This window comes from Xenia sp. Carnegie-2017, unplaced genomic scaffold, assembly GCF_021976095.1.
Source record: "Xenia sp. Carnegie-2017 unplaced genomic scaffold, XeniaSp_v1 HiC_scaffold_3, whole genome shotgun sequence".
Classification (NCBI taxonomy): Eukaryota; Metazoa; Cnidaria; class Anthozoa; order Malacalcyonacea; family Xeniidae; genus Xenia; species Xenia sp. Carnegie-2017.
In genome coordinates this window covers 10,186,236-10,251,243 of record NW_025813493.1, presented here as the reverse complement: position 1 = coordinate 10,251,243, position 65,008 = coordinate 10,186,236, and the positions used below count along the sequence as shown (strand labels likewise).

Sequence of the window (65,008 nt, the reverse complement as noted above, 5' to 3'; positions counted from 1 at the left end):
CAAAACACGGAAGTCTCAACTCCAAAATACTCAAAGTTACATGTATACATAAAAAGTATCCTGTTATGTTAATTGACATTTTAATCTTCTTGGGCAAAATTAATGATTTAAATTAGTAACAAGAAATTGATAAATAAGATTATACAAGTACAATATCAACACGTGTTGTACAATTAGACACTATTTGACTTTCATGAGTCTAAAAAATTTTTTATTAGACCAGTCCCCATTTCTTTATGTAATATAAATAACTTCTTAACCCTCTAACTTGCGAAATTTCCCCATTGGTTTTCCATTCAATCACTTGATTTTATTTCCATATGGCAACAGTGCCCCATAACTTGTTGAAACAAGCAAAAAATAAACAGTAAATTGTTCACATAGAGTCTTTGTTTACAACGTGGGAATCTTTATCGTATTTTTAAAATAACTGTCTTTTTAATTATTCATAAATACGTTTCTGGTGCTCTGTAGATATGGCTTTTGCAAAACTTTAACGGTCAGTAAAAAACGAATTTATAAATGAACTTTTAAGATAGACAGCACGTCATTACAAGACTTAAAGTTAAACAGTAGTGTCAATTTAGAGATGCTCCTTTTAAATATGCAAAAAATAATTTTATTGGAGCTTCATAAGCTACAGCCTTCAGCTTAAAAAGCTATAATAAATGTAAACAATCGTAAAAAACCTTATAATATAAGTATTGTCACAATCCTCTACGGAAAATTTGGTTAATTGACTGCCCTTTTTCTCTGGTATTATCTAATCTTTTTATAGGCAATAATAAAATAGGTTATGTTTAACTATGTCCTTGTGGAACGAGTTGTGTTTATTTAGTTATTTTACGTCCGAAGCTGTGTTTATTCTTCAGGCATTTGTCAATATCTGTTTCAGTATTATAAAATGATAATAAATGTTTAGATTCATCATTGAGGTTCCTCCGAATAGTTCAGTTTATCATCTTTGTATAAAAAAGTAAATAACGTACATACAAACCTGAACATTGTACACCAGCATCTTCATCATGTCTACAATTATGTGATCCCCATCCACTATGTGAACAACTCCAAATATTAATTTCATTTCCTACACAACGAACGTCGTCTAACCATATTCTTCCACTGCCATAAGGAACATTACCTCCTTGTAAAGCCCTGAAATAATAGTCATAGCCAAGTTGTCGACAAACAACTTCAGCATCGTTTATATCCCAGCCATCATCACAAATTGTTCCCCACTCTCCTTTGTAAAATACTTCCACACGACCTTTGCCAAGAGAACTTTCTGGTCCCCGAAGTCTAGCAGAGTTGAAAACTGATAAAAAAAATAAAATAAAGAGATATTGCCAAGCACAGAAGTCTCCACTCCGAAATATTCTATGTTACATGTATACATATAAAGTATCCTGTTATGTTAGATGCCATTGTAAAATCGTCTTGGGGGAAACTAATGATTTAAGTTAGTAACCAAAAATTAATAAAAAAACTTACATAATTACAATATTAAAACGTTTTGGACAATTAGATACACTATTTCACTTTCATGAGTCTAAAAAAACTTTATTTAGACCAGTCCTCATTTCTTTATGTAATATAAATAAATTCTTAACCCTTTAACTTGCGATGTTTCCTTTATTGGTTTTCCATTCAATCATTTGATTTTATTGCCATATGGCAGCACCTCACATAACTTGTTGAAACAGGCAAAAAATAAACAGTAAATTGTTCACATAGACTCTTTGTTTACAACGTGGGAATCCTTATCGTATTTTTGAAATAACTGTCTTTTTAATTATTCATAAATACGTTTCTGGTACTCTGTAGATATGGCTTTTGCAAAACTTTAACGGTCAGTAAAAAACGAATTTAAAAATGAATTTTTAAGATAGACATCACGCCATTGCAAGACATAACTTTACACAGTAGTGTAAATTTAGAGATGCTCCTTTTAAATATGCAAAATAATTTTAATGGAGCTTCATAAGCTACAGCTTACCGCTTGAAAAAGCTATAATGAACGTAAACATTCATAACAAAACTGATAACTTAAAGGATTATCACATTCCTCCACGGAAAATTTGCTCAACGGACGGCCCTATTTTTCTGGTTTTATCGAATCTTTTTATAGGCAATCATAAAATAGGTTATGTTTAATTATGCCCTCGTGGAACGAGTTGTGTTTATGTGGTTAATTTACGTCCGAAGCTGTGTTTATAATTAAGGCATTTGTCAATATCTGTTTTAGTATTATAAAATCATATTTAATGTTTCAATTAATCATTGAGAATCCACAAATAATTCAGTTTATTATCTTTCTATAAAGAGGTAAATAATGTACATACAAACCTGAACATTGTACACCAGCATCTTCATCATGTCTACAATTATGTGATCCCCATCCACTATGTAAACAACTCGAAATATTATTTTCATTTCCTACACAACGAACTTCGTTTAACCATATTCTTCCACTGCCACGTGGAACATTACCTCCTAGTAAAGCCCTGACAGCATAGTCATAACCAAGTTGTCGACATACAACTTTAGTATCGTTTGAATCCCAGCCATCATCACAAATTGTTCCCCATTCTTCATTGTAAAATACTTCCACACGACCTCTACCACTAGAACTTTTTGGCCCTCGTATTCTAACAGAATTGAAATCTGATAAAAAAAGAAAATAAATAGATATTGCCAAAAACATAGAAGTCTCAATTACGAAATATTCTATATTACATGTATGCATATAAAGTATCCTGTTATGTTAGATGCCATTGTGAAATCTTCTTGGGCGAAATTAATGATTTGAATTAGTAACAAAAAATTGATAAATAAAATTATATAAGTAAAATATCAAAACGTGTTGGACAATAAGAAACTATTTAATTTTCATGAATTTAAAAATTTTTTATTTAGACCAGTCCTCATTTCTTTATGTAATATAAATAACTTCTTAACCCTCTAACTTGCCAATTTTCCCCATTGGTTTTTCATTCAATCACTTGATTTTATTGCCATAAGGCAACACTGCCCCATAACTTGTTGAAACAAGCAAAAAATAAAAAATAAACTGTTCACATAGACTCCTTGTTTACAACGTGGGAATCTTTATCGTATTTTTAATATAATTGTCTTTTTAATTATTTATAAATACATTTCTGGTGCCCTGTAGATATGACTTTTGCAAAACTTTAACGGTCAGTAAAAAAAGAATTTAAAAATGAACTGTTAAGATAGACAGCACGCCATTACAAGACATAAAGTTAAACAGTAGTTTAATTTAGAGATGCTCCTTTTAAATATGCAAATAATAATTTTATTTGAGCTTCATAAGCTACAGCCTACAGCTTAAAAAAGCTATAATAAATGTAAATAATCGTAGAAAACCTGATAATATAAGGATTATCACAATCCTCTACGGAAATTTGGTCAATGGTCTGCCCTTTTTCTCACGTATTATCTAATCTTTATATAGGCAATAATAAAATAGGTTATGTTTAACTATATCCCCGTGAAACGAGTTGCGTTTATGCATTTATTTATGTCTGAAGCTGTGTTTGTTTTTCAGGCATTTGTCAATATCTGTTTCAGTATCATAAAATCAAAATAAATGTTCAGATTCATCATTGAGGATCCTCCGAATAGTTCAGTTTATCATCTTTCTATAAAAAGGTAAATAATGTACATACATACCTGAACATTGTACACCAGCATCTTCATAATGTATACAATTATGTGATCCCCATCCACTATGTGAACAACTCGAAATATTATTTTCATTTCCTACACAACGAATTTCGTTTAACCATATTCTTCCACTGCCATAAGGAACATTACCTCCTAGAAAAATCCTGACAGCAGAGTCATAACCAAGTTGTCGACAAACCACTTTAGCATCGTTTAAATCCCTGCCACCATGACAAATTGTTCCCCATTCTCCATTGTAAAATACTTCCACACGACCTTTTCCAATGGAACTTTCTGGTCCCCGAAGTCTTACAGAGTTGATAACTGATAAAAAAAGAAAAAAAGTATATATTGCAAAACACAGAAGTCTCAACTCCAAAATATTCTAAGTTACATGTATACATATAAAGTATTCTGTTATGATAGATGCCATTTAAAAATCTTCTTAGGCAAAATTAATGTATTAAATTAAAAACAAAAAATTGATAAAGAAAAATTACATTAGTACAATCTCAAAACGTTTTGGAGAAGTGGACAGTATGTGACTTTCATGAGTCTAAAAAATTTTTTATTTAGTCCAGTCCTTTTTTCTTTATGTAATATAAATAAATTCTTAACCGTTTAACTTTTGAATTTTTCCCATTGGTTTTCCATTCAATCATTTGATTTTATTGCCATATGGCAACACTGCCCCATAACTTGTTGAAACAAGCAAAAAGAAAGAATAAATTGTTCACATACACTCTTTGTTTATGACGTGGGAATCTTTCTCGTGTTTTTAAAGTAATTGTATTTTTAATTATTCAGAAATACGTTTCTGGTGTTCTCTAGGCATGGCTTTTGCTAAACCTTAACGGTTGGAAAAAACAAAGTTAAAAATGAATTCTTAAGATAGAGAGCACGTCGTTACAATTCATATGCTATAGCCTACAGCTTCAAAAAGCTATAATGAATGTAAACAATCGTAACAAAACTTATAATACAATGATTATCACATTCCTCCACGGGAAATTTGCTCAATGGACTGCCCTTTTTCTCTGGTATTATCAAATTTTTTTGGGCAATCATAAAATAGGTTATGTTTAATTATGTCCTCGTGGAACGAGTTGTGTTTATTTGGTTAATTTACGTCCGAGGCTGTATTTATACTTGTGTTCAATCACTTGATTTTATTGGTATATGGCAACACTGCCCCATAAATTATTGAAAACAGCAAAAAATAAACAGTAAATTGTTCACATAGTCTCTTTGTTTACAACGTGGGAGTCTTTATTGTATTTTTAAAATAAGTGTCTTGTTAATTATTCATAAACATGTTTGTGGTGCTCTCTAGGCATGGCTTTTGCTAAACCTTAACGGTCAGTAAAAAAGGAATTTAAAAATGATTTTTTTAAGATAGACAGCACGCCATTACAAGACATAAAGTTAAACAGTAGTGAAAACTTAGAGATGCTCCTTTTAAATATGCAAAAAAATTTTAATGGAGCGTCATAAGCTACTGCCCACAGCTTCAAAAAGCTATAATGAATGTAAACAATCATATCAAAACTAATAATATAAGGATTATCACATTCAACCACGGAAAATTTGGTCAATGGGCCCCCTTTTTCTCTGGATTTATCTAATCTTTTTATGGGCAATCATAAAAAAGGTTATGTTAAATTATGTCCTCGTGGAACAAGTTGTGATGGTTTAGTGATAAATCCATACCTTGGCACGAGTTACATTCTCCTGAGTATCCTTCCATACACGTGCAGTTCAATGATCCATTAATTTTACGATAGTATGTGTTGGGTCCAAATAAAGGAAAACGAAAAGTGTTTGTCGCTATATAGATTAATAAAATTAAAAATAAAATCAAACATGGATTTTAAACGAAACATGTTTTTCCTAAAGGAACACAGTTTGTCACTCAGTATCTACAATGACGTACCCATTTAAGAAGTTTGTTATGAAATGTTGATATTTTTGGTGTATCAATTCATCAATATTTCTCACAAAATGTGTCAAAGCTCATGTACTTTGGCATTACCCTGTCTTGTTGATTTAAAAGTAAAATGAATTAAAAATTAATCTCGAAAACCATGAGAGTACTTCGTAATTGCCTCACTTTGAACTGCATGCACAAAGAAAATGAAAAGGTTCAAATGTAGTTTAATCCAAAGATGTAAAAGTTTGAACTCTGTTTTGCAATGTACTAAATATTTAGAAAATTTGATAAATATTAAGCTCACTGCACAACATGCTCAAATTGGACGTTTTTGTCTTTCAACCTATTTTCATGAATTTTTTTCTTAATTAAGACTGATTACAAGACGAGTGGTCGTTGAAATGATGTAAGAAACAATAAAGACGTAAATTTAACACCCAAGAAGTTTGGTAAGAATAGACAAACGGCAAAAACGTCCAAATTAGACACTTTGCACTGTGTACTTAATGTTTATCAAACTTTCTATAATTTTGGAAGGAATAACAAACGCTTACTAAGGCAATGTAACTTTGAACTTTTTGACGTCTTTCTATTTTATGTAGATTAGCGTGGGAGTTTTTGAAAGTCTTAGATCATTATGTCAAATAAGTAAATTTTAGCTACCGTTTGAGTGAGGAGTGATACTGTGTATAACTACAGCCAAATCAAGATAACCATTGTTTATAGGATGAAAAAATTTACGTCTCAAACGTTGATCTGTTGTGTTATGGACACTAACGACGCTTCGTCCAACACCACTCATGATATAAATCAAATCCCCAAATACTGCCATGGGACCTCCTGAAGTTCCAAAATCAATTACATTATGGGAGTAGTAATCACAAGAAAAAACATTTCCATTTGAAACTCGCCAATAAATCTTCTCTTTAGCCATGTCAAGCGTTAGATCATGTGCTATTGACTGAAGTGAAACTGAAAAAATATGATGTTTATTCGCAGTCATGCTCCATAACCATAAGAAAACTTCTGTACTTTCTGCCAAGAATAGATACCTTAATAAAAATATTTGTTTTGTACATTAGTTTTCTCCATACGTACTGAAATACATAAAAAATAAACAGGCCAATATATGCCAGAAAAGAAAGATAGAATGTATTTTAGTTTAGACAAAGATGTGGTCAATGTATTCAGAATTACCTTTATATATAAACGGTTTAATGGAACATATTCATGAAATTTGATAATAAAGCAACCTTAAGCTATTGTAACTAGCAGAAAAAGATTATCTTTATCCTTTGAAATCTCTCTTTTAAAAACCGAACTAAAATATATGAAGTAATTAAAGCATGTGATTCAGAGCATAACAAATGTAATAATATGTTATCTTTATTCACATAACTTCTATAATGATTGGTATTATTTGAGATGATTGTCGGAATGAGTAATGCTGTAGTTTTGAGTGGCTGCTGAATGAATTGTGTTGGTAATTAATAATGCTGAAAATTAGCTGTTGCGTGGAAATTTTATTCGAATATGAAAATTTGGTGTTGGTAAATGATATGCACCATTTAATGTAGGTATAACATTAAGAAAGCTTTGTCATTTCATTTTATAGGCTTTCTTACTTTTTCAGTTTCATCTTGCATGAAAAGTAGCAGCTCCTTAGAGGGATCATCGTCTACAAATATCTTTCAAAGAGCTATAGCTTCAGAACACTGTCTTTCGTTGATACTTTTTTTTAGTTTGTTTGGACAAACGATTTTTTACAACTATCTTAATCTTCTCTTTTTAATTGTCAAGTTTTTTATTGTTTTTCTGAAAAATCAGAAAACAATTGACACTGGAGCTAGCACTATTAGTATCATTTGAAAATGATGATTCTATCGCCATGTCATGTTGGTGTTTTTAAGAACCTATGGATTAGACAAGCTGCAAAAACTTCTTGAACACTGTGGCCTTTACTTTATCGAAAATGTTTGATGCAACTGACAGTTTTGATTATAATCGCAGCATATATGCATTCTCCAATACATTTCTTAAATATATTACGCATTTAAGTAACAGTTAAGTGCTTGTCTTCTTGTCGTTCATTGCACATTGCCCCGAACTCTTTATAAACTTTCTCGTATATACTACCGCTCTTTTTGTTTTTTGTGTTCGTTAAAATTAATTTTTTCTTGTAATATGATAAAAATTAGTGCCCAACATAAAGTTTGAATTAGAGCCATAGAAATAGACCAAAAGTTGTAAAATGGAACTTATACTGACGTTTCGTCATTACTCAAGACATATTTAGGCAAGTAATAATTTATAATGAGATGTTAAGACAAGATATTGTACTTACAAAAGGTGTTAAATTACGACTTAAGAAGGCGGTGTCAAATGGAATACATGATAAAGAAGTTGGGAAGTAAAATATACTGAAGCTAAGAGAGGTTAAGTGCAATGGAACTTTCTTGAACAATGAGTGAAAACTTGTATGTATTGATTAGAAGGCTCTCATGAATGGAGAGTTCATAGGAATCGTTAGAAGAGGAAATTTTTTTAAATTCGTAAATTATTTATAACATATTCAGAAAGTTCTCGTTTCACAAGGCTTTTCAGCCAATTTCTTTTTAATCTCTAACATGATTATTATCTTCAAATTCATCATCAGTTGAGCAAATACAGACCTAACGTTTGCCTAAGATACACTAAAAAACACTGCATGAACTAAAGGTTGTGGAATGATTTTCCATTACGGTTATTTGATTGGATGTGTAGCTCTTGATTTTTTAATATACTCCGCCATTCAATGCAATTTAAAAGAAGGCTAGAAAAACTATAAACTTGGTATACTATTTTTTTTTAAATTGCCACATTTTTTGAAAACTAAAATCCATTTTTATATTTTTGATGTAACTACGTTGGAATTTGTGCATTTTTTTCTAATCTTCAATAAAAAATGAAAAGTTGAAGTTTTTTACGTTCACCACCTTCATGAATTTTTTAAAAGTTTATTGCCATTTCATATTGACATTGTTGCACATCTCTTACACAGCCTGAAAAATCGTTAAAGTATATGAAAGGGCACAGCATAGCAACAAACAATCCTCCCAATCTGTTGAAATCTTTTGTGTGTGGCATATCTTATTAAGCATATGATAACCATGGAGGCGTAAAGCAAATTGCATTTTCTGACAAAGAAAATCACTCTCAGGTGGACAGCCGAAGCAAGTACTCTAACTAAATGTACAGCACCAAGTTGCACAGAGAAGTTGGACTGCTTTTTGTTTATAGGGTGTGGCAAACCAATGTTCTGTGAGTATTTGACTAAAGTTTAATTATTTAATACTTTATTGCAGTTTCTACCTCTCTGTTTTATTTCATTTAACGACTTCATCAATTATAAACATTGTTTTCTCCGTTGTTACATTTTTGTCAAAGCTATTTGGTTGCTCAACATAAATATCGTTGTCGATTTTTGCAATTTCAGGATCTGCATGTTATTTTCTACTGCATGTGTGCTGAATAATCACATGAACTGAGCTCATCCTTGCAGTTGGTTTGAAATGCCTCATAGTCGCGCAATAAAATTTTGCTTGCCGAATTTCGTTATTTTATTGAACAGCTGTCGAAATATATGACGTTTGTTTCTTTATACACAAAAAAATACTTAATATTCGCTCCCTTGGGAAAAGCGAGTTTTTGTTTTCTCTCGAAAATCAATATTTTTTCCTATTCTTGCACTTTTAAATAATACACCATAATACGGACTTCAAACTTCAAAAGTTCAACTTTTGGAATTAAAATGCCCTCTCTAATAATAAAAACTTTTAGCTTACTTAAGAAAACCCTCCAATAGATTAACATATTTTCTTAATTTTACGTTTAACAAGTTAATAAAAGGAATTTCAATATCGCCTTACCCATGTTTTGAGTCAAATGCAATGCTGGAAAATTGTAATCCTGGTTGAAGCGTCATAACACTTGTAATTTTCTTTTTCAAAAAAATTTGGTAGATAATGTTCGTAGAGTCAATGTAAAAGAGACGACGACCGATCCAGTCAACTGTAATATCATGAACAATAACATTTTTCGCAAAAATTTCGTTGCTAGTTAAGTCAAAATTTCCCCGTTTGATGTTTTTGTCATCAACGTAGTACAGCACATTCTCAACTACATCAATTTCTATGTCATTATATCTTGATGCATGGTCAAATTTATTCTTACTGGCTCCATTAATAGTGCTGACATCAATATCTCCAGTAATAGAATCAACAGAGTATACTTTATCAAAGCTCATAATAATCAAATATGGCTTTGGATAAACATCTAAATAAACAATAAAAAAACTATAAATAACAGCGATGAGAGTGGATTGAAAAAATGCAAATTTTTATAGACTGTAGAATCATAATATTTGGTGAAAGTCCAGAATTTTTTTTTTTAGAAAGAATTTTTCACTGTAGAAATATTACTAACAACTGAAATTAGTTTGGCTGCGTAACCTCTGCCTATTATTGTTGCATATTGCTTTTGGTGTTATGAACAAGAAACTATGAAAATTTGTCAAGTCTAAAGATTGTACCTTCGTAAAAACATATTTCTGTTTGCATTTGCATCATTTCTTTGTTGTATTGTTTTACTTCCTTGCATGCAGTTGTGCTATCGTCATAGCCATTTTTATCAACGCAAGTTTCCATCCATTCTTTCACGTTGTCTTTTAGTGTCTCTAAGCTTTTCTTGCAGATTGATATGTCGTCATTACCATTTACTATTTGCCCACTAATAGACAGGATTATGAGAGTCCAAAGAAACGCTTTTGTTGAGCTTGATATCATCTTATTTTCTGTTTTTAGAAGGTGCAGGATTATTAATTTCTTTAAAGCTTTCGTAGTAAAATATTTACTTTTTTTATGAAAGGCTTATCATCAATATAATCGTATAATCAGTTTGTTCTTAAACTTTTTTGGGATGTATAATCAATTATTGATTTCTATAATTATGTAACATTTTAACTTCCTTCTCCAAAAAGTATTTTGAAGTTTCCTTTCAGAAAATTAATGATGATTGAATATTGTTGCAATAGATTAGACAAATTATTCATTATAATGACTCATGTTTACAACAACTCATATAAGTAGAGTTCCTCAGCGTAGAACTTGTTTTGAATAAATAGATGTAAGGTTTTTAGGAAATGAAGGCATAGAAAGAAATAATACATTTCAATGTCCGCTATAAAGAAATGACGCAAAATATGAAATTCACCAAGAGCAGTTTAGAAAAAATTTAAAATAGTTTGATTCCAAATTTGCTCACGTTAACTCAGTTTTCCAGATGAATGGGAAAAACGTATTGCTTAACTAAGCCAGCAAAATTGAGTGCAAAATACTCTGTTGCTCAGTGTTTAACAGACTCCCTTGCCTCTTTGTAACTACATGCCGTCTACTTAAAGAAAGGAAAGCTTTTAAGCCATACATGATATCCTGTTTAAAACACCTGTCAGTCGTATAGAGAAGTGCGACTCTCATAATTATATAAGTTCTGAATTAAATGAAATTTATGAGCATTTGACAGAACTGATAAAGTAAAGAAAGTCTATAAAGCTAAATAGAGGAATGCTACTTTGCAGTATTAAAAAATTTATACTTCTTCAAATATTTTGTTTCAGACAATTAAAAGGCATTTGCCACCTGTCAGAAATATTCTTGCAATATTGATTAATTGTAGCAGAAGAAACAAGAGACGAAAAATGTATCATTTGTTCTACATGCACTTCTTGCACTTTAAAATGACTTGTGTATTGATGTTTGATGATGATTATCCCCATTTAAATTTTTTGAATTATGTACCTCTCTTTCTTTATCATTTCCGTCAATCCTAAATCTTAGTTTTAACGTCCAACAAATATTCTTTATCACACATGCATTCAAGTTTTAGTTTACTATCATTCTCATCTAAAAACGTAAAACACTTTGCAAAAATTTTATAATTTTTAAATCTCTATGATAGTTAAAAAACATTTTTTTGTTATCTGTATTTAGAATAAAAATACTTAATGATGGTTGCTTCAAATATTTTTGATGTAGCTACGATTTTCTATAGCGTATCAATGGAAATATGATATAATACATTTCCAGACATTCATAAATATCAATTAATAGAATTTTATCATTGGTTGTGATCAATCAATTCGTTTTTGTTTTCATCATAAGGATAAATATAAAATGATAAAAAGATTTGCGAAACGGTAAAAGTTTTTTAAAGAATTTTAGATTAGTCAAATTACCAGATGGCAGCTATGTATATATGATGCATGGCTGCGCTACTCTAAACTACAGAAAATGTTTAAAAAAACATACAAAAATATTTCATAATGCTTTAAGTATTTTATACGATAAAGATTGTGTTAAATTATCTGTTGGATTACGTTTAAGCATGACTATGATAAATGAAATGTATGGTCTTGACAAGGAAGTTTTATCCATAAGAACTATTGTTCTTAAATTATGTGATAGGCTCTGAATTTTTGGTTTTCTCTATGTTTTCTTTACTTACCTTTGAAGACGCAATTTGGCTATCAGTGAAATTTATATTTTGAATTCTGACGAGTTATTTTCTATTCTTCTCAAACAGCAGCTTAGAAAAAATATAACTGAAGCAGAAATTGTCTTGTCCTAAAGTGCTAGTAATATTGGATTTTTGAATTTTGACATCAACACAAGACAAGTACTTTTCTGTGGACGGCGACACAAATTTTGATAATTTTTCATTATCTTTGGGATGATGAGCCATAATTGCAGAAATTAAGTGTCAGAAAAAATATGCAACAAAAATATTACTTCAACAATTCCAAGAAATACCATTTACATTGAAAATAACAGACCAAATTATTTTAATTCCTTATAACAATACCCCCCGAAAAAATATGCTTATAATGACGTTATTCAAATAGGTCAACTATTTCAAGTGTCTCTTTAAACTAAAAGAAAAATGTTCACTGCAGATGTTAGTTTCTGTTCGTAGATAAGATACTATAAGGCAAAAAAGAAGTATTGTCTATAAGCAACTTTGTTCAGTTTTTATAGTTCACTATAATTTGTTTTACCCCTTTTCTTCTAAACCTAACATATGTTTGTGTCTTATTAACATAATGTCACGTATGTTTGTGTCTTATTAACATAATGTCAAGTTTAAGTTGCTTGGGCCCATTACTTGTGCAATATGTATACATCATTCGATTATACTTTTGATTTTACAAATGCGTTCTCTCAAATTTATTCTATATAAAAACGCTTTTTGCAAAAAAAATCTGCAAAGAAATGTCTCTTTTGTTACGTTGCTTTTGAGTCAGATTGTGTGACTGGTAATGTTTAATACTGATTGCAAAAAATATAAACACCTCTTAAAAAAATTCCTTTTAATGTTTAAATTATTGAACAGCTTAATTCCAATGACGTAATATTATTAGGAGTGCAATCTGACTCACGCTACACATAGTAGATATCATGCAGCTTTGTCACACTTTTGTCACGGAGCTCTTACCCGTGCCAGTTAGTTTCCAGTCCGCTGAAGTTGATCGGAGCACGCGCATGTCAACTGGAAATAAGGGTTAATAAACATGACATGGCATTGGATGGTGTGAAAATCGGAAATACGACAAAGCTGGAAGTTGCATGCTATTGACAAAGTAACATTAGATCCGCCTTTTGTTTTATTGGTTAATAAACCGGATTATGTCATTGTGTATTCATTCTTCAAACTATATAATCGAACTATCGTCTTAAAAAATGTTATTTGCGTTGTTTATTATTGCATTGCTTTTGGACGTTTTGAAAAAAAAACAAAAAAATATGGCACACATGTTTAATCAGATATATGCAGACACTGTTGAGTTTGAAGAAGTTAATCACAGCGATCTTATCAATTTGATTTTCGTCGATTGTATAAGTAAAAAGATTCAAGAGGTACGAAGAGCTGAAAAGGATGAAAGTAAAGCAGACCCTTGGGTAGAGTATCAAAACGTTTTAGACATGATGACTGAGGAAGATCATTAGTTCAATTTTGCAGCTCGAGCAGTCGAAACAATTAATCGCGAACATGTCTGGAATGGAATATGTGAAGCCTTTAAGTTTCTAAAGAACTGCGGACCTACGAACTCTCACAAGACATATTTTGACAAACTGTTTAGTGTTACTTGGGTAAAACTAATGTTAATGTACACGGAGACAAAACGTCCTCCTTTTTATCAACATCTCTTTGACTATGCTGATTGTAGTTGTAAACTGAAATACAGATCAACTATGTAATTGCTTTGACAAAAAAAATAAAATATAAATTTCAATGTTATTGCATTTTGACTTCAGTTGTTTTATGACCATGTCATTGTGAAAATGGGAATCGGTAGCAGCAAACGTGAAAATAGAAGTGCAAAAAGTGATAAAAATCATAATCGTCAGAAAATGTTTTGCTTGGGTATAAATTTCGGACGAAACGATCTCAATCTTGAGGGTCATTTGCAAGCAGGATACACTAGTAAAACTGTTAAAAATTATGGACCCAATTATGGACCCAATTATTTGCGAATAATTGTAGGGTGACCTATAGGATAACGGCGATTTTTCATAACGAATGGATAAAGACTTGTAAAATCGTTATAAAAGATTTTCTCATTTTCTTCGGCCTTACGAAACAGTTTAAAACCCTCAACTCTTCCACCAAAAAAGCTATCGGAAGGGTAAAGTCTGTTATAAATTTATGTGTGTTTAAAAAATGCTGCATTTGAGGAGTTTGTCTGAGTTGCTTGAAATCATGCTCCCATATGGTGGTTTACTTTATATCCTAACTCCGTTAATCTTTTTTCACGCTCAATGGTTCGGTTATATGCTTCTCTTAGCGTTGTACCTGTACGGTACGGATTTTCACTCTTCAAATCCAGGCATAAAGGGCAGCCGTGATAAACTTTTCCGTAGAACTCATACACGGTGTTTGTGTTTTCACAAAATCCATCGACATAATAATGTTTATTTAACAACGGATCATAAATAACTTTCTCCCCATTATGAAGACCATGTTTGATATTGCTTTTTGTTTGAAAGGAAACAAACTCCAGCCACTCAATGGCACTGTTTGAATACGGTTTATTGCTATCACGATACATATTCTTAGGTATAATGCCAATGGTTTTTTCTTTTAAATAGTTTGAACGAAACACTGCCATGACCGAAGACGCAATTGTACAATAACAAAATGGGTCTACACGTGTTTCGGCCAAAAACAACTTTCTGAATTCCATGCAACACAAACGCAAAATAATTACATCTTGAGAACAGTATTTGTACATTTCTTTTTGAAAGTCAAAAACGTATCCCTCATCAATTAAATTCTGATGCCATGCAATTAGCTCATCTCTTTTACATTTTGACTTTGTGTCGGGCTATAATATTCAAGAGCCAGAATAGGTCCAACGTATTTCTGATTTTCTCGTGTGTTAAATTTAAAAGGGAAATCGCCTTTCGAATACATCGACAGATCTAATCCAAACGTTCGAGGCAAATTGGAAAGAGGCATACTTAGGAAGTTTAACGAGTCGATTAGCGTCATCTGATAATCTTTTAAAAATAGTTGCATTACTTTCTGACCTGAATGAATGACATGCATATCGGATGTCGGTCGATATTGTATGAGCCATTTTTAAATGATAACAGCGTCAAATCCTTTGGCATTATGGGCAATTGCTGTATAGCCTATATGCTCTCTTGAAAACAGAAACTCATAAAAATCATTTAATGCATTTTATCCTTTGACAACACGTTCGTCACCTGAAGCATACTGTAAAACTGCAAAATTCACAACGTGCTCACCGCTAGTAAAATCCGTTTCAAAATCGTAGAAAATGAGTTTAACATTTGGCTTTTTTGCTGGTTCGGGTTGAATAAAACATAAATGCCCACAAACAACCAGCTGTTTGCAAATATGACACTTAAATTCCCCGTACTTGTGTTCGTCTTGTCTATTTCTGTTGACAATGACTCTGCATGTACGGCATTTATACGTGCTGTCACATTTTGAGGGAAGATCGAGTCCTTTTAGTCTACGTTGTTTTTTATGTATTTTGTAACATGCATTTGATCGGCAGGTCTTATAACAGTCAGGGCATTCATGCTGCTCCGATTCAATTAATGCACATCCTTTGTGTAGGCATGTATTGCAGACATCAAAACATGGGTGATCAATATAGCTGTTTACAAAGCTTGAACACTGTTCACAGTAAAATCTTTTACCAAAAAAAGCTAGGAGCTTTGCCTGATTGATAACATTGAAAGGATCTCCGTCTTTGTATAGCATTAGCTTTTCTACTCTTCTAGGCCCTTCATAAATTGAAGTGTTTCGTGCATCAAAGTCTATTACAATAATTTGATAGTCTGAAAGAACACCTTGAAACTTTGAAATTTCCCTCAATCCGCATTTACCAGGCAAAATATTGGCACGTTTATGCAACATTAAGGCTAATTTTTTCTGTATAGGTCTACCCATCTTCATTTGTTTTAATTTAGGATGGTGGTCAGCCATCCCTATGGCTACAACTAAAGCCCGAGCACAGCATAGGTTATCATTATTCTTGATAGTTACAATCAATTTTTTTAAAGTACTGTCTTTAGAGTAATCTAAGACTTTGAACGCCTTACCACTCCCAACAGGTGCTTTTACACCAATAAGGTCGATGATAAACGAGTTGTCCAAAGGAATATTCTCATTACTCTGCAAAGTTTTTGTAATTTCCCCCAAAATTTTGTTAGAGTTAATTTCAGCGGCAGGAAGAAGCTTAGTGCTGATTGGTGTTGTCAAAGCATTCGATCTAATCATTACACGAAGATGATCTTCCAATGGTGTTCTAAAATCACACTGTTCTTTTACCTAGGAACATTAACATAAAAATTAAAAAGATGCTTTGTGTCACACAGCGCTTTTTTCACTCTCACCTGACGAATGGCGTCGTCAAAGAAGCCATCGAGCTCAGTCATTATGTCTTTGACTTTTATTTGCTTATCGCGAACGGATAGATCGTCTAACTTAGCACGGAATATACACGACTTGGCACCAAATTTACGAACATATCGTTCCGAAACTTTTTCAAGCACAAAGTTAACAGATTTTTCATCATTTTTAGTTTGATTTTTTATGTTGTCCCTTTCTTCCACAAGGTCAACACCTTGCTGCAACAACTTCGTTGATTTTTTTACCCATTTTAACACTTTTGAAATATTCGTTTTATCTTTAGAGATTTCTTTCTGAACTTTTTTCAGCAAACGTTTTGCCTTTACATTTTTTCTGATGGCTCGAACACGTAAACGCTCTAGATACTCTTTTCCCTCCATGATCATCTGGCGATGTTTTTCATGCAGTAATGGCAATTTGTGAGATCATGCTTCATTTTATAGTATATGTTCATTGAACTCCTACAGAGTAATTGAATAATTACAAACAGATTGCATCTTGGGTGTTCAGGAAGGTATTGTGTGTGTAATGAAGAAACACTCACAGCGATACATTACAAAAATTTATTGCGTAAATTTTTTATAGTTAGATACAGTGATCAACCGCTCGTGCATGCATTGTTATTATTATTATTGTTGCTTAACATTTCGTGTTTATTCATCGTCCTGGAATGGGTTGGTCCTTTTTTTCTGTTTCTTAACGGCGACCGTTTTAGGTTCCTTTTCTTTAGGCTCTTTCCTCTTACGGTCATTCAGTTCAACCTTTCTTTTTGTCTTAATTATCTTGCTATTCATAGTCACGTCCCCCCAATGGAAGAAGCTACATTTTTCACCGTCGGCGATAGATTGACATCGAAAATATGGTCTTTCAGGATTATTGCTCGATTGGGAGACCATGAGACTACCTGGATAACCGCATTCGCACAGGAGGAACTTGTTAGGTTTGAATTCTTTCGTGACTTTCGTTTCGTAGGCATCCATTATAATATGGTACCTTTCTTCGTGGCACAACAATGTGCATCCTTCGCCTTTACATTTAACATATGCACGTTCGTCCTTTTTAGATACGACTCTCTCGAGGCCTGCACCACAGAAACATGGATATTTCTCAATCGAAACCATGATGTTCAGATTATTTGCTCTCCTAACACAGATTTAACACGTTTATGAAGCACTGTTCAAGTTGTGTGTGCAACAGGAACATTTTCCACCTTTTTTAAAGTTTTGGCCTTCACATGAATAATCATTTACCAACGCATGATTTTCTTTAAAGAAGAATAGGTCTCATTCATACTGTGAGTAAAGAATTGAATAGAATCACATTCAAATGTAAGACTCGCGCTTGTTCAAATCAGTAACCCCTTTTTGGTACATTTATTGATATCTTTCCAGAGGGCCTCATCATTAATTAACTGCATCACTTTCCTCTGTATAATACCATCCCACACCGCAGGATCTTATCTTCACAACATGATTTTTCTTTTTAATTTCCCTTCAATATTGACTCATGTTCAAACCGATACTTTATTCACATTGTCAGGCATCTTTCCTGGGCTCCTTATCATTTACTGTATCATGTCGGTATGTTAAAGGCTCTTTTCATTTCCCTTTAATATTGACTTATGTTCATGCCGCTCCTTTATTCACATTGTCAGGCATCTTTCGTGGGTCCTTATCAATTACTGCATCATTCCCCTCATTAGGATACTGCACAAATCTTACCCACGCCTCATTATTCAAGGTCATACTATTCAATGGTAATTTTTAATTTACACTTGCGAGATGGCAGCGAAGGTCACATCTCAAGCGCATGCGCTGTGTACTTTAACCACTTGAAATACTAAAAGTGTTTTGTATGTGTTATGACGATAAAAACTCTGCAAAAAATCAAGACACGCAAATCGCAAAGTCAGAATGGCATCGCAGCAGACAGAATACCATTAAATTAGTAAGTGCGAGTTCTTTCTGTTTTATTTCAATTAGCGAATGTTTTTTATCTTCAACAGAATCTATCTCCTCATTTTCAGAAAAATGTAATCGCTGTCGTGACTTTTATACGACAGCAAAATGTGGCCCACACAGCACATCTCTCCCCGTTATTGGAGTCACGGGGAAAATTCAAGTGCAAAATTTGCGGGTTTGTATGCCTTTAAAGATATTTTAATCTCAGGTTGCGTTTCATGTCATTGATTTTTACTCTTCATTCATGTAGTGTATCGGACGCAGGTGTCGATGCCGCTGTACTTCAATTTTTGATGTAAGTTTGTAATTCATTGGTGCATTTATACCTTACTGTGTGCTATTATATAAAGATTAGATATATAGGATTGAGAACTGTGGTGACTCTACAATCCAATCCATACAATGTGTAACCGTACGTCCTGTGTCCCAAGTGCAGGAGTCACCATTTAAATATGGTGATAGCCGGGAGGGCACATTGTATATACACTTTGTATATTACTCTCACTGCGCATGCGTAGTTTGAGCATTCTTGGATTGTGTAGGGAGTCTCATATGGAGACGTTCACCGTGTTCGCGATATGCAAAGCTCACCTTTATAGGTTTGAGCACTGTAGTGACTCTACAATACAATCCATACTATGTGTAACCGTACGTCCTGTGTTCCAAGTGCAGGAGTCACCCTTTAAATATGGTGATAGCCGGGAGGGCACATTGTATATACACTTTGTATATATATGTTTGAGGTATAAACTTTCATACGGAAGCAGCAATTTTATATAGTGGTTCTTATTTCATTTATTCAGAAAACTGTGTACAGAGGGCATCATGTTTGAGGTAGAACATTGACAACGAAGATTTGATATAACAATATAAATAAAAATTTACAAATGTTGAATGACTCGTTTTTAAGTTTGTTCATTTTATCTGAAACAAATATTTTAAGCCAATCTTTACAAGTATATTTTAGTATCTCAAGTCCGTTAACGGGTGGGTCGACATCTTCAATGCTTTTCATAAAATCTTTTATAACAGTCTCCTCAGACACGCTTTTTCCAGGGAATCATCGAAATACAACATCTCACGTTCATCGGGTTCCATCATCAAACAATCATGCTCGCGATGGGAGGGTGTTGGATCGCACAACCATAGCAATTCTTGTTTACCGCGGCATGTATCATTGCAGTAATTTCATCGGCGTAACAGTCTAATAGTTTTTTTTCCCGCAAACTTTGACGTACAGTTATTTCATTCTTTTCTGACTCCAAAGCCGATTTGTTCATTTTTAATGCCTGATCAATGTCTACATTCAATTCCATTTGTTTCAAGAGATAAAATGTAAACCTTTCGATAAAGTATAAGCTATAAAATGCGATTACCTCGTTTTCTACCGTTTTTACCTTCGATTGAGAAAAGGAAACTGATCTAATGTTACTTTGTCAATAGCATGCAACTTCCAGCTGTCGTATTTCTGATTTTCACGCCATCCAATGCCATGTCATGTTTATTAAGTCCTATTTCCGGTTGACATGCGCGCTCAACGATCAACTTCAGGGGACTGGAAACTAACTGGCATGGGTAAGAGCTCCGTGAAAAAAGTGTGACAAAGCTGCATGATATCTACTTACACTCAGCAAACGCCGATCAAATGTTGCACGTTGCACCAGTGATGAAATAGTAAAAACAGACACCCAGTGCGTACATGTGGGTAGCCTCTAAAAGATCAGCAGCGACAAGCCCAGCGAAATTCATGTTTCAGCAACCAAGCTTATTGCGAAACCGGTAAAATAATGTCGATAAAAAGAACGGTCGTTATTTTTGATACTGTTGACAATCCTAACCTACACAAGTCTGATATTGTATGATAGTGTGTCCCACCACCTAGGCAATAAAGAGAGCAAGTCAGACGAAAACACCCAAGACCAGTCCCTCCAATCAATGCTTCTTTGCAGTCTACGACATGGATGGTGAATAGGGGTGGCTGTACTCTTTCCATTGCAAAATATAACTGCTATTACAACATATATTTTAAAAAAATTAAATACTTATATCTGTGGAACAAACAGTATTAATGCATCTGCCTTCTCTGCCACGAGGATAAAACCGATATACGTTGACTTCTGTTACAAATAAAAAACCTTCATAAATCAGTTAAGAATTTGGATGTAACTTCAAGAACAACGTTTGTATAAAAGCTTGTTCCCAATCACAATCACTGAGCATGGCTACAAAGTCATCTAGTAACTTTTCAAGGCCTGTGTTGCACTCAATGAGTGTGAGTGTTACTGAACTTTTTTTAATAAGGATGAAATTCAAACAAACTTAACATGCATACACCTTCTTCTAACTTCATTTAACAACTTTTTGAAATTTTTGATTGCAAGTGTGAACTCAACTGACAAGTGCCAAGTGCCACTTTTTAAATCATCCTAATATTGCAAAGAAAAATTATATTATTCCTGTCATATTTATTTAAAATTCTTTGATCACTTGATGGTGAATGATAAACGAAAATATTTTTTAGCAAAAAAATTACAACGTAAACTTTAGCAGCAGTGGCGAGAGTCTCAGTGATGTTGTAGATCTGCTTAGCCCCTCTCCGCCAAATTTTTTTTAGAAATTTTAATTTTCTTTGGAAATGTGATAACAATTAAATGTTCTCAAATTCTGAGAATAAATGCCGAAAAGTAAGCATTTCCAATTCCATTCATACTTAAACCTTTATTATCTCCAATCCATTTTATTTATTGTAAAATATTGCAGCTTCAAGATTTTAAGAGAATCGATCTTTGAAATTGGAGAAATTAGTTAATGTAATTTTTTGAAAATAAAGAAGTTTAAGAGCATGCGCACAGACGTAATTACCATGTAATATACGTCTGTGATGACTTTACACTACTCGTTCAGTGACGTACGTCAACTATTTTAATTTCCTATAACTGATTTTCATTAGCTACTTTTCTGAAACGCAATAAAACTTTTTTTTGTAATTTTGGGTGGTCTACAGAGATTGAAAACATGGCGACCTACGGAGATGAAATATGGGAGGAACCAAATCAGAACGTTTAAAGCGTTTTTAGCATTATTTCTCTTTACGAAGAGCAAACTGATGCTTGAAAAAATTCTTTTCTGTTTAAGAAGTCATTGAAAATTTTTCTAATTTGTTTGGCAAATCTTTTATCTTTTACTCCTTCCATTAATAGCTGATGTTTTATTCTGGAGCATAAGAGGGACCAGTAGTGTTGCGGTATTAAAGGGCAACTTTGCTGACGCACATTGCACATTAGTTTTGGCCTTTCCTTCCACAAATAAGCCGTTGTTTGCTTCTGCTCTGACTACAACAGAATATGCAGAGTATGTTGTAGTCCACCGTAATTTATATAAGTGTTACTCGATTACGCGTACTTTAAATAATTGCAGGAATTATTCCGTCCTAGCTATGTATAAATATTCATAGACTTATATTACCTGGTAGATGCGTCGTTGTGCAGACTTAGAGTTTTAAGTTTTGCCAACATGGCATCTTTGTCAAATGCCAAAAGGTTTGGCACAATCAAAAAGATTGTTGCCTTTACGGAAGCAAAATAGTTAACAAGATAATTATCAGCTTGTAACAGAAAGTATTTCCTTTCGTCTTTCGCATTGACGTAATATGCAAATATTCATACGTTTGGATAATTAATTCTGATGATCGGCATTCAATCTTGGTCTTAGAAAGGCCTGAAACATGAAAAAAACTTGTCTTGATATTTAGACCATTCAAAATTTTAATCCAGTTGCTATAAAAGATGCAACAACATCTTCAAATCGTCTCAGCAACTTATTGCAAAATATTCAAATTTATTTGATTTCATCAAACATTCCACAAAAAGAAAAAATTGTTTTTTGAGCTGTGTTTTAGCGGAAAGTACACACAATAAAGTTGTCGTCATAGCGTATTGCTTTATTTATATTTCTTTTCCGGGTCACGCATTGTTATGTATTTTTCAAAGATTGATCTAGTGATTGTAAATATTGATTATACAATTCTGCGTTTTATATTATAAAACTTGAATATTAAGGTATGGTGATTTGGAAAATGAGGTAGAGAATATTTGATTTTTAAATTTTTGTTTGTTTTTCATGAAATTTTTCAACATTAAATTTTGATCTTTTTCACTCATTTTATGTCGTCGTGAATATGATGACAAGAGAGGCAAACAAAATCGTGATTGCTTCCCTTCATGGTTAGAGACATTGAAAAATGATAAAACAAACTTCCTAACTATTTCATTTTTTTAAATTTTTGTTCAGAAGGCAAACTTTATAAACGTTATGCTTTAGATGTACTCTCCATTTCATACCATTATATGCAGGAATATATTTCCATGTATATGTGTAACGATCTAAAGAGAGAGAAAGCTTAAAACCCTTGAAACAGAAAGATAAAAATTGCCCAAAAGATAAAATATTTCATCGAATTATAACATATTTCTCTAAAAAAGAGAAAATTAAACTCTCTGAAGAAATGTCGCATGTTAAGGATGGGAAATGCATCTGTTGGAACAAGAAACCCTTAGCTTATTATTATTTCGTAAATGCTGACTCTGTTGATGCAAGGAATCTATTTACATTGGTAAATATATCATTTTAAATTATAAAATAATGTTTAGCAAATACTCACAGGCGCACTTTTTTTTACAAGTGGTATGCAATTAAAGTTAAAAAACAATTAAATGCATAAGTTCATAATTTAGAATTTGTATATCTTCATTATAGCGTTACGAGTATATTGATTGAAAAAATAACGAATTAAACCTATGAGTGATTGTTTGGTACATTAGATGATTGGGGACATTAATATTATACTAGTATTAAGATTACTATATAATAAAAGCAAACTTTTTCAAACATTTCAGACTTCTTGAATGCATCAGTTGGTGCTTAAATTACTTTTTGGTATAACAAGTTGCAAAAAGAGAAGATTTTAATGTTATATTTTCAAGATTTTTTTCAATTACAAATTATTCTATCTTAGGAAATACTAAATCATAAAAATTTTGTTGCTCATGTCATTACAATGTAATTGCAAGTGGTAACTACAAGTGACATTCTCTGTAAGCAGGCAGCAATCAAAGATTATCTTCTCAATGGCCAAATGCGCCGACGCCGACGCCGTTGTCTGTATAAGCCAAAAATTTCAAAACAGAAGTCCAACAAAAAAAAGAATTTTCTCATAAAATGTTATTTAGCTACTGCTCTACCTCAAAATTTTTCACCAATGTAAAAACGCTGCGCGATGAATCATACCAAAGAAGAAAATGCAAAATACACTTTAGTTCAAATCAACCGGTTTTTCACATTTTTGCAATTGTATTTAAAATAAATTGCACTGCTCTTAACCAATCAGAATTGAGAAATTTTTTCATGTATATTATTACAAAATTAATCATCCTGTATGATGCATTAAGAGTTACATTCTCCTGAAAATAGGTTTATAACACAAACTCACATTGTTACAAAAAATCTTGTGGCGTCTATCAATAACAACAAAGCAACGAAAGAGGTCCTCATTTAAAGAATCAGTGTACGGTAATGCTTTGCGCGCTTGTACTTACATCTGTTAATAAAATTCCACGATAAAATACAAAATGACTATTTGAGCTTCTAAATATCAAGAGAATGTATTAAATTACTTGTAGCTGTACTGCTTTCCTTTTTTTTTTGCTTTGTTATTTTACCGAGCCATGTTTGTTCTAAAAAAGCAAGCTGTAATGCCTCAAATTCAGCAATTAGAAAGCTGGCTAATTGCAGTACAAATGAATATTCTTTGCTCTGTTCTTTGACTTATGCAATTGCTTTATTTTGTTATACGAATAAACTCTTGCTAGCAAACGACTATAATAATTGAATTAATTGAATTACACACTAGCTCTGTTTTTTTATTCTTGTGCGGCAGAAGTAGTTAAACTCTAAACTTTTTTCTCTCTGGTGAAGAAAATTCCAAACGCATCCCCCCTCTTTGACTTATCTGAGGTAAACTTTATAAAACTAATACGCACAGATGAAGTCAAATCGATGTTTCCTGAACAATACTTTCCGAGACTTCTTGATGACTGAGAATAACCATCAAATATTTCTATTGAGTGACATGAGCAAAGGTTACAGATTTCTAATTTAAGTGACGACGCGGTGACGTGATTTTGTAATTTGATGAATACGAGTCAATGCGCCAACATCGAGCAATGTTGTGCGGGTAGACACTGTGATCGCAGACAGTGTGATCACAACTACCATGGGCAGTCGAAATACCGTGTCAGACTCAGATGAGCATCGAGTGCATTTCTTTGCTGCTGTTATCGATACTATGTTTGGTAAACTACATCGAATAACTTCCACTTCAACAGATGGCATCATGAGGTAAGTTCGCCCCCGAAAATAATTTATTTTAACAAGACGAGGCGTTGCAGGAAATGTCAGCTTATTATAGATGTGTTGATGAAGATCTTCAAATGTGAGCTTCACCAAGCAAAAAACTCCTTGCCAGGAAAGGAGCTCGATGCATCATTCTTACATCTCTCATAGAATTAGCACAATTCCTATTATCTTAAAGGTAAGCATTCTTTGATCTATACAACTGGTTTGTACAGCACTTACGCTATCAGTCTATTCTGCTGGGTGCGAAAGAAGTTTTCTTTTTTGAAAATGCAGAAAAACTATTTAAGAAATTCAATTGATATAGAAAAATTTTACCAAAAATAATTTGTTTGCAGCTAGCGTAAGGCAAATTATGGCGTGTGCATCTCCCCAGAAAAATTGTGCTTTAGCTTGTGCCCCCTTACAAATTTCGGGTGACGCCGCTGTTAAAAGCTGTGTATACTGAATTATGCATGTGCAGTGATATAATAATGACTTGTAAATAGTTTGCTTTTTTAATTGATGCGTATACTGTAAAAATTGTGTTCAAGGTAAAGTACAATAATAAATTTATTATGTTGTCGCTTGTGAAAGCATGACAAAAATGCTCAGTCCAAATCAAAAAATATGAAAGTATACTGTGTTAGTTTCATTTTTCTTTTGCTGTTTTTCTTTCCAGGAACTCCATTTCTTTGAAACAAAAAGTTGTATAATTATTTGCATGAAATAGCTATAGAGTAGGCAGTCTGTGGGTTTAAGAGGCTTGATTACACGAGCCCGGGTAGCCGGGATTCACAAAAGCGTTAAATGATTTTGGCAGATTGAAGTGATTCAATACTCATCATCAGATAAATCTTCTCGAGCAATTGCAGAATATTCTTACTTAATAACTCCGCAAAACCTTTAAAATTATAACATCTAATTTAGCGTAATTTGAGAATTAAAACACGAATGACTTGTAGCGCCTAACAAACAATTGTAATTTTTACGATGTAATTTGCCCCCATTTAATGCTTCAAAATCATTTAACGCCTCACCGAATCCCAGTTAGCCAGGATAATGTAAACAGCCCCTAAATTCTGCTATGAAAAATTTTCAGTGTTCTCTGGCTGTAAAAACAAAATTTTTTAAAAAATGAATAATGATATTTCTCTGAAATTGAAATAACATGAACAAATTGTGCCCGCTAGATAAACTATAAGAAAAAATGAACGTATTAGTGTTTCTGAGGCCGACATGTTTTTTATTTTTTATTTTTCCAGTTGGGCAACGAGTTTCCAAGCAGCGTAGTTCCTTTCTAAAAAGATGTACTTACATTATACAGTATAAATATTCACCAAGAAACCACAGATTTAAATGCTGTAATGAATCTTAAGTTTCTTCAAATTTAGTTGAAGTGTGTATTACCCATGGTGAATGAAAATAAAAATCTTGATAATTCTATAAAAAGAACTGTTGAAAATTACAATTAAACAGCTCGTTGCAATTTGTAGACTTCTTATCAGGTAGAATTAAAAATAAAAATCGACTAATATTTCTCGTCAGTGTTATAGGTATAAGAATTTATGAGGTCACACATTGTAAAAACAATACAGATTTTGTAAAGGAATGAATTATTATTTCATCTAGAATTACATTGAGGGCTGGTTTTGCTAATGTTTGTAATGACAGCAAGAAAAAATGATATCACCAAAGCACAACCGAGGAGGTGATATTTAAAACAGGGATGAGTAAAGACATAATACTTCATTCAGCAAAGCACAGGATTAGTTAACAATGGGTGGATATAGGGTACTTTAAATCAGTCACGCAACTGTCGTTTACAGCTCAAAAATTACATGTTCAAAGTGATTTCAAACTCATCGATAAAATGAAATTTGTGATTATTAACTTCTTGAATATATTATCACTCGGATCAGTTTTCACAATTCAGTTTTATGGTTGAAAATTCTAATATCTTATTGCTTACCAGAACAATGTATTTTAACTGATCTGGAAAGATATTAACTGACTGATTGATAAGCGGTGAATGGATTGACTGTTTTCATGGATTAGAGAGTCCAAAAACGATCAGATGAATAATTTTATTGGTAAATAGACAGGTTAGTGAACGATTTTAAGTTATCTGAAATGATCTTGACTTAAGCCTGTTTTCCACTAGCCATGTATCGTAACGTATCGTAGCAAAATGTAACATGGCGCATGCGGGTTTGTGCCTATTCACCATAAAATTCAGAAGCACGCATGAGCCATGTTACGAATTGCTAACATACGTTACGATACGTGGCTAGTGGAAACCAGGCTTTGTTTAGAATAGACACGTTTCGGTGTCTCATGATGTCATCTTCAGAACATCAAGTACATAAGTAATACAAAGATTATATAGAAGTAATATGATACATATATTATAACAATAATAAGGTAATGAGATGAATTAATGGGGAGCGTGCTAAAAAGTAAATATTGTGTTCAATTTAAAAACTTGAACATTGTGGTCAGGGTTAGTTTCATTAATGTGCAGTGCTTCTTTGATTTTCAGGGAGAATGAGGTGTCTGCAGTGTCGATGATTTTGAAGCAAAAAGGTGAATAGTTGGTTTTACATGAGTGAGATTTAAGAAGGTGTAGGTAGATAAGAGAGTTTTTGTCAGTTGTGGTATGCTGCCTGTATCTGGTGGATAAGTGGCGCGAAGTTTCGCCAATGTATCGGGAATTACATCCCGCGCAATTGAATTCATATACCACAATGGTTAAATTGAATCAGGATCGGGTCTTTGAATGAGAAGAAGTTTTTGATTTTAAATGATGTGAAAAATAGTCGAATGTCTATACCTGTACAGAAGCCTTTCATAATGTTTGCAAGTCTGCGCTGTGTGTGTCGTGAGTAATTTCCGATGTATGGCAGTTTGAAGTATAGAGTTGTTATTTTGGAATTTTCATATGTGTTTGTCGTCACGGTCGTGTCAGGAGTTTCGGTGTCCAGTTTGAGGTTATCGCCTTGTTTGTTGTCGAGAATCGTTTTACGGTTCGGTTAGTAAAGTGTAGTGGGAAAGAGTTTCGTAAAAGAGTGGATGTGATGTTTCATATGTCTCTTTAAAAGCCATTGTTAGTATTGCCCAGTTTGTATGCTCTGTTGATTACTCTGCGTATAAGTCCGGTTTTGTATGAAAGCGGTGCGAAACTAAAATAGTTCATCAGAAGTCATTTAAAATAGACGACAAATTTCTTTATACCAAACATGTTTCGGCTTACTTTATGCCAACTTCAGTGCGAAGTGAATAGATATAGGAAGTTTAGATGATAATATGTTATAGTGATCGGTAGTGGGAAACAAATAAATTTTGGAAAGACATCAAAGGATTGCCAATTATTGAGGAAATTTACATCTAAATGAGCTTTACGTTCTTTAGCTGTTAACTTTTCCCATTTTCGGAAATCAGCTAAGGAAACCTTTTCCTACTATAATTATTCACTTCGCACTAAAGATAGCATAAAGTATGCCGAAACATGTTTTCTATAAAGAAATTTGTCGTCTATTTTAAAAGTTTTAAAACCATTGTGCTCCTACGAAATTAAGGAAACTTCATCAGAAGTCCTGTGTATGTTGGTTTGTGATATATAGATGTTGTACAGCTGTCATAAGGTTTTGCTAGTAAAATGTCAAGAAATGGCATTTGATCTTGTTGTTCAATTTCGAATGAGAATCTAATGTTTTTGCGTGCTGTGTGTTGATGTAATTATAAAATTTCATGGCCTCAGTCTCAATAGTAAAAACACGAAATATATCGTCAACGTAACTGCGGTAAAATAGTGGTTTAGTGTCGTTGTAATTGTTTAGCCAGTTTCGTTCATGTAAGCCCATGAAAATAATATCAAGTATGGGCGGCTAAAGGAGAACCCATCGCAACACCATCCGTCTGGTTATAAAATTTTCCATTTGACTAAAAAATGCGTCTTTGCTGTCACTATCAAAAGCAGATGCGTGAAGTCCGTCTTGTTTATTGTGATACTGGGGTTGTGATATTGCGTCAATTGCTAGGTTGATGGTTTCAGTCAGTGGTATGTTTGTAAATAGGCCTTCAACGTAATAGGAGATGAAGAGTTTGTGACAAGAGGTGGATGGGCTGAAAGATGAGAAGTCGTCGAGGAAAGTGAAAGAATCTTTAGTGGAGTGGTCATCTGGTACGAGTGGTGTTAGTAGAGAACTAAAATACTTAGCTAAATTATAATTGTGTGCGTTCATTGATGAAACTATCGGTCGTTGATCTGGTGCTCGTTTCTTGTATAGTTTCGGTAAGCCATAGAAGCGTGAGAGTTGAGAACCTCTGGGAAGATGTCATTATAGACTTTGTTGTTAATCGAGCCTTTCTTTAGAAGCTTTCTTAACAGTCATTGCAGTTTTGCTTCCCGTGATAGTGTGACATGGACTTTGCTGTATTGTTAGTAATTTTAAGACAGGAGTTACGATACATATGACGATCCAGGATCACAACGCCGTTGCCTTTGTCCGGTTTGAGAATGATAATGTTTGGATTGTTGCGAATGTTTTTAAGTATGTGATGTTTTTTGAAGTCAGCTGTTGTCGGGTGATAAGATGAGATGTACGAGTGAGCGATGTGTGCCCTGCCAGCTGATCGCGACTAAAACACCACACGAGTACATACGAGTACATACGAGTACATACGAGTACATACGAGTAACATACGAGTACATACGAGTGACATACGACTATTTTCTGGTCAACAAATGAGAAACAACACAATTTCTTCAATACATTGATATTTGCGTTTATTTTTCCTTGTATTTGTGTGGACTTTGGGGCAACCATTTGATGGATTCAAATGCTGAAAAGGTATTTTACTTTCATACTACATTCATTTGTATGTTTTAGGTGAATTTGTAATTGATATTTCGTCGATGCGATTTGCCAGTATTTGAGCGCTTTTTGACAAACTTTCACCTAGGAAATACATATTTATGAAAGCGATTGTTATTCATTTTGACTCTGAAGATGACTACCGCAAAGGTTGTCGAAACGTCAGTCAACAACAACAAAAACAGTCCTTCTCAGGACTATACCAACCTGGACGATCTACATTTACAAACATCTAACGATACTCCCGGGTTAAAACCATTTACTTTATAGATAAGGATCCAAAATGCACGAATTGCTAAGTATAGCTAACTGTTTTGCCATTGTAAATACTCACTCCGATCTGTTTTGCAATTTTTACTTCCTACACTTTTTAAAATAAAATCAACGATGAACATCAACTTTGTTTTCTAAAAAATATTACTATATTTAAACTGAATTAAAACTATAGCTATAAACAATAAATCTTACGCTATTTCTTGAATGTCAACATTTACGTAAAACATTTACATGTGTCAAAAAGCGCTCAAATACTGGCAAATCGCATCGACGAAGTATCAATAACAAATTCAACTAAAACATACAAATGAATGTAGTATGAAAGTAAAATACCTTTTCAGCATTTAAATCCATCAAATGGTTGCCCCAAAGTCCACACAAATACGAGGAAAAACAAACGCAAATATCAATGTATTGACGAAATTGTGTTGTTTCTCATTTGTTGACCAGAAAATAGTCGTATGTCACTCGTATGTACTCGTATGTTACTCGTATGTACTTGTATGTTACTCGTATGTTACCATTGAGTTCTATAATAACTGGAGCGGCTATCTTTACTGGGGCGAGGTCGCCAAAAAAATGGCGGCCAACGGACGTATTTCCGCTGAAATGATCGCTTTGCAGAAAAATAATATTCTCGACCTCCCCCTGGTGTCTATAGTAAATTATAAAGAATTTTTCAAAAACAAACACGATATCACAGAATATGGATATCGTTAGTTCCATATTCTGTGACGATTCTTTTTTGGCATTTCTTTTATAATGCCAACACTTCAATCGTTCAATTGTTGGATGTCGTAGTTTCCACAAAAAGGTACATATCGCTTCCCACAGGTGAGGTAGTTGTTTGTTTTGTTAGTCCGTCAACGATTGAAAAGCAATTATACATGCACTTGAAAATCCATAAAATACATATTAAAGATCGTATTTTTTAAGACTGACTTGAACGCCAAATATACTGATGTTTTCCTGTTTTTGTCTATAAATTTCTGCATACTTTTCTGTCATTTGTTAATGCATGAAATCGTAAATTTACCTATCTATTTGCAAAATAGTTTCCCTAAAGCAAAAAGACCCTGCACACATTTTGCTCTGTGAAAGTATCAAGAAGAAATGATCAGCCCCAACAGTACCCATGATTTGGAGCAGAGCTTGTTATGTTGTATTTGCTGACAACATGCAGGGAAGACCAAGAAGTAAAGATGACTGGAAGATGTTATTGATCAGGCAGAGTCTTAAAAATGATAATGCTGTAAAGATAATTGATTTATTGTCTGCCTTATCCAGAGTTATTTAATTTGATCATGGTCAAATTCTATGGATGGAGACAATGGATTCACTAATGATGCCTTGAATGCTTTGAAGTTGAAGTTCATGAACCAAAAAAAGATGGCAAGAAGGTTGTGTGTTTTGATGCTTAATTAAATGTCAATTCACAACATATAAAATGGAAAGGCCATAAAGTTTGTGTCTATGTAAACATTTGTACTGAGATTGATGATGACTTGATGCAGATGTGAAGCATTAAACTGAATAAGCCATTGGGTTTTATATAACATAATGTTTAAATCATGGCATATCTTTATCAAAATATTTTAGTTGAGTGTTGTTTAAATGTTACTAATATCTAATGCACTATACTGAAGCATTAAAGATTCAGTGATGAAACCTTTAAATTTACTGTACTGTATATTTCTTATATATTTCTTATATTTCTTTAAGAAACAGTTTGAGCTTATTTACCTATTAGAGTACAGAATGGGATTTATCATATGCATCATTGCTGCTTTTTAAATAAATGTTTTCACTTTTCAAAGCTTTTCTACAAATATTTTGCTTCTTATTTCTTTTCATGAGATTGATGATATAGAGGTAATATAATCCAATAACTTTATAATTTCTAGAAAGCTGTTAAGCTTCTAGCATAAAAGTACACTATAGGTATTTAATTCATTTGGTTTTATTGCCTTGTTATGACATATCCATATGCATTTCATCATTCATGTATGAAGAAAACACCAAATGTGGATACTCAGAGAACAAAATGCACTACCAACTGCTTATGAAATTTATTATTGAAGTGAAAACTGTTTTAATCATTCAAATTGTGCACTTATATTGAAAATATAGGAAAAACAAAACAAAGTGAAAAATAAGGGTAGAAGTATTAAAACTAAAATGAATTATAAACACCATTGGAAGCATAAGTGTTTTGATGATTATTTGCATTTTGCCCAATTTATATATCAATACAACAAAATCAAAATGTGCTACAACTTTACAAGTATTTGATGCAGTTGCACTTCAGAACATCACAAAAGGTTACTTAAAGTAATTTCTATACAATATTGTTTGTTTTCATTTACCAAACCTATGCAGACTTGAGTCTTTTGAAATTTAATATGAAACTCAATTACAGAAAATACGTAAATATCCAGAGATTTAATATTTACTTTTTAAAGAAACAAGTAAAAGAAGCAAAATAGCAATGATAAAAATAAGCTAACTTCTCTCTCGTGAACCACTGTGGAGATGAACTATGATATACTTTTTTGTATAGACTAAAGAGTTTAATCGATCAAACAAGTTTGACGCTGGTAAGAAAACGACGCATATCTGCATTCATAGATGTGTAGCCGACATATAGCTCTTTCATCGATAGTTATAAATACATCCTCGTAGGAGCCGATAACTGGAAAGCTATGTTGACTCGCTGTTACGAATTGTAGGTTTTTATCGTGATTTTCATCAAAAAATTGCTTGCCGAATCCCAAATACACACATACATTTACCTCACTCTTTCCTCAGGAGGGAGTGGGAAATTGTGAAATTTTCGGAAAAGCGGTCAATTTCGGTAAATCTCAGCGGCAACGGACGAAATCCGCCATTTTTTTGGCGTCACCAGATATCTAAGGCCGCGCTTGAGATAGCCGCTCCAGTTATTATAGAACTCAATGTATGTTACTCGTATGTACTTGTATGTTACTCGTATGTACTCGTATGTCACTCGTATGTACTCGTATGTTACTCGTATGTACTCGTATGTACTCGTATGTACTCGTATGTACTCGTGTGGTGTTTTAGTCACGATCCTGCCAGCTCTGTTTTGAGATGCGAGTAGTTTTCTTGATTGCGAATGTTGTGTCTTATAGTTTGGTGGATTTTTTCAAATGTTGCCAGAATTTCCGTTGAGTTGAATCGAAGTGGTTTAATGCTGAACCCAAGTCCAACTTCATTTCCTTATTCTTGTTATAATTTATGTATCATATAAACTTTGTATAAACTTTTATATAAACTTTGTATTACATAGGTATTATTCACTTATACTGAAGATGGCATCATGAGACGCCGAAACATGTCTATTCTAAAAACACTCGTCGTCTATATTAAGTGCACATTAGCAATAGCGCTTCTACGAAATTATGAAAACAGGCTTTATAAGAACTAACTTGTCCTGCTACCGAATTTTGGAAAATTTTTTACAGATTTAAATTATTGACATGAATACTGATCTAAACTACAATTTCTTAAGCGAGGGAAAATTTATGAATGAATTGTGATTGTCTTGGCAAAGACAATCTGTCAATTATGAGAGTAAAATTTCTGCAATTGCTAATAGAAAGCAAATCATCCTTGTGTAGGAATATCGATTATTGGGGAATGGGCCATATTGATAATTACATAATATTGGTGTTCAATTCATTTGAAATGCATTATTTAAATAAACGAATCAGAACATACGACCTTCGAAAGATACGACCTTTAAAATCATACAAACGTATTGCACATAAATCAAATAATATATTTACCATTTACTGTGCTATTTACATAAATCGATTGAATAAAAAACTTAAACAGATTTCTGTGCCGCCTATGGTGAACCATGCATGCATTAACCAATCTTATTTACATATTAATTTATGATGCGAATAACATTGATGTTTATGCTCAGTAAGTAAAACTACTTATATTTATGTCGATTAGACTTAAATAAGGCTTTTATTCTAAAAAATGTGTGCCTATAAAATACAGCATGTTTTATCACCACAAAATACAGCGCAAATTATATGGACACAATCTGGCTCGATCTTGCCTCGATTTGTGAAAGGCTTTTTAAATCTCGAAAAAAATATGTAATTGTAAGATAGCAATCGAACTACCTTATACGTCCGGTTACCCCTCTTATCAGTCGAGACCATTCTAAACTGTCCACTGATCTGGCCATTGACCAATAAAATAAGCGTTTTTGGCGTTCACAAACTACTTTATCATTCGAACCAGTCAAGCCACCCCGATTATCAGTCGGTTATTCCAGGTCAATTAAATTTCAACTGATCTGGTTATCAACGAGATATTCATTGGATTAGTCATTAGTTTTCAATAATAAATAAAGCTGAATTTTTATCACGAAGTAAATGTGATAATAAAGTAAGAATAATTAATGATTTTTAATTAATATGAATAGGTAATTTTTGAATTTCAAACATCAGTTGCGCGACGGATTTGACATACTCTAGATCTGCCCCTGCAATGTATGACACTATGACAGTATAAATATTAAACAGTAAATTACTATAATGCCTAATGTGCCTATAATCACAGAATACATATCTTATCAGATCCGTTTTACACGCATCAATGGAACACACACAATTCAAAAACCTCTTCCAATCAGAAAGCCTCCCAGATGATGCCCAGTTGGCAAAATTTGTCTAGGTTGGGGAAAATAGATATCTACCAAACAAATGGCTGGATTGCCCACTAAGGTTGGACAAAATGGCGTCTCTGCCTAACAACCACAAAGCTATGAATAAATCAGTCTTATCTGGACTGCTAATCGCAACATGCTAATCGATTAACTATGTTAATTAATTAGTATTTTGCTGTTCTAGTATCCTGATCGTATAAAATCAAACTCAGATTGGTTTAGGAATTTTACAACAGGCAAATGCCTTAGTTTCCTACCCCTATATCCGCCACTCATGCTCATGTAATTTGCAAAATTGATTCTTGACTGCGGTCATGTATCGTAAAATATCGCCCAATTCTGCAGCCAATCAGAATGCCGGGAAGCATTCACCTTGCTGATGATTTGTAAAAAATTTCTTAGAAAGAAGTGTGTAAGTACTTTGCATTTGTGAAAGTACAATCAGTTTCATCATGAGGATTAAGGTAAAATTGAACATAGGAAGTTGAACGGTAACTCCTTTTTCCAGTTTTTTTATTTCCACGATTGAAGCTTTTAACTTGCGACAGCGAATCTCATTAAGGCCTACGTATGAATGAGCGACTCTCAATTGCTATCTCAATCAAGCTTTTTTGTTCGAAAATATTTTAAACAAACAAAAAATTTTTATTTCGATGGTCACAAATTTTATCTTATTCATTCTGATTACAATTTTCCCTTTCTTTCTTTCTGCAACCCAAAGAAACAATGAATTTTAGTAAGCCCCAACCTAGCGAGAGGTCTCTACGGACCGAGTTGCTCTTTTACAGATTGAGCACGGCAGCCCTAGGACGTGTATCAAAAGACAGAGATCCAATAGTTATCCGTTAAAACCGAGCAAGAAAAGTTAATAAGAAGTTTACTATATGGCATTATTTGACCTAAAACAAAGCTTTCTTTCTTTTCTCATTCTCTTTGTCTGTTTTGGCTTTACTCCTCTTCTTTTGTCAATAAAAAATAAAGCGTCTAAAAATCTGTCGTCTGGAAAATAGAATTCTTTTCCCCCTTGTTTCCCTTACGACTCGTATATCTACATGATTTTTGTTTCGTTTATTTTTTGCGTTTTATGGAACTTGCTTTATGTTTTATAAAATTTGTATATCTTTACATTTTGTCGAAAAAGCTACGTGGTATTAACCGCTTGTTTAGTACTTCAGAAATAAAAGATGTTTGCTTTGTTTGCACAGACTTATGCAATATGAGGTGACCTTTAGAACCGAGGGTCGAGGGTTGCGCCTGCACGAAAGTTCTCACAAACGTCTCCTAGGTGTGCGTAAGCCAGTGCATACACGAAAAACTTCTTTTATTTCTTTTATAAAATAACAATAATGCGACAAGACAAGTTTAAAACAAACGTTTTAATTTTTCATCTAATATGTATTCATGATCGATTTGCAAATTCTCTTTGACTGATTGATTGTTTTGATTGATTTGACTAGTTGAGCTCAAATCTGTTTTACACTGACTGGTGCAAACATGGCTGGAGACCAATCACCGCTTGCGTTTCATTGTTTTTTTATTTTATTAAGGAAAACAATATGTTTGAGCCAATTAAAGCACCTGAAATGACGCTTGCCATACAATAACAACCGTTGTATCAGTTCTATATGTACACGAATATCCCGCTTCTATAGAGCATGTTTTGATACGTGCATCTTTTTTTTAATGAAAAATTTTTGGAAAGTAATTTTTAATATGTGTTATTTTTTTATGATTAAGTTTCAGATAAAATTGTTTGAAATAGCATAAAAAGTGACGGATGAATGCCATTAGAAATTGGGAACAGTATTGTATACAAATCAGTCGCATAACCTTTAAATGCTAAGAGTGTTTTGATCTTGCATGAAATTGTATTTATACGTGATGATGAAATGCATACTTACGACTCCAATTTTATATGAAACTCAACTGTACAACGTAGCAGCTTAACATTGTACTCAGTAAACGTTTAGGTTTTTTTTATTTGCCTTTTTATTTTTATGTGTTTGAAAGTACAGGTCGAAAGGACAATTATTAAACGAGTATTGCTTAGATGCCCGAGAACATTGTACTTTTGTTGAAATTACATCATAAACCAAAATTACGTTGGTTCAACATTAGCAAGTTATTCCTCAATGATAAGGTATATATTTTTTAGGAACACGGCATAGTGTTTTTATTAAGGATTTTTGGTTAAAATTGTTATAAATGTCTCCTAGAAACCAAAGAGGGAAGGAGCATTTTATGAATTGTCATATATTACTTTGTTGACTAGTATATAATTTATTCTACTCTCATTGCACTAATTCAAATTTCTTATTCTCTGCAATCAAGAGGTAGAAAATGGCGTCACAATATCTTTTAAGTCATAAAAGATTTTGGGAACATGATGAACCTATAAAACCTCCCGGAAACAACTCAATTCCAATACAGTACAATGACTGCATAAAATCGTTTCTGAAATGTATTCAAGATGAGGGTTTGCAGAAAGCTTACAATCGTTACGGATGCAAGCCTCAGGAATCTAGTCTTTCAACCTCGGTTGTCAGTGCTGTACATGAAGATGAAACTATGGTTGACGTCATCGTTGTTGGTGCAGGAATGGCAGGTCTATCTGCAGCGTACGAGTTGAAAAAAGCTGGTCTTTCTGTGAAAATTCTTGAGCAAACAGAGTGTTATGGTGGGAGAGTCTATACGTATGGTAAAGAAAGTGGTCTTGCGTCTGGTTTGTATGCAGAAGGTGTGAGTTGATTAGCCAAGGTTGTTTGCATTCTTAAATTGAACATCGTTTTATTTAAATGATTTATTGAAATTCGTTGAATGAACTCTTGAGAAGCCCACTTTTTGACGTTTATATAAAATTGCTAAATATGCTATTTAAGTACAAAGTGTCAACACCAAACATGGTTTTGAAAATTTTGCTCAATATTATTAGGATTGCATTTATGGCAGATGGGTTTCGTAAAAGAAAGTTCGGAGTGAACTGAGGCACGTGAAAGTTACAATAAAATAGAAAAAATTTTCTGCCAAAATAAAACAAAACGACAACGGCGTCTAAATGTCGAAGAGAACTGCTTTGAGGACGCTGTCGTGTTCTCAACTAATTTTGGTTTAGCATTTTTAGGATGGGGGCTGAGCAATAGGTTGAAGTTAAAAATGGCTTTCTATAATTTCATATATAAACACAACTTCCTTTTTGTCTTAAGTAATTTAGCAATCAAAACTTTTCACATGTGATTTAACATCAAATGTACAAAATTTTTCGACAATTGCATTTTCCTGTGAATTTATAGCTACCCGTAACAAGAAGGTATTTTCCTATAGTTGTTTGTTTTCGCATGTCTGTAAATATGGGAAAAACTCAAACGTTTTTGTTCCAAAGTAAAAATTAGTATGCGCTCTTAAAGCAAAAAAAAAAAATTATAAAATATTAGCTTTAGAAATTTATTTTCATCTAAAACAAATTAAACAATTATTCTATTATTGCTAGTACGCTTCTTTAGACGTAAAAAATTAAAAAAACAACTCCCGAGACAGATAATGCCCGTTACAGGAATTGGTAACCTGCTTAGTGTTTCACGTTTATAGTTATAACAAAGTATTTGAGATGCTTTTAGTCCTCATCATTTTTTATAATTGTTTGAGCTCTATATTTGTTTTTAAAAAGTATAAATCATAAGTATAATGCAAAAGTGTGATGAGTACGATGTCATAAAACATATATACAACCGTTTATTTTTGCATTGTCTATGAAAAAAAGGAAAACAAAGAGGGCATCTCATCTGATCTTAAATTGAGTATTCAAGCTTTAATAAAATCAATTAAGTTGATATATGCTTACTTTTGAAATCAAGAGTTTAATTTAATTAAAGTGTCATGTAACCTTACTATTATACATGCCCTTTAATAATTTGTACGAGAGATGAATTGTTTTTTCTTTGTTTTTTTAGCAGGGGCTATGCGAATTCCTTGTGATGCAGATGGTCAATCTGAGGGGCAACATTATTTGATAAATGGTTACATCAAGAACTTCAATCTACCAATAAGAAGTTTTCCAAACTACTATGAAAATGCCGTTTCTTGTATCTATGGGTTTCGCGACAAAACTAAAAGTAAATTTTTTAAAAGTAGACACTACAAAAAATTTATAATAAAGTTCTATATGTTTTGCGAAGTAAGAGTATATACGTGAAGCGGCTAGGAACAGAAAAAATTATCTTAAGATACGCCTCATCAAATTAGACAATTTCTTATTCGTTTTTTAGCGTTGGCATCTTCGCAAAATACATTCAAGCCATTAACATTTTTTGTAAAATTTGTAACCTGTTTGCACTACTTGATACGCAATTAACAGTTATGATGATAACCTTAACTTCTAAATACTGTTAATAGAGCTGTTTATTTAACTTAATTATCATTTATATTGATAGACTTTTTTTTAGTTTGGTGTTAGACACATTTCATCAAAATTTGGCCAAATTGGAAAGAAGGTATAAAGGAAGAGTTAAAAGGAGATATAACTGATATTTGTAAGTTTAATGAGACTTTTTCCCCCAGTTTTTGTAAGCAAGCCATTAAAATTAAGAGACTATTTACATGGCATGTTGATAAATGTTTGATTTGATTGTGTTAGACCATGATCACGATTAAAACTAAAGTTGTTTGTTTTCCTTTTGAAGATAAATATTACCAAGAAACAACAAATGTCGTCACTGGCCAGCTTTGCACCTGGCTATCGAATTCCAAGAGCGTCGGTGATCAAGTCAATGCTTGGGATCGATGGATTAAAATTTGGAGTCGGTTCACGGTGGAAAGTTTTCTTGAAAGTAACATCAATGCTATTAAAGCCAAAGTGTCTGTTGAAGACCAGAAAGACTTAGATTTAGTCAAACTTGAAAAACTTTTGCCATGGTCTAACGATGCCGTTCGTCGTTTTTCTGTATTTTGCTATGTGCCCGAAATTGAACAGTCCCTGGACCACTTTCTTTCTTTTAAACTGGGAAAGTGGTCATCTGGTAAGATGCATTGCTTGAAAGGTGGTATGCATAATTTGCCTAAAGCGTTTTTCAAAAATGAAATATTGAGTAAAGATGACATAGAATACAAGAAGCCAATACATGAAATAGATTACGGGTATCAAAAAAATATCCACTGAAAGATGTCGTAGAGGTGTCATGCTATTCTATCAATGATGCACCATGTGTGTATAAGGCAAAGGTGAGCTTAAGAAATTAAAATTATTTTGTTATTTGCAGTTTACTTGACACCAAATTTGAAAATCATAAGGTTTTTCCGTAATATTTGTTTCTTTTTTAAGGAATGCTTTTCTCCTGAAGCCTTATATGTACTTTTCGACGATTATTTTTTGGCTTGCTAATGTGTTGCAAAAATTGCTAGCAAGAACTAAATTGTACTAAGTGCATTTTTTGATGTTTATTCCACTTTAGAAGGACTTTTCTGTGTAAACACCATTTTCACAAACAAGCATAATATTATGACGTGCATGTTTTTAAGCATGTTTGTACGTGTCTTCTAGGGACATCACTGAATCGAATTAATCAATCCTACAATGTTCTTGAACTAATGACGAGCAATTGTAAATGTTTCAGGAAAACTTTGAATTATGAATAGAAAATACTATCCTCTTACATAAACTAGAGTGTGTGCTCTTGTTCAAAAAATGAATAATCGCAACTGTACATGTATTTTGTTGTTGCATAGGCAGTAATTATCACCACGCCGATAAACATTTTGCGTCAAATAAAATTCAAATCAAAGCTTGATGATATTGAATCCCAGTTGGCAATAAAAAAAAGCGTCCAGGCAATGGGAAATGTTTTTAATCTGCACTCAACAAAAATCTTTCTTCAAACCAAAGAAAGATTCTGGGAAAAAGAAGGAATCAAAGGTGGTTTTTCAAAGACAAACCTTCCCATAGGCCAGATTCATTACGTCACCCCGTAAGACTGCAAAACGAAAGAGGGGCTTTTAATGAGTTACACGTGGATGAAGGAGGCTCTGCTTTTTACGTCGATGAAAGATGAAGTGATAAAACGGAAAGTAGTTAAACAACTCGAAGAAATTCATCCAACCTTCAAAGAAGATATGGTGACAACCTTTGTTGTTCATGCTTGGAATAATCTGCCATCTTATCAAGGAGCGTATGGAGAAGTGAAAACATCTCATTACGAAAGTACAAGGTGCGAAAATTTCCAGGTGAACTTTAATTTTTTAGAAACGTACTTGTAGACAAGCCAGACCCCAACAACTTATTTCTTTTTCAATTAAAAAAGAACTACTTTAGAAATAGTAGTCTCTACTTTTGAGAAAAGAACTGCTATACTTTTTAGTGTAAAATAAAAGAACAACGAGACTAGATAATATTTGTTCTTACTGCTAACCTCAGCTATATATTGAAGCACAATAATGCGACACGATTTTGCCATAATTTTTCTGGTGTTTTTTTTGAAATGGTTCAAATTCCCGGTTTTATCACATCTGAATAATTTAATAATACGTGAATAGTATGGGGATAATTCATTTTTGTTTTCAAGTTGCTATTTTCCTGTTTCTTACAAATTTTTCAAGGGCCATTCTTTTTCGAACGCTTTAGGAAAACGAAAAACATTTACTTTCAGTTTTTTCCATTTTACCCTTGAAAAATGAAAATAGAAATTTTTTTGTTATAAACCTCTGCAAAACTAATATTAAATTCAAGTATAAGCCAAAGATTAAACATCTGATTAACGCTTAGCTGCATATTCTCCATAAAAAAGCAAGCTTTCGCAAAATAGCAGGACCGCAGCTTTAATGGTTCACCGTGCAAGGTCCACCGTGCAATCATATTTTAAAAGTTCTTATAATTTTTGTTCTTTTATTTGAAAATGTTTCAGTTTTTTCAACGATTAATTTTCTTAGTTAAATTTGATAATTTGGAATCATGGAAGAAACCTGTAATATATGGAGGATAACTTTATATAGATACACATCATTGAAAGAGGATGAAATTGTATTAAAGTTAGTTAAATATCCAAGTAAATGAAGTAAATTAAAAATATAAATATGTTTTACTTTTTCAAAAATTTCGACAAGCTTTTTCTACTACGTTCAATTTCATCAGCTTTCTTCAACTTGGCGTCTTTCTTTTTCCTCAGTCTTGCTTGATTTTGTCTCACTGTTGGAAGTTTCATTTTCAAGTATCTGTTCTACCTCAATCCACGAATTATAATATATGTCAAAGATATTGGAGCATTGTTTATGGACAAAATATGCAGATACAAAGTTATAGAGAAAATAAAAACATATCCAACATTGTCACGAATATTACGAGTGGCGTAACAATGTGTTGATGAATTTCATATGCATTTGTCAAAACAAGCTTAAGAGACAAAGAGCATGCCAAAAATACATTAAGGAAAATTTGCTTAGCGCACATACAATCACCAATTTCAGAGCTCGCTCCTTCACAAGTTAATTGAGAACAACCAACTGTATGTACTAATATCGATTATGGATTAATTATCTCGCTCAGTCACAATTTTTTTAGATAAATCATCTGCGCATGCGAAGTCTGTTTAAGCATGAGCAGTTGAATTTATTAGCTGCCCAACTTCATGGTCATGGCAACGGCCAATTGCATCTACACTTGAACTGATTTTTAAGTAAATAGCATACTTAGTAACAATTTAATAGAGACATCATCTGGTCATGCGCTCGAGCATGCTCAGTCCACTCGAATACTTGTTGATAGTCATAGCAACGACTAACTATATATACTTGCACTACATTTGTGTCAATTAGTTCACTTAATCGCAAATTATCAAAGAAATCATCTGGGTATGCGCAGTAGTGACCTTTAATACTACCACAACTTTTGTAAGGCTTTGAATTTAGGTATATATATATATAAATCTACAACTTCCCATAGTAGATGTCAACTAGCAGTGGAAGCTGGGTGCGATATAGTATGCAGTGGCTTAGAGGCCCTGAATTCGGTTGCAACTGCACTCTCCCTGCGTACCCCGAGCAAAGTCTATCGCAGGTGATCTCGGGGTCTGATGGGCGGAAGCTCGCTGCGTATTGGCATCCCCAAGTAGGATAGCTTGGAGGGGTCGAGATCTCCAACCGAAACTTTAACATGCGGCGTTCTACTGCCTTACGCTTAAGAAGGTATCGGGAAGCATGGACCGAAAACGGGGTTTTTGCTTTTGAATTATATCTTTTTGTTTATCTCATAAGAGAAACTAGAACATCCAAGGATACTGCAAAGGTTAAAAAACTTCTGTCTCTTTGACTATATGTTTTTTAGATATCTTTTACAATGTAACTTTCTTATAACTCTCTTGTGAAAAAAAGAGAACCTTCCTATGACTTTCTCATCATGAACAAAAGCATCCATGGGCTTTTTGAAAAAAGGGACTATGTACCTTTTTATTATACTTTTTAATGTTATAAAATTTTGATTCATTTTGGATAGTATTTGGATTCATTTGGATTCATTATCGAAGTAGCTGCTGTGCTGAGCATTGGTTACCATTCTCTGGATATAGACATCAATACAAAGTATATGACATTCAAAGACAGTAACTATAACTTCTTCGTCAATTTTAATGCTTGTGTTTCTTCATGATCTTCATTTTTTCAAGTGGAAGCTTTGAGTGGAAGTTTTCAAGCATGGCTATTATTATATTGACAAATGCGTATTCCAAGAAGGACAATTTTCTTTACGACACTGCCATTCAATGAAAAGGAACGTAGAATGTTAAAAAGAGCCTTTCAATTCATCAAAAGTCCAAACTCTTTTTTCTTGCCTTTAGTCGACTTTTTAAATGAAACACCTAAAAAATATAACAATAGAAAACAAGAAGTGTCGAAACGCGTTTACTTGAATCATAACTTATTCGCAAAAATTTGAGAAAAATAACAAATGGTAACTCTTTATAGATATATATGAAAATTGTTCACACTTTTTTCATGTTTAGTTACACATATATGCAGTTAGCACATACAATAATGGTAAGTTTCTACTAGTAAATGATCGTGAACTAAACCTTCTACAAATAAAATTTCTTTTGCTGAAAATTTCCGAGATGTTCTAGTAATAGCAGAAGTTACATGAAGTATTGAACGCAAAAAAATGGCGGTGTTGTTCATTGAGTTCTATAATAACTGGAGGGGAAACGTCAACAAAATTAGTATAAATTATTAGCGCGCGGCCGCGTGGTCAAAAACATGGCGGATTTTGGTGGTCAAAGTCAGTGGAGAGACGCAGGCTCATGAAATAAAATTTTTGTCGCCCACCCTGATTTGACCACCACGATTGCGAGAATAGAAAATATCAAAACTATTTATTTTCCTAACATAAACACTTTTTGAAAACTTTATTTATTAAACTGCCAACTTTTGAGGTTTGCGGATGCTGAAATAGCGACAGAAAATGGAGCATTTCTTGACTCCGGTAAGTAGCACAGTATTAGTTATACTATTTTGTTTTTAACACGATACTTGAAGAGTGTTTCCACTACTAAGTTTTAATTTAAAGTTATTCTGGTCCAGTCTTGTTTGTTCTTCACGTAATCGCTCGCCAGACGAGGCGAATCGGTCAATTTTTATCGAGTTTTGCATCCATCTTGTATCATGATCAAGGCATCAAGCTAAACTCTCCTGATTTGAATTGAGTTTACCTCCCAAAAATGGGGCATAAATTGTTCATGTTTTTTTTTTGAAAAGATGAAGGGAAAGTTTACAACAGAGTTGTCTTAAAATTGAATGCAGTGCCATGCAAAGTTAATGAGAACTATGGTATATGTTGTATAATAAAAATAACTATTAAACTGTTTGCCTGCTCAATTTGACTGACTGTGTAGTGTAGACAATTATAATGGGATTGGAAAGTTGGATTTATGCAAACAGTTTTAAAGTACTACTTAGCGTTTCTGTAAATGAAGTATTTATTGTTATAGTAAACAGGTTACTACTTCAAAACCAAGATAAAAGTAGTGTGTTGAACAATGTGCTAAGATTTGTTTCTACCTTGAAATTTTTGTTTAACAATAGCTTATGAGTATTCATTAATATGCATGAAAATTAAACATATTATTATCTCATCTCATTAAATCCATACTTGGTATGATTCCAGGTGATCCACAAATTCACATCGGATGCATTGGTTACAATGAAGTTGAATGTAGAAGAAGCAAAAATAGATGGCAAAGAAATTCTTTGTGTCTTATGAAGACTTGTAGAAATCAATAAAAAGAATTCTTTAAACAAATTTTAAACAAATTTAAATTTCCTAATCGAGAAACTTGATTTGTAAGTCTTTCATTAATATTTTTTTACCAAGAGATAAAAGGAACTAATTCAAAGGCTTGATGTAAAATACAAAGATTTAACAAGTTGTTTATCATTTAATTCCCAAATGTTAGTTTGTACATATAAATAATTAGTATTGGTAGCTGTAAGTTGTTTAAGCAAAACAGAAGAGTAGTAGTGCTCGAAGGGGTTAGCATTTTTGAAAAATTATATCTTGTTCATGACATACATTACACAATTCCAAAAAACTGTAAGTAATGCACAATAATATCTATAGAACTTGATAAATTTCTTCACCTACACTGTCAAATAACTATTTTGCCTTCATGCAGCAGTAGACAGTGTTTTTGTCAGAGAAACCAATGCACTTTAGTTTCCAAGTTTGTAATTTCAATGGAAAATTAATGTAGTTCTGTTCAGTAATAGATCCAAGATTCTGCCAAGCTGTTTACAAAATACAAATTACCAAGCAACAGTGTCATGGTGTTTTGAATTTTTTTCTTTTTTGTAGCTCTTCTAGTTCAACATACTTTCTTTATGAGTTTTCAGTAGATTTATCAGGTAATGACAATACACTTATGATACTTATCCTTGGTAAACTTTCAGTTGACTCATGTCGTAGGAATGAAGCAAACATTTTCTCGCTTCCTTAGGAGCATTTTTACACAGATTTATCCATTTGAAGCAAGAAAAATAGGTGCACCAAACTGTTTACAAACAGTCAAACACACAAAAGCATGAAATAATGTATAAGTTTGACGAGATTGACAGGTCTAGTAAAGAATCCCGTTTGATTTTCTCTTTTAAAAGGCTAAAATGTCATAAAATAACTTAAATGTTACATCCAAAATATGCGTTTCTATACCGTCGATCTTCTTTATTTTGATGTGTGTCTGTACTGTGTTTTTCACGCAATGCTGAAGCATTATTTTGACATGACATGCTGTCGGTATCGTAATTGTTTTTTTTCTCACTTGTTTTCGTTCATACAAACAGTATTAGAAATCAGGAAGGAGTGAATATTGAAAAAAATTTTTAAAGTGGAAGTTTTGACCACCAAAAGCTGCCATTACCGCCATGTTTTTGACCACGGGGTCCAGGCCCCTTTGCCCTCCAGGTTTTATAGAGCTCGATGGTGTTGTTTCATTGACATTGACACTAAATTTTGGTCGGTTTGGTGGCGATATTTTCAACAACTGTAGGTTTGTGAAATAAATATTATTCAAACTTGCATGAATTGGGAATAAATTCAAAGTTTTCATCAATTATACTTCATTAAGGCCGTTAGTATAAATAATATGTCTCTACGAAATCAAGCATGTTTTTCACATTATACAGCTTAAATTAAATAGAGAATTAAATAGAGGAATTCAACTTTGATGTATTAAAAAATTTTTATTTCTTCAAATAATTTGTTTCAGCTAATTAAATGGCATTTTCCATTTGTCAAAAATATTCTTGCAATATTAAATAATCGTAGCAGAAGAAACAAGAGACGAGAAATGTATCATTTGTTTTGCATGTATTTCTTGCTTTTAAAATGACTTCTGTATTGATGTTTGATGATGATTTGCCTCATTTCAATTTGTTTAATTATGTACTTCTGTTTCTTTATCATTTCCCTCAATACTAAATCTTAGTTTTAATGTCCAATCAAATATTCATTATCAAACATGCATTCAAGTTTTAGTTTACTATCATTCTCATGTGAAAATGCAAAACACTTTGCTAATATTTTATAATTCTTATAGGTCTATCATAGTTAAAAAACATTTTTTTTGTTATCTGTATTTAGAATAAAAATACTTAAGAATGGTTCCTTTAACTATTTTTGATGCAACTACTATTTTCTCTGGCATATCCATGGAAATATATAATACATTTCCAGACATTCATAAATATCAATTAGTAGAAGTTTATCATTGGTTGTGATCAATCATTTTGTTTTTGTTTTCATCAAAAGGACAACTATGAAATGATAAAATAATTTGCGAAACGGTAAAAATTTTTTTTAAGATTTTCAGACTAGTCAAATTACCAGATGGCAGCTATGTTTAGATGATGCATGGCTGCGCTAATCTAAATTAAAGAAAATGTTTAAAAAAACATACAAAAATGTTTCATAATGCTTTAAGTATTTTATAAGATAAAGATTGTGTTAGATTATCTGTTGGATTACATATAAGCATGACTATGATAAATGAAATCTATGGTCTTAATAAGGAATTTAAATCCATAAGAGCTGTTTTTTTCGCATCAAGTGTATTTTAGGTTTTCTTTATATTTTCTTTGCTTACCATTGAAGAGGCAATTTGGCTATCAATGAAATTTGTCTTTTGAATTATTGCGAGTTTTTTTCAATCCTTCTCAAACAGCAGCTTAGACAAAATATAACTGAAGCGGAGATTATCTTGTCCTAAAGTGCTAGTAATATTAGCTTTTTGAGTTTTGACATCAACACAAGACGAGTACTTTTCTGTGGACGGGGACACAAATTTTCATGATTTTTCATTATATTTGGGATAAAGAGTTATAATTGCAGATATTTAGTGTCAGAAAAAATATGCAACAAAAATATTGTTTCGACAATTCCAAGAAATACCATTTACATTGAAAATAACTGACCAAATTAATTTAATTCCTTATAACAACACCCCGGACAAAAATATGTTTATTTTGACGTTATTCAAATTGGTCAACTACTTCAAGTGTCTCTATAAACTAAAAGAAAAATGTGCACTGCAGATGTTAGTTTCCGTTCATAGACAAGATACTATAAAGCCAAAGGAGTATTGTCTATAAGCAACTTTTGTTCAATTTTTATAGTTCATTATAATATGGTTTACCCCCTTTTTACTTAACCCAACATGAAACTTTCTAAAGTACATCAAATTCAAGCAAGGCTAGTTTCTTACATAATTATCTTTATACATCAAATTTCACATGATTTTCCTCTCTTAAAAATGCAGAAAATAAGGACAAAAAAGACACAATATTGTTGCAACCCCCCCCCCTCCCTAAACATTTTCGAAGCAAAATTTGCGACTTACATTTCTATAACTTACAATCCTCATACAGGAATGTGTTTTTTTTGTTTTCACCGAATGTATGAAAGCAAAGTACCTGCACTTACTTTTTGATTTTTTTTTGTCATAAATTGCGTCGTACTACCTATATTTGTGTCTTATTAACATAATGTCAAGTTTAAGTTCTTTAGGCACGCATCTTGTGCACTATGTATAAATGCACATCATTAGATTATACTTTGAACAATTTTTTAAGAATAATAATGATTTTTGTACAATTCGTTTTCAAAAATATTACATTGCCATTGAATGCAAAAAATTGTTTTAAATTTATTTAAACAGTTTCTACGAAAAAAACGCTTTCTGCAAAAAAAATCTACAAGGAAATATCTCTTTTGTGACGTTGCTTTGATTCATATAGTTGAAAGGAAAACAATGAATTGTGTGACAGGGAAAATTTATTACTAATTGCAAAAAATAAACACAAATTATTCAACAGCTTAATTGGGGAGTGAGGACAACATTCATGTACATTATAGTCCCTGAATGTATGTATTTTATTTAAGAATAAAAGATGTTTACAATGTCTTCACGTTCAAACCGTCTGTAATGTGAAACAGATGAACTTAAAACAAAATGTTTACTTTTTGCTTTAACATGATTTCATGATTGATGTGTAAATTATTTTCGAGTGACTTAATTTATTGATCTAGGATCGGTTTGCACAAGCTAATGCAATCTCAGCGATAGATCAATCACTGTGTGCATCTTCTTGTTTCTATTTTGTAAAGGAACTTGATGGGGAAGAGCATAAGTATTGAACCCCCCCTCCTCAATTACCAACCAGGCCACACCACTGTTAGTTACGTACACCACTTATGGGTAGTAAAATGTTCTTTTTTTTCAAATTCACCATTCCTCTGATATTATCATGTAGACCAATTGTTTCAAAGGTTTCCAAGGATTTTTTGGTACCACTAAGAACATAGGACAAAAAACTACTTCGACATTTGCCGGCTTTCAAGGCTTTTCAAATCAGGCTAAAAAATCAGGTACAAAATATAACTGTTTACAAAGACCATTCAAGGACTTTGAATCATTCATTTTTTTTTTACTTATAAAAAAAACGTGAACATTATTCTTACACAAGATGTTTCCATGAACGTTAACCATTCAAAATCTGATGGAAAAAACGTCAATGTAAACGATGTTTACATGACTCATATGAAACGTCTTAATGAGGATGTTTGCGAATGGATCAAGAAGCACATCTCTCAAAATCCTTATGTGGATCTATTGCCAGTTTTTAAAGACTATGAGAAACATTTATCAACTCTTGAGAAGAAATATCGTTCATATTCTGTGGATGACTGCGATAATAAAACTATGGCTACTGCTTTTACATTTCCAAAGTCAATTTCTACTGCAGTGTCTGTAAATTCTTCTGTCTTCACTTCAACATATGGATGTAAGTTATTCTCCATATCTGTCTGTGGTGCACTGTTATGTTTATTTGACTTAGCTAAGACTATTGATATGTACGTTGTACATGGATTACATGGGAAATACTAAATTGTGAGGCCAACTGTTATGATGCAGCGCCATATTGAAAATTCCACTTAAATGAGTATTTTTAATGAAGTGATTTTGGCATCGATAGCCTTAGATTTTGAAGTGTCATTACAGAAGGAAGCTTGGTCCTTAACGTGAACAGTTGATCTCAATGGACAAAATTAAAATCAAAGCAGCGAGTGTAGAAAACATTTCCTTAGTTGCTTTCCATCAGTGTTTGTTGTTTTCAATCTGCGCACAACATCATAACACGAACCAAATCAATTAAAATACATTTTCTCAACTTCGTGATTATTCAAAATGGCGACCTACTGTCGTTTCCGGCTTCAAATTTAATCTGAGATGTGCGATCCATCTACGTAATATAGCTACAGTGTACATATCAACTGTTAAGACAGGTTGTTAGATACATCTCGTTAGCTTCTTATCATTATCGACTCGCAAATGCGCTAAACAAAAGAGATGTATAACATTACTCCTGATTATATTCTCTACTTGCGTTTTCTCTGCTTTCATTAGACATATTAAATATACTGGATATTTATTACTGTCCTTTCAGCGAGCAATCTAAGTCCGGCAACATCAATACCATCAGTCAATAATACGACAGAACCTGAGGACGAACCGAAAACACAAAGTCAAATCAAGAGGTACGTATTGAACGATGTTTTGTGTGGGTTATTTGGCAAATTGCTTGTGAAAAATGTTATATACCACTAGGTCCACCAGGAAAGTAACATGTAATTATATGTTCTTTTCATTTTGAGATTCATATTCATGTGTCTTGTTGCCATTGTAACAGAGTTGCCAAACCATTGAAATAAAATACAATGAACGCTACCTGAAGCAAATAATTGAAGCCAAATCTTACATTAGACACGCGCGATTTTACCCCAGACTCGCGTGTCTGGGGTAAAATCACGGCTTCCAAAAATTAATAAGGTTTTGTATTACAAGTAGCGTTCCATGTATTTTCTTCCAATGTGCCAAACTGCGTCTTCACAAACACGCGCTGATGTTAAAATATTAGAAAAGAACTTATTATACGACGTATTTCCAAGTTCTCTATTTCATTATGTTTATATTGAAGTCGTTTTTTGTGCGATGCGATCTTACTCAGATCAACAAAGCGTAATGGAATTAAATATTTTCTGTGTCATTCTAAATTAACATGATACTTTTTCACCATTTCAGTTTGCGAGAAGAAGATGCTTTTTTCTCACTTCGTTGCAAACTCTTCTTTAAAAGACAGATGATTGGTCTGAACTTGGTGTAGGAATGTTAAGCTTAAAGAAAATTCCGATGAAAAGATTCAGGTGATAATACGTAATGATACTGCCTTGGGTAAGATTATTCTTAACGTCATCATTAATGAATCTACACCCATGTCAAGATCGGGGAAAAATAATGTGTTGCTTCTAAGCGTGCCAAACCCGCCCGTATTTAGTAATTCCAAGCGATAATTCCAAGCCTGTCAGTTATTTAATCAGGGTAAAAAGTGCAGAAAATGCCGAAGAACTTCTCACGAAAATGAAGCCATTGTAAACGTGTGCTGATTACGGAAATATGTGGTTGATCATATCATCAAGTTCAGTAGAGAAGTACTTGACAGAGTCGTGGTGATGACTTTGTCGATTCTTAATGAAGGGATGATTAGTAAAGAAAGATTTGTAGCTACCTGGTAGCTGCTTGGTGAAGTTTTGTAGAATACACAGGGTTTTTAAAAAAGTGATAATATCTTATTGTAAGATTAAATGGCAACATCTCAAAAATGGCACCCTGAGTTGAACAAACAGAGCTTATAAAATCTGAACAATCACGAACATGGAACTTTTGCTCACTTATATACTTCATATATATATTGCTGAACTGTTGCAAAGCTTTTGTAGCTCTGTTTTACATACCTTTATTAAAACCTATGGTAAATATCCATGCTTTCACACTTTGCTACTGGATTTATTTTGTGGCAGTTGTTGTTTGAGGCTGAACACGCGTTGCTTCCGATAAGTTTATTTATAACATTCAATGAAAACTTATACATTGCAAGAAATTACAAAAACTACAAGTAAGCACATGCTGATACACGTAATTTACATAAAAGTCGCTACATGGTTGGTTGATAATAATCTATCATTAGATTAAGTTCACAATGATATGGTGACATTATTACACAATTTACTACACTTTCCTTATTTCATTATAAAGACGTGGCTTGGCAAACACCTTACATTACACTTATACATATGGCAGTGTCATTTTGGCTACATAGAAAATGTTGAAAATTATCTAATTTAACTTTACTTGTTGTCTTTGTAAATATATTTACTAATTATCTTCGTTGGCAATTAATTATCGGGTAAAATAATTAATTAAACGTATCTTGGGTAAAATCTCGTGTGTCTGGGGTAAAATCACGGCTTCAAAAAATTTGTTCTAGGATAGTAAATGTAGTCTATTGTAAACAGATTCTGTGAAAACCATTGACGTTTTAGCATTTCAAAAATATTTTCTCTAATAAAGCAAAGATGTTATTTACAAATGAAGTAATTCATACACAAATTAATAAATAATAGATTTTTACAGCATGTGTTTGCACAGGCTTATGCAAACCGAGGAGACCTTTGGGAGAACTCGAGAGCAGATCAGTGCAAGCCTGAGACCAAAGGTCGAGGGTTGCACATGGTCAAGAATTTTTACCCCAGACACACTTGCATAAGCCAGTGCAAACGCGAAAAACATCTTTTATTTATTTTAAAAAATAACAATAATGCGAAAGAAAAAACCGTTATAATATTCTTTTAACGTGTAATCATGATTAATTTGCAAATTCTCTTTGATTGATTGATTGATTTGATAGGTTGAGCTCAGATCGTTTTTCGCAGACTAATGCAAACACAGGTCTAAAACAATCAGCGCACGTGTTTCATTGTGTATATTTTATAATATGAAATAATGTCGTGCAAACAATACTTTAACGTTACATAACAGTATATTTTCTGAATTACCAAAACTTTCTGAGAGATATCGTACTGATCTGGTTATGATTCTTCACTGATATTTGTCATGAGAAAGATTAACACTTCATTTTAGCTGTAGTCTGTACTAAGCAAAATTTCAAAAAAATGAAATGTTTTCACTAGTAATTCATAATTTGCATTCATTGTACAATCATAAACATTGCAATTGAAAAAATGGTACTTTATGCTGTGCTTGATGTTTGGTAAATCATAAATGATTAGAAACATAATAATTCATGAATGCAATATCTGACGTCATTTTCTAAAATCGTCATCCATTTTGAGTGAGACAAAATGATTCTTAATTTTTATTTCGATATCATATTCTAGACATTTCTGATTCCTACAATGCATCAAATTATTGGTAATCAATCTACAGGATTAACAAGTCCCATCGGAAAAACTGAATGGCAAGATTTACAATAGATTAATATTTTCAAGATTTCTTTTAATTACAAAGTATGTCGAGGTTTGCCTCTCTTTTGGAAACACATCATGAACAGGTTTTATTAATTTTATTTTAATGTAATCGCGGTCATCTCTGGTTGGTGGGCAGTACAAACGGCATGGTAGGTAGCAATCACCACCATTGTCTTGCGGAATCCACGTAATAACTTTATGTAACTTCAAAAGAAAATCTTACGGCTTGATTTGTCAATTGTCAAAGATAATGTAATTCAGTAAATCATTTGATTTGTTAATAATATTTTATTCTTAGCAGAAATGAAACTTCATCATTTCACTTTTTTTTATAGATTATGATAATATCTACATTTACTTTATATGATAATATTGTTGATTACAACTTGTTTACACGTAGTTTTGTATGACAGATACATTTCAACAATGGATAAAAATGTCAAACACACAGCATTTTCTACATAAGCTTTCAAATATTCCACGACATATTTTACAAAAAGCATCTTCGATAAGAATTAGGATTTTAGTGTATTTCTTTGACATGATTCCCCATCACTAGGATCTTTCGTCAGTGTCTATAAAATTTTATAAAATTTTACTCTCAGGAAAGCGATTTATGCATGGAACATGATAATACAAGCAATGTTCAAAGAGTGTACACATATTTTGATAAATCAGAGTAAAGGTCATGAATAAGGTGTTTTGAGTGGAGCTGGTTCATGATGTTTGTATAAAAATACAAATAGTGTAAAATAGTTGGTAGATTTCCTGCACAGTCGAGTATCGAAACTATATAGGCAGTGTGCGAATTAATGGTGTGCAATGTGCAATTCGCACATTGTTTTAGCTTGAATGAAAACATTTGCACATCAATTTTTCAAACGATATGCAAAAAACTTCTTTATTGAATACTACCACATAAGTTGAAAAAAGTTTTCAAGCTTAACTTTACTGATATTTACTTTATAAAATAGTGCGCTGCACGACATTAAAATCCTTGTTTACATAATGTCATCAAATTTTAAAGACGTTGTCACTTTGAGACTGGTAAGTCTGCCAGCAGTCAACTTACACGGTGCTTATATGCTTATAACAATAGGGGTGTAATACCATATTAATGTCAATTTTTGCATTTGCATTGTTTTGTAAACCGTTACGTTCTGTTTTTGGCAATTGGCATCATAGCTATTTTGAGTATTTTCAGTAAAATCGGGAAATATGTTTATATTGATTCTTAAAAAAAGATAAAAAAAACTTAATTAAGCCAAATTTGAAAAATAACAAAAGGGAGTTGTGATATTAAATAAGCCTAACGTGAGTAAATGAAGACAAATTTGGCTAAAAATATTAAGCCAAATTTGGCTCAAATTATTAAGCCAAACTAGCAACATTGATCAGCCATAATTTTTGCTTCTACATATTGCTTGTAATATGACATAAATATGATGTTTTTTATCGTAAGCAAACATGAAGGATGTAACTGTTAATAATCAGAAAGCGAAAGTATATTTGGTTATTCTCTTTTAACTTTTGTCTTTCTTGCCGTTTTGGTCGAAAGGTTGTAGCTACCAGCAAAGTTAATACAGTAAAAAAATGGATGGAAACATTAAATGCTGACTCGTTTGAGTACTGGGATGATGGCCAGTTGGTGAATTTATTGCGCTGTAAAGTTTGCACAAAAAAGAGGAGAGAATAACATGCACAAAAAATTTCTCTAATACATTATTAACTTAACCAATGGTTGTAACGAAAAATACTGTCGTAAATCATATGAATTTGTTCACGTTTAAAAATACTAATTTAGCAATTAGCGCTATATAATAATTAACGTAACATCGATTTGATTATGTCTCTAAAAAAAGACTTTTATCAAAAACAATTGCGCATCGTTTTTTCTCAACTTATTCGCACACTGTATATAGGTAGTCTAACATAGCACTTTGATGTCACATGAAAACATAGTGAAACCATATTTATAAACTGACACAAACACCAATTAATAACACGTACTTCATAACATCTATAATCGTAAATAATGTTACTTTATCGGTGGACAAATTTCTTTGTAAGGTTAATGATTAGGTTTCTTAGGTATATGATAGTTTCAAAACATTGTAAAACACACAATTAATCCATTCATTTTGTATTATTTAATATTTCGCCATACCAAGAAATGCATAATATAGTTAGCTTGAATCATGAATATACTATCATCATGTATCCTAGCCTAAAACAGTAGAAGACTCATAAATATTTTAACATCAATAATTAAGAGAAAGAACCTTTGATTTTGATCGTTCTCTCTGACTGTTAGGAAACTGTAGTTTTCAAAATTCGCACAGCTGCACTGTAAATTGTTTACAATCACCTACACGATTTTGTCTCTCAGGAATAGCTTTTTCGCATTGTTCTCAAAGCAATATGAATTCACTAGTGAAGTGATATCCTTCGAGTTATAATTCCCAAAAAGCTCGATGACTTTCGATAAAGCAATGGAATCCATGTTTTTAAGCGGAATTGTCAAAAATATTGTCCGAATATAAACTGACAACACGCCCGGCACGCGTAAGTCGATATTAGGATTAAGTAATTTTTAATTCAGTCGAATTACTATGAAATTGCGCAATAAATATTGCGCGACCGTGGCCAACTGCGATCTGCCACAATCAGGTGATAAAAATTGTGAGTTTTATCTGGTTGGACATTATTTGGAATTATGTCACTGTGGTCAAAAATGCCGAAATTGCGCAAGAAAACGCTCGCTGACCGTGTCAAAAGGTAAGATTTGCGGTCGCCTTTTAAATCGAAACAGCAAAACTGGAATTCGAACAGCAATTGAGTTATCGTTTTGTAGGATAATCGGATTACATTAGACAAATCTAAACGGCGGAATAATACGAGGATTTATAAAATCTGTCGCTTAAATGCAAATTTTGAGTACGTCAACAAATGCAATTCATGTGTTTTGTTAGTATATTTGGTTAAAAACAGACTCAATAAACTTAATAAGCTAAGAAAATTTATGTTTTATATCTGAGTTTCAAGATTTTTTGTCGAATTCTGAATGTGTCCAGTGCCACCTTGGATACCCCATGGATCCGCCCCTGTTTAACATGTATTTGCCGGCTGGGAGGTCCGTCTACGGAGAAAATATTTTCACAAGGTCTACAACTTGATGTTGAGACTAAATTTGGATGCCTTCAATGTGACTCTGAAGACGACTACCGCTAAGGTGGTCGAAACGTCAGTCAACAACAATAAAAACGGTCCTTCTCTGAAATATACCAACCTGGACGATCGACATTCACAAACATGTAACATTCTGCCTACTCGTTCAACAATTTACAACGCTTTCGATTCAATTTTATAAATGAATGATGAACTTGACTGAATGAATGACAGAGATGAAAAATCTTACGATAAACTTTAGAACTTCAACCTGCTTCATTCTCCAAAAAAAATTTAGCCATGTACCTTCTCAATATATACTAGTTAAAAGCTCGCTTCGGTCTTTTGTCTATATTTTGCAGGGATCTCTTTTATGGGTTTTGATAGTAAAACATTTGTTATAGAGCATTTATAAAAACATATTAAAAAACATTCTAATCGTCTGCAACAATAAGGATCCCTTACACGTGTTCTACTGCAATCGAAGGAGACTACGACTTGTGTCCAAAAATTCCTCAACACAAAAAGTTTGCATTTATTGACAGTACTTTATGGAAATATTTATGCTCTTCGAAGTAGCTCTTAAAAGTAGCTACGACGCATGCATTATAGCCAAAACGTTTGGTGATTCTAAGTACTTCATACGACTGCAATTTGATTTCTATAATTAAAATATGGACTGTGTAGAATTACCTATCAAAATCTTAGACATTTTGGTTCACTTCCTTGACAACAAGAAATATTTGAATCTTTGATTTTCTCGCACTTTTGCATTTAAAAGAAATTTATATGTCATTTCAAATGAAATTCGGGCATTGTCAGAAATTTTCAAAGAAATTGCAAAATAATATTAGCAAACCAATTTCTATAGAATGTTATTCTGTGTGCGTTTTACTTTGGACAGTTTTTTAAACTATGCTCTATTAATTAGCTATTTAATTCATTTTCTTGTGCATTTCTCACAAGTGTCACTAAAGCTCACCCCCCTTTTTTTGATAACCTGTAACCCTCTCCAAATACGCCGCTTCTACTTGCTTAGGTAGGCTGGGTTGCCATGAGAATTTGTGATGCATATGGAGAATATTTTAGAATTTAATAAAATGAGTGTTCAAAAGTGGTGGTTAGAGAAAAATTTTAGAGTTTAAGACTTTAGAACTAACAAATAAACAAACTTTGCAACATTACAAAAAAAATGACAGTGCTAAATTTTGTGATTAAAAGGGCATCCATGAATTAACTAATTACAAAGTAACTCAAGAATGAAACTAATTCACGGAAACATATCATTCCCTATTTATGTTAACCTTTAATAGGTAGGTACTTGAAAAATGGCAATTGCACTTTTGCACAACACATAATCTTTTGACCATATGTGTTAACTCAAATGACAGAAGACATATTTTAAACCAACAGCCTAAGAATATTATAAACTATGACGTGGCGTTTACTTAAGAAATAAAAGTTGTTTAATGTGCTTGCACAGGCTTATGCGAGCTCGAGGAAACCTTAGGCAGCTAGAACTTGAGAGCTGATCGAAAACTTGAAAGCTCTCACAAACGTCTCTAAGGTTCGCATAAGCCTGTGCAAACACAAAAAATCATTTATTTCTTTTATAAATCAACAATGTGAAAAAGATCTAAAGGGCAACGTTGACTTAAATGTTATTCTAAAAAATTGGGCAACTGCAAAGATGCGAAAAATGCCATTTAAGATTTAATAATACGCTAAAGTGCGTTCTGCCACAAGAATACAACATGTATTACAAAAATATATAGCAAAAATCTGTTCAATCAACCCAATATTTTATTATTAAAAAAGTACTGTTCCATATGATCTGCAGGGCATCCTGGGTCCTAGCAGCGCAATTTAATTACCTGCCCCGCCCCTCACACACACATTAAAAAGGAGCTAGTTTCGCCCCTGTGCATAAATTCAGTGCAAACACGAAAAAATCATTTATTTCTTTTATAAAGCAACAATAAAGCGAAACAGACAAATTGAAAACCGACGTTTTAACTTGACCCCTAAAATGCATTTATGATCGATTTGCAATTTGATTAATTTGATTGCTTGAACTCAGCTCTGTTTTCCACAGACTAATGAAAACGCAGCTATTGAACAATTAGAACAACGTTAAACTGTCTTTTTTTATAAATTGAATTCTAGTTACGTGAATGCCATTTTTATGTTGGTGTCACATAAAATATTCATTTTAAACAAACTTAAGTCAATTCTAATGCACAAGAATGCTATTTTTTGCTAATGCTATTTTGAATTATTTTCATCACTAAAAACCTACCAAAAATAACTTAGACATCGAAAGCAATGAGATTACCTTTAGAAAAATTCACACAACCAGGGCATATTATTTATCATATACTTTCGTTGCATGAGTCAGAAATTTTGAGTTTGTTAATTCAAGATGCTGGATTAACTTTGCAAACGAAAATACATCGACTAATAAAATTATGTGAAATTAAAGCGTATCATCCATAACAAACAAGCTCGAAGGCTTACCCGCAATAAAGCCTTTGAAAAAATTTTTTACAAGAAGTGAAATAAATGATATTTGATCCAAGCATGTCGTCATTGTTATGAATATCTTGATATGCGTCGCGGCGGTATTCGGAGATGTTGCATCTTGCCGTAGAATTTATAAAATTGTTTCATGAAGACTTATTCATTGTTCCCTCAAGCAATGTTCAATTTCAAATTTATTGTTTTCTAAGTAAATCAACTCAGAAAAACCAACAAAACAAGACTAAAAACAAGCAGGTTGGCTACGCCTAGGTCCAAAACTAGAACATTGATTGGGGTTGGGGGTGAATATTAATATAAGTGCGAATTTTCATGTTTTGTAACCTAACATGCTCAGCAGTAGAGCGTGACCGACAAAGGAGTTATGTAAATAGGGGGGTGAATCTGTGTAGAATTATTTTTAATTATGTACATACAAACCTGAACAATGTACACCAGCATCTTCATAATGTCTACAATTATGTGATCCCCATCCTCTATGTGAACAACTCGAAATACTATTTTCATCTCCTACACAACGAACTTCATCTAACCATATTCTTCCCCTGCCATAAGAAACATCACCTCCATGTAAAGCACTGACAGCATTGTAATAAATAAGTTGTCGACAAACAACTTTAGCATCCTTTAAATCCCAGCCATCATCACAAATTGTTCCCCACTCTCCATTGTAAAATACTTCCACATGACCTCTGCCACTAGAAATTTTTGGTCCCCGAAGTCTAACAGAGTTGAAATCTAATAAAAAAAGAAAATAAATAGATATTGCAAAACACAGAAGTCTTAACTCCGAAATATTCTAAGTTACATATATATATATAAAGTATCCTGTTATGTTAGATGCCATTTTAAAATATTCTTGGGTGAAATTAATGAATTAAATTAATAAGAAAAAATTGTTAAAAAAACTTACATAAGTAAAATATCTAAAAGTTTTTGACAACTAGACAATATTTGACTTTCATGAGTCAAAACAAATTTTTTATTTAGGCCAGTCCTCATTTCTTTATGTAATATAAAAAATTTCTTAACCCTTTAACTTGCGAAATTTCCCTATTGGTTTTCCATTCAATCATTTGATTTTATTGCCATATGGCAATAAAATCAAATGATTGAATGGAAAACCAATATATTTTATTCACATATACTCTTCGTTTACAACATGGGAATTTTTATCGTTTTTTTAAAATAACTGTCTTTTAATTATTCAGAAATACATTTCTAATGCTCTCTAGGCATGGCTTTTGGAAAACCTTAACGGTCAATAAAAAATGAATTTAGAAATGAATTTTTAAGATAAACAGCACGCCATTACATAACTTAATGTTACACAGCAATGTAAATTTAGAGATAATCTTTTAAATATGCAAAAAAAAATTTAATGGATTTCATAAGGTACAGCCTACAACTTCAAAAAGCGTTAATGAATGTAAACAATCGTAGCAAAACTGATAATATAAGGATTATCACATTCCTCCACGGAAAATATGCTCAATGGGCTGCCCTTTTTCTCTGGTATTATCTAATCTTTTTATGGGCAGTCATAAAATAGGTTATTTTTAAGTATGTCCTCGTGGAACAAGTTGTATTTATTTAGTTAATTTACGTCCGAAGCTGTGTTTATCCTTCACGCATTTCTCAATATCTGTTTCAGTATTATAAAATCATATTAAATGTGTAAATTCATCATTGAGGATCCCCCAAATAATTCAGTTTATTATCTTTGTATAAAAGGTAAATAATGTACATACAAACCTAAACATTCTACACCAGCATCTTCATCATGTGTACAATTTTGTGAGCCCCATCCACTATGTGAACAATTCAAAATATTTTTTTCATTTCCTACACAACGAACTTCGTCTAACCATATTCTTCCACTGCCGTAAGGAACATAACCTCCTTGGAAAGCCCTGAGAGCATAGTTATAACCAAGTTGTCGACAAACAACTTTAGCATCGTTTAAATCCCAGCCATCATCACAAATTGTTCCCCATTCTCCTTTGTAAAATATTTCCACACGACCTCTGCCACTAGAACTTTTTGGTCCCCGAAGTTTAACAGAGTTGAAATCTGATAAAAAAAGAAAATAAATAGATATTGCAAAACACAGAAGTCTCAACTCCGAAATATTCTTAGTTACATAATGAAACAGAAACTTTGGCATGGTGACAAACTTAAAGATGGATTTTAAAATAGCGACTACAATGGTGAATGTTGATAATAACAATGTAATAGTTCTTAAAAGAACTGTTTTAACCAGAACATTAACACAAAAATTCAAAGGAATTGTTATTTACAGCTAGAAAGAGACACTATGCATTTCAGACACTATGCAAAACGTTCACAATTTTTATCGTTATCAAACAAAGAAAAGGTTTCATCCACATAACGCTTATACCACAGCACATCCGGACAATCTCAAGATGCAAGCATTTTGCATTCATGATAGCCAACAGAAATATTCGCAAAAACCGGTCCAAGTGGAGAACACATAGCCACTCCGTCAATTTGTTTATACATGGTGTCATCAAAACTAAACTCCACACCCTTTGTGGCAGCCATCATTAGTTCTCTAAAGGCATTCTCAGACATGTCAGGCTAAGTCATGTCCGAGTGAAAAAGATTTTAAGCACAAATTTAAATGGTTTCTTCTAAGGGCACATTAGTGAAGAGACTAGTTACATCAAAAGAACACATCGTTAGATTAAAATACATTGAAAAATTTTGTTGTTTAAGCTCATCAGTAAAAGTAAAAGAGTCTTTTAAAGCGTATGTTGAAAATCTCTCCAAAACAGGCGAAAGTACTACTGACAGTTGTTTGGCTAGCTCATGTTGAGCTAAAATAATCATGGCTAGAATTACGGATTACGTGTTTAATCTGTCTCTATTTTAAGTGTCATATCTAAAAATAGGGATGAAATTGACCTTTTTTAACAATTCAAATACAGCATGATTTGGATGTTCTCATTTAGCAGACGTTGACACCTAACGAGTGGTCTGTCGAAATGCAAAGTGTCTCGTTCTAGCTGTAAATAACGGTTCCATTGAATTGTTGGGTTAGTGTTCTCGTTAAAACAGTTCTTTTAGGAGCTATTACATTGTTATTATCAACATTCACCATGGTATTTGATTTTTGAAATCCATTTCTAAGTTACATGTATACATATAAAGTATCCTGTGTTGTTAGATGCCATTGTAAAATCGTCTTGGGCGAAATTAATGATTTAAATTAGTAACAAAAAAATCTTAAAAAATTACATAAGTACAATATCAAAAACTTTGGACAATTAAACACTATTTGACTTTAATGAGTCTAAAAATTTTTTTATTTTGTAAAGTCCTCAATTCTTTATGTAATATAAATAACTTCTTAACCCTTTAACTTGCGAATTCTCCCCATTGGTTTTCCATTCAATCATTTGATTTTATTGCCATATGGCAACATTGCCCCATAACTTGTTGAAACAAGCAAAAAAAGTAAAAAGTAAATTGTTCACATAATCTCTTCGTTTACAACGTGGAATCTTTATCGTATTTTCAAAATAACTGTCTTTTAGTTATTTAGAATACGTTTCTGTTGCTCTCTAGGCATGGCTTTTGCTAAACCTTAACGGTCAGTAAAAAACGAATTTAAAATTGAATTTTTAAGATAGACGGCACGCCATTATAAGACATAAAGTTACACCTTAGGGTAAATTTGGAGATGCTAAAAATTAATGGAGCTTCATAAGCTACAGCCTACAGCTTCAAAAAGATGTAATGAATGTAAAGAATGGTAACAAAACTGATAATATAGGGTTTATCTTACTCCTAAATGGAAAATTTGGTCAATGGGCTGCCCTTTTTGTCTGGTATTATCTAATCTTTTTATGGGCAATCATAAAATAGGTTATGTTTAGTTATTCCCTCGTGGAACAAGTTGTGTTTATTTAGTTGTTTTACGTCGGACGCTGTGTTTATTCTTCAGGCATTTGTCAATATCTATTTCAGTATTATAAAACCATATTAAATGTTTAAATTCATCATTGAGGATCCCCCAAACAATTCAGTTTATTATCTTTGTATAAAAAGGTAAATAATGTACGTACAAACCTGAACATTGTACACCAGCATCTTCATCATGTGTACAATCATGTGATTCCCATCCAATATGTGAACAACTCGAAATAACATTTTCATTTCCTACACAACGAACTTCATCTAACCATATTTTCCCACTGCCATAAGGAACATAACCTCCTTGGAAAGCCCTGACAGCATAGTCATAACCAAGTTGTCGACAAACAACTTTAGTATCGTTCAAATCCCAGCCATCATCACAAATTGTTCCCCATTCTCCATTGTAAAATATTTCCACACGACCTATGCCTCTAGAACTTTTTGGTCCCCGAAGTCTAACAAAGTTGAAATCTGATAAAAAAGAAAATAAATAGATATTGCAAAACACAGAAGTCTCAACTCCGAAATATTCTAAGTTACATGTATACATATAAAGTATGCTGTAACGTTAGATGCCTCTGTTTAATCATCTTGGGCAAATTTAATGATTTAAATTAGTGATAAAAATTGATAAAAAATATTAAAGAAGTACAATATAAAAAACTTTGGACAATTAGATACTATTTTACTTTCATGAGTCTAAAAAACTTCTTATTTAGACCAGTCTTTATTTCTTTATGTAATATAAATAACTTCTTAACCCTTTATTTTGTGAATTTTCCCATTGGTTTTCCATTCATTAATTTGACTTTATTGCCATAAGGCAACACTGCACCATAACTTGTTGAAACAAGCAAAAAATATTCAGTAAATTGTTTACATAGACTCTTCGTTTACAACATGGGAATCTTTATCGTTATTATAAAATAACTGTCTTTTAATTATTCACAAATACGTTTCTAATATTCCCTAGGCATGGCTTTTTGCTAAACCATAACGGTCAATAAAAAACGAATTTAGAAATGAATTTTTGAGATAAACAGCACGCCATTACAAGACTTAATGTTACACAGCAATGTAAATTTAGAGATAATCTTTTAAATATGCAAAAAAAAATTTAATGGATTTCATAAGGTATAGCCTACAACTTCAAAAAGCGTTAATGAATGCAAACAATCGTAACAAAACTGATAATGTAAGGATTATCACATTCCTCCACGGAAAATATGGTCAATGTGCTGCCTTTTTCTATGGTATTATCTAATCTTTTTATGGGCAGTCATAAAATAGGTTATTTTCAATTATGTCCTAGTGGAACAAGTTGTGTTTATTTAGTTAATTTACGTCCGAAGCTGTGTTTATCCTTCAGGCTTTGTCAATATCTGTTTCAGTATTAAAAAATCATATTAAATGTTTAAATTAATCATTGAGGATCCCCCAGATAATTCAGTTTATTATCTTTGTATAAAAGGTAAATAATGTACATACAAACCTGAACATTGTACACCAGCATCTTCATCATGTGTACAATTTTGTGAGCCCCATCCTCTATGTGAACAACTCGAAATATTGTTTTCATTTCCTACACAACGAACTTTGTCTAACCATATTCTTCCTTTGCCATAAGGAACATAACCTCCTTGGAAAGCCCTGACAGCATAGTCATAACCAAGTTGTCGACAAACAACTTTAGCATCGTTTAAATCCCAGCCATCATCACAAATTGTTCCCCATTCTCCATTGTAAAATATTTCCACACGACCTATGCCTCTAGAACTTTTTGGTCCCCGAAGTCTAACAAAGTTGAAATCTGATAAAAAAGAAAATAAATAGATATTGCAAAACACAGAAGTCTCAACTCCGAAATATTCTAAGTTACATAATGAAACAGAGACTTTGTCGTGGTGACAAACTTAAAGATGGATTTTAAAATAGCGACTACAATGCGGAATGGTGATATTAACAATGTAATAGTTCTTAAAAGAACTGTTTTAACCAGAATATTAACCCAACAATTCAAAGGAACCGTTATTTACAGCTAGAAAGAGACACTATGCATTTCGGCAGACTACTCGTCAGGTGTCAATGTCTGCTAAATGAGAACCTCCAAATCATGCTATATTTATAATGTTACAAAGGTCAATGTCGTCCCTATTTTTAGAAATGACACTTAAAAGAGAGTCAGATTAAACACGTAATGCTTTT

At 32.7% G+C, this 65,008-nt stretch overlaps 1 long non-coding RNA gene across 1 annotated transcript; it reads right to left on the bottom strand.

Moving 5' to 3' along the window:
- Positions 1-5,797: 5,797 nt before the first annotated feature.
- On the bottom strand, positions 5,798-32,163 carry LOC124454405. The gene is made up of 4 exons (XR_006951441.1): positions 32,152-32,163; positions 20,668-20,672; positions 10,108-10,113; positions 5,798-5,884 (listed from the first exon to the last, which is right to left on the bottom strand). It is a non-coding gene; the product is annotated as an uncharacterized LOC124454405 (long non-coding RNA).
- Between the last annotated feature and the right edge of the window lie 32,845 nt (positions 32,164-65,008).